The sequence below is a fragment of the Scomber japonicus genome, chromosome 20 (assembly GCF_027409825.1).
Source record: "Scomber japonicus isolate fScoJap1 chromosome 20, fScoJap1.pri, whole genome shotgun sequence".
Taxonomy (NCBI): domain Eukaryota; kingdom Metazoa; phylum Chordata; class Actinopteri; order Scombriformes; family Scombridae; genus Scomber; species Scomber japonicus.
The window spans coordinates 3950603-4021736 of record NC_070597.1 but is presented as its reverse complement, the minus strand read 5'-3'; the positions used below and the strand labels follow the sequence as shown (position 1 = coordinate 4021736).

Below are 71134 nucleotides of genomic sequence, written 5' to 3'. Positions count from 1 at the left end.
AAGCCACAGTCCAAATATCTACATATTATAGCTGCTTTCTTCAAGGTCCAGAAATGGGAACTCACTGGTCTCCACTCTCCCTGTTTCACCTCCAGTGTACCTGCACAGCGACTGGCTCCTCCCACCAACCTGACAGGATCTGAACAGAAACAAGAGAGTCATCAGTAAAAGAATAAAGTGAGTTTCATTAGAACAGAAACAAGAGAGTCATCAGTAAAAGAATAAAGTGAGTTTCATTAGAACAGAAATGAAGACAAATCAAAGCTGCAGCTCCTCTTCTACCTGAGCAGGTGAGTCCAACAGCTTTACCAGGTGAGCAGGTTCTTCTCGCTGAGTCTGATCTTCTACAGTCCAGGAGAGCAGACTCATGGCCTCCACACTGGAACTCTTTGGTCCACATTGGAGCCTCCACTTCTCCATAGAGCGCCCCCTGGAGGACTGAAGGAGCCTCACAGCCAAGCTCCCTACAGACTACCTCTGCATCCTGCTGGTCAAAGTCAGCTTCACACACTGAGGACCACGACTGCTCAGATTTATGGATGAAGCTACAGCTAATCTGAATTAGACTCCTCCTGTTTTCCTCTGTCAGATTATTGCTTTCAGCAGTAGCAGCTCATGCTATCAGACCTCAGCTCAGACTACAGAGAACTATAATTATTAACACTGGTCTGAGGTAGGGATGCCCCCTGAAACCTGTTTTTGAGTGCATCACCTATCCTTCTTTGTGGTGAATGAAGGACATGAATCACTTCTGGGTGATAGATCCTGCAAAGAACTTGGGCCTCTGAAACGAGTGTATCGCATCATCACAACCATGAACTCACCAAATGCCTCTGTTGACACAATATCCATAAATGTTCAGATATTTTCAAGGGTTTTGGCAGTCTGCCTTTCACATACAGCTGAAAGAAGGAGCTCAACACCACTGAGAGACTGTCTAAAGGAAGAACTGGACAGAATAATCATGCTGGGGGTGATTACAAAAGTTGCTGAACCTATAGACTGGGTCAACTCGATGGTAATCACAAAGAAAGAATGGAGAACTTAGAATGTGTATGGACCCGTAACCTAAAGCGTGAACATTATCAAATACCCACTCGTGAATTTATGGCTTTAGCGTAAAAGCTGTTGTGTAGTCTATTTGTGTGTACTCTCAATGTCCTGTAGCGTTTGCCTGAGGGCAGCAGCTCAAAGAGCGAGTGTGTGTGTGTATGTGTATGTATATATATATATATATATATATATATATATATATATATATATATATATATATATATATATATATATATATATATATATATATATATATATATACACACACACACACACACACACACACATTTTTTTAACTTAAAATCTGTGCAATAACAGTATGATTTCACACCATTATTACTTTGTACATAATGTTGCTATTATTTAACTATATTTTTTACTACTATTGTCTGTTTGTTTTGTTGCTTGTGTTCTTAATATTCATTGTTCTGTATTCTTTCTATTGATGCTCTTCTATTTTTTTATTGTCCACTTGTTGCTGCAATGATGTAAATGTCCCCCCTGTGAGACTAAGTAATATCTTATAACTATTCTGGATTGTCCACCACTGATGGAGGTGTGAGTAACATCCTCCAGCTCCTCCTGGAGGATCAGAGGAGTTCCCAGACCACATGAGATACATTCTCTGTTTTTACCTGATTGGTGATCATCTTCAGCCTGGAGTCCTGGAGAGAAAATCAGACAATTAATATTTATATTGGTGCAGAGCTGTGAACTGAACAAACACTGTGAGGCTTTCCAGCAGCTCAGAGCTCATCTCAGTGAAAACACAGATTATTGAACTCACTCAGGAGTCATTGACCAGTTTACCACTGACCTGCAACATGGACTACAATATGACTTTAACATCTGTTTTACCAAATATGCCACAGACTGTTATAATTGATATGTTTTCAGTAACCAGAAGATGGAGCTAAAGACCAAGTCAGACTAAAGTGTTTGCTCTCTGGTTTGTAAACCTGGAGACTCTGGAAGACAGAGACAGTCAGCTGGACATCTAGAGTAATCAAACCTATAGTTGGTTTGCTCTGGTCTGAATCAGCTAACATGCTAAAGCTAAATGTAGTTACTTTTTCACATCAGCTGAGGTTAACTTAGCTGATTAGAAGCTGCTCCCATGTCAGCTTTTGATTCAAGTGAAATTCATCTTATTTTATAAGTTAAATACAAGAATGCATTCAAATGTAAGTGGATTCAAATATCACAAATGGTTCATGAACAGACACAAATACTCAATATAACATGAACTATAAAGTTTAATATCCCTGAACAAAGAAAGCAGAAACATGTTTTTGTAGATATTTCATGTTTCCTCACATTCCTGCCGACTGTGTAAACGTAGACTGCAGTATGAGGCACTCTCACTTATTTAGATGTGAATAATAATAATTGTCAAAAAAAGACAAAAAACTGAAGGAAAACAAACGTCTCTAGTGAATGTGTGTGTGTGTGTGTGTGTGTGTGTGTGTGTGTGTATGTACTTGTCTTCCTCCCTTTTGGGGACAAACCTCAAGTCCCCATCATGTAAATCATGACATCATCACAGTATCTGACAGCTGCAGTCACTTCGTACTTCATAGATTTTACATTTAAAACACTGTTGTCAGGTGAAACCTCGTATCACCAAATGTCACATTTGATCAATATTTGGTGAAACAAACTTGTTTTGTTTGGATGACAGGATGCATTTTGTCATCACAATTTAAGTTATTATAGTTTATATGCTGCTTGTAGCTGTGTTCATGCAGTGGACAGCAGTCACTGAATTCTGTTTCAAATGTGACTCATAAAAATAGTAAAACAGTTCTTGTTTCTTGCCTCTTGTTTATCTAATGATGATGTTAACTCCCCTCATTAATCATAGGCATGTTTTGGGTGTAACACGCGGTAAACCAATCAGAGTATCATCTCCCATTCCCTTTAATATCCAGAAGCGCTATGACATTGGCGGATTGCTATTATAACGGCACATTTACCAAGCAATGTTTCAATAATATATCATGAGTTACTTTTGCTGAAAGGAAAGTTGGCTGATGAGCTGCTAACCTCACATTTAATTCATATAAAGGAAGAATATGGAGATATAACCAACCAGTGTGATGAGTGTAGAGGTGTGTGTGGTTATACTGCAGCAGCCTGGTGTCATCAGCTGATTTAATAAACAGTGAGTGGCTGTGTGTAATCAGGCGGGGAGTTCCTGTCCTCTGAAAAGAAGCCAATGCGGAAGTAACTTAGAGCTGCATTCTATCAAAAGGCCACCAGGGGGCAATCGTTTTGTGTTCAAAAAGACTTCCGGCTCTATACAAGTCAATGGAGAATTCACCAACTTCTCACTTGATTTCTAACCTCAGTAAACGTTTTCAAAATGTGTTTATGGTCTCAATCGCTAGTTTAAAGCCTTCTTCAATGCAGTCTGGTGTTCATTTGTGAAATTTTGGCCTCCCTGATTTTATATTTGACGATAAAGCAGGCTACGTGGCTACGTTGTGATTGACAGGTTGATTGACCAATGTCCTTGAGATCCAGCCCTCCCAACCAATCGCAACCTCCCCGCTCCGCCGTTGGTCCCACCCATACTTCCATCCATGGCCCCGCCTCATGCCCATATAAGTAGAATCCGTGTTCTTTTTTTCCCGGCATGCACCTGAAATTTTCAAGATGGCGCTGCCTAGATTCGATACTATTGGCTTCCGAGCAGCAGTCCACAAACCAATGGGTGACGTCACGGATGTTACGTCCATTTCTTATATACAGTCTATGTGTGTAATGGCACTGTGCTCTGTGCAGCAGCAGAGGCTACAGACTTTCATAGGTTGTTAGGACTGTCCACAACGGTGCTCTCCATGTTTTACAATTAATTAAATCTGATAAATATTATGACTAACTAATATGACATGCATTTTTAATATGTTGATGTACATCATAATATGAATTCACATTGTGGTCCTTTTATTTGTGATGTTTTGCACACCCACCTATATAGAAGCATACTGGACTCTTGATAATGCTCCCTTAAATAACAGTAACATATGTGCCAGTGACTTTAAACCTGTTTTTTTTTGTTCAGTAGCGCAATCGCTTTCCTCTGCCTCAAAATAGCAACGTGCCACTAATGCGCCTGACCACAACTCATTTTGAGACCAACACACCCATAGGTGCACAGACTAGTGCAAGTGCATTTGCTATTTAGATAACGTGGGTGCAGGGTGAGAACCGCCACGCCCGCCATCCGCTGTGCGCCGACCGCAAGATGGGGCCCCTAGAGTTTGTTTTCTTGGTTTCCAGTGTTGCACTTCTGTTCTTCTTCTAAATGTTCATAAGTCAGTTTTTCTTGAACAAGATGGTCCACTGGAAATACAATGTGTGCCTCCACTACAGCTTCCATGTTAACACATCAGTTATTAAACTGTGAAAAGAAGCGATGTGAAACTATCAGGACTAAACTGAAGATATTTCACTACTTTTTACTGATAAAGTTTTCCTTCAGTGAACCTTTGACTTAAATTCAGTATTTTTACAAAGAGGTTTTGAGTCTTTCACACATCCATCATTAAAGCAGAGTCCTACCTGAGCTGCACAGCAACACCAACACCATCAGCAGGGGATCCATGACCAGGTAGACCGTCTGTCTGTGTCTGATGGACTTGATAGCTCTCCTCTGCTGATAACATGATCTGTTTCCTCTTCTATCATCATCCAGGAAATTAGCTGATGAGCTGCTTCTCAGAACTGAAGCCACTAACCACAGGTGAGCAAGATGTTACTGTGATAAGAAGTTTGGCAGAGTTACAAGAAGCAGCTCAAGCATGTATGCTGAGGGAGAGAAAAAAAAGGTATTTCATACCAGTCAGTCCTGTACTTGACAGTAAACATGTTGCATGGTGGGCATGGCGGTTCTCACCCTGCACCCAGGGGGGGGAAGGTGGAGGTGTAACTGTAAAGAAGTCATCAAGTAAGTGAATAACGTGCAGGAGTATGTAGTTATTGAGCAGGATCCAGCACAGGGCCTCGGACAGGGAGTTACAGTTTACACCTGAGTGTAGTCAGGCGTACTGAGAAGTAATAAGCGCCATTCCAGAAGACACCAAAAAGATGCCAGAAGTCGGGATAAATGGGATGGACTTTAGAGGCGCTAGTGATATCAGCCTTCGACTACCAGGCTCCAGGCATGTTGGCGGTCCGGCCCTGAACACGTCTATGTGTTAAAACACACGTGTGCTGACCAGTGCAAGGGATCTATTGTTATTGCTCAGATTCATCTTCTTCTTATTATTATTTCTGGTCTTTGTCTCCGTATTGAACAGCTTTTTTGGTGGCCCGAACATATATGAAAACTCATGAAACCTTGCGCAGACACATCTGGTCGGAAATGATATGTTTCAACGTGATTGGGTGTGGTCAGTGGACTCCATAGCGCCCCCAAACGTTGGGTCATGTGATGAAATTTTCAGGACTTTACGTCTCATTAGTATACCTGGAAATTCATTTTGTGAAATTTTTTTACCCAACAGGAAGTCGACCACGTTGTGTGGTGTGCACTAATTTTCATTTTGAGCCGTTTTGAGGACTTTACGATGTTCACAGAATAATGAAACCTGCCATGTAGGTTTCAACTAATGAGTTCTTTTATTTGATACCACATTTGCCCCAAAGTTTGCACCAACAGCTCAGTAGCGCCCCCTAATGCCTTTTCCCATTTATTACGTACTGACAAACTCTTACACACGCCAAATTGGGCACATTTGTCAAGAGTCACGAATATTGTTTTCTGATATAAGAGCAACATTTTAAGTGCCTGTCTGTCCTCCCCCTGGCTGCACCGTGAGACTCTGTTGTCCCCCTGGCTGCACCGTGAGACTCTGTCGTCCCCCTGGCTGCACCGTGAGACTCTGTCCATGAAAGTCAGGAACAGGATCAGAGAGCAGGGACAGCCCTGATGGAGCCCAAAACCCACTGAGACCAGGTCTGAGTTACAGCAGAGAATGTGAACACAGCTCTCACAGCGGTTGTATAGGGACTGAATGACTCGCAGCAGAGACCCCGGTACCCCAAACTCCCACAACACCTCCCACAAGGTCCCCCGAAGGACATGGTCCTAAGCTTTCTCCAAGTCCAAAAAGCACATGTAGACTGGATGTGTGAACTCCCATCACCCCTCCAGTGTCCCTGCAGGGTGAAGAGCTGGTCCACTGTTTCACGGCCAGGACAGAATCCACATTGCTTCTCCTGAATCAGAGGTTCAAAGTTCAGCCGGAGCCTCGTTTCCAGCACCCTGGCATAAGCTTTTCCTGGGAGGCTGAGTAGAGTGATCCCTGATAGTCGGAGCCTCTGGTCCCCTTTTAAAAAATGGGGACCACCATCCCGGTCTGCCAGTCCATGGGACATTGAAGAGACACATCAGCCATGACAGCCCCACAATGACCAGAGCCTTCAGCATTTCCCTTTCCTGAGTCAACCTTTTGCCAGAACTCATCAAATTCCTCCCACACAGGATTTTGCATCAGCAGCAGGTTCTCGGGTCGCCCCCCCAACAGGCACCGATGGCCTTCCAGCTGCAGCTCTGAGCAGCCACCTCCACATCTGAGGTCCTGGACATGGTCCACTCTGACTCCATGTCCTCAACCTCCCCGGGGATGCAGGAGAAATTCCTCGAGAGGCAGGAGTTGAATATCTCACAGATGGGAGCCTCCGCCAGACGTTCCCAGTTCACCCTCACTACTGGTTTAGGTTTCCCAGGTCTGGCCGGCAGCTCGTCCCTCCACCTGATCCACCTCAGCACCAGGTGGTGACTTGCTGATAGCTCTGCTCCTCCCTTCATTCTAGTGTCCAAGGCATACGGCCGCAGGTCTGATGACACCACTACAAAGTGGATCATGGACCTTTGGCCTAAGGTGCTCTGGTAGCAGGTCCACTTCTGAACCTCCTGATGCTGGAACATGGTGTTTCTTAAGATCCATGGCTAGCACACAAGTCCAACAACAATACACCACTCAGGTTCAGATGGGGCCGTTCCTCCCAATCACCCCCCTCCAGGTTTCTCCATCATTGCCCACGTGGGCGTTGAAGTCCCCCAGCAGAACTATGGACTCAGCGGCCGCGGCCCCTCCAGGGGCCAGAGAGTCCAAGAAGGCCGGGTACTCTGAGCTGCAGACACCAGTCAGAGTCTTCCTTCCAGAAAAACAAAATCATGAGGAGGTGACCTTCTCGTTCCGCAGAGAAGAAGGGTCAGAAGGTAAGAAGGGTCATCAAATCTGAATTCTGTGTTGAATCCCAAGAGTTAAGAGCAGACCAGCCCATATCAAACTGAATGGGTGGTCTTATTTCACAGTTTATGTTAGTGGAAACATCAGAGACCCAAATATATACACATAAGCACTCAAAAGTGACTTTTCATAATTTAGACCCTTCAACTGGACTAAATAAAACTGCGAAAGAAAACCTGAGGTCGAATTTTGAGTTGAGAACCAACCGGTCGAGGCAGATGGTTGCCCACCTAGAGAAGTTCAGATCTCCTCGAGGTTTCTTCTCATTAAAGGAGAGTTTTTAATTGCTGCTGTCACCAAGTGCTGCTCACCCTAAGATAAGTTATGTTGGGACTTGGCGCTATATAAATGATTATAATATATAAACTGATTCATTAGCATGAAGCTGAAATATACAATAAATGAGGACTGAGTGAACATTCAGTAGAAACTGATTTCAGAGGGTTAAAAATCAGACTTATCCATCGACTTCGAATTGAAGCATTTTATTGCAAGAAACCGAAGAAACCCATCGTACATCTCATATTTATGCACATATCAGACGTCATTAGCCAGAAAACACATTTCCTGCTTTTATGACATTGTTAAACTTTGCATGTAATGGTCTCTCTTTCACACAACCATCTCTCTCTTCTCGCTCCACAGAGGCTGATACCCTAACCCTAACCATCCTGTCTTTAACACTTTACCTAAAATTACTTACAGTCCTCATCAATTAGCATTTACCATTACTCCACTTATTACATTTTCTGTTCAATTCCCTCACGACTCTTCTCTCTCTTTGGGCGATTTCTGCTTGCAGTGGTTTTAAAGATATACATATTATTAAGATAAGGTATTTGAAATCAGTTACAAATGTAATGTAAGCTTGGCAAAACTCAGTTCAGCACTTGCCTGCGTTGTGCAGTTGTGTGTCATTCAAAACATAAATGAAAAATATAATAAAAACTGAACGTGGAAAATATTGCATACCAATCTAAACTATTGCTCAGTACTATTCAAAACGTGCTTTAAATTTAAATTCTCTCAAAACAACTCAACTAAACATTTGATTTTGCTCAATACATTTTTCTTTTATTCACTTTAACTCAAAAATGTAATACTTTGAAAATAGCAATAACACACTTAAGTTGAATAATAGGGGTGTGTATTGGCAAGAATCTGGCGATACGATACGTATCACGATACAGGGGCAACGATACGATATGTTGCGATATATTGCGATACTGTAGGAACGATATTTTGAGTTTCTTTGAAAGAATTTAATTGTAAGAAAACTGTAGCACATAGCACACACAATGCTGTTACATGCTTAACATCAGCTTTCTGTAGAAATACAAGCATTTGCAGGATTTTTGGATAAACAAATGAAAAAAATAAGTTAACAGATTTCTTGACTCTGTTAAAAGGTTATCCCTTAACTGTAATAAGCAGGTTCACATTTCTGAAGTTGAAAAAGAAAATGCAAAGTTACTGCAACATCTGCTCTTTATGTGCAGGCTGAAGAAATTAATATCTGCCTTTCAGTAAAAGTCTCAAAGGGATCATCCCTATGTTCCCCGGGTCCTATGTTCCCCGCTTTGTATGTGACCGGGGAAAATAGGGATGATCCCGTCTACAGTTAGCCAGTTAGCTGAGTTAGCTGCCGAGTTAGCAGCCGAGCTAACATCGGAGTTACCCGCTAAGCTAGCAACCGAGTTAGCCGCGATCGGGGAACATAGGTACGCTCCCGTCTCAAATACTTACTACTAATTTGTAGTATTGCAGAGTACTTGACTCTGGCGTTGCAGAGTTTACACACCGCATGGCTCTGGTCGTAGTCGTAACTGCCTTCCTTTGTTTTGAAACCAAAATATGCCAAAACATCAGCTTTAAAAGCTGCTGTAGCGGCTGTAGCCTCTCGTCCTCAGGCATCGGCGTTGAACTGTGCTAAGTTAGCGGTTAGCATGCAGTTTACCACAGACTGGCTCTCTCGCGGGATTTCATTGTTCCTTTGGCACGGAGGACATAATGACTGCTGCCAACTAGCGGCCGGAGGTTTAATTGCAACACAAAAATTAACAAACGCCGTGAATATTTGCATGTTAATTGTTAATAAAAAAATCGATACAGTGCCGTTGAATATCGATACGGTATCGTCAAATAAAATATTGTGATATTTAAGTGTATCGATATTTTCTTACACCCCTATTGAATAATAAGTATATAATCTATAAAAGGCAGTGAAGTAAAAAAAAGATATAAACTCAAACATCTGGACTGATTTTTAAATGATTTATCCAGATGAGACCATAAAACTCTGGATTCATGAAAATCTGTAAGTAAAAAGTTACAACTGTTCACACGAGAGATTAATGATGACTAAATATAATTATAAACAGATAATTATGTTACAAATGGTCCAATCAGATCTCCTCTCTGCTCTTCTTCTAGTGGGCTTAATAAAGGTCTCACTACTTCCTGTTTTGGAGTGTTGGTGCTGGTGATGATTTTTGTTTGGCTCCTCAGAGGTCCTACTCTGCTCCCTGAGCTCCTTCCTCTTCAGCCGGCTCTCCTTCAGCTCTGGAAACACCACGGTTATAATAATCCAGCTCAATGTTCTCCTGTGGGTCTGACTTCTGCCCCCTGCTGGCCTGGAGAGACATGACAACACAGATCTGCATCACTCCTCTCTTCAGTTCAACATAAACAGGCTGAGTGCTTCATTTCAACCAGTCCTCTAAACAAACATGTTCAGTACCTTCAGGATGAAATAGACCGCAATTATGACCAACGGCAGAGCCACCAGGACGACCAGTCTGATGATAAATACTGTTTTATCTGCATCTAATGAGACACATTCAGTCATCACGTTAGATCACATGACATCATGAGGACAACAGCTCCCATCAAACAGAAACTTCAATGATGTTAAATCTCCTAAAATCAGTGAAGTCTGAAGCAGCTTGTTGATTCAGCTCTAAGAGAATAAGTTCACCTCATCCTCTCTGTATGCTGATGATGTTCAACAAAAACCACTAATGTGTTCACAGCTGCTTTGAAAGAATGAATGAACGTCTGCTGATTCTCTCCTTAAAGCTCCTGACTGCTTAAAATGATTCAACTGATTGTTAACAGTCAACATCTTTACAATCCTGATCCTGGTGAAGCTCTGAGTTCATCATGTAAAGCCCTGTTTATTATCATTATAGGGCTTCACTTTTAATTTCCACTACAGTTTCCACACAGTTGTTATGGTTGAATACTGTTAAAGAAGCAGGGAAGGAAACAGTTTACAGCTCCTTCATCAGATTGTGACTCAGCTCTCTGTAGGTCACAGAGACGATTGGCTGAAGCAGCAGCTCTGTAAATACAGAGAGCTGATGAATCTTTCATCATAGCCATAAAGAAGATCTCTCATTGAGCCTTTGCTTTCTTACATTGAACCAACCAAAACCAGCATAACGTTGCTGTTGTGTACTTTTAAACAGCATGCAGGTGTTTGAAGTGGAGCTGCAGGGTTGAGTGGAGTTGTGTGGGGAAGCTAACAGCTAACACAACACCGTCCTACAGCCGCTACCTCTGTAGCCGTTTACTGACGGAGCAACTCTGTCCTCCATTCAGTGTCCGGACCTTTTATACAGAACAGTGAGGAGGAATAAAGTAGTAGTATGCCTGCATTGAACTGACTCTCAAAGGAGAGCAGCACAATGACAGCAAACAGCAGCAGAGACTAATGTTAGCTGAACCTTCGTGCAGCAGACACAGACAGGTGTCACAACTTAACTCAGTCATTTAGAAGCAGTAATAGTCTGCTTGCTTTCAACACAATTTTAACAATTTATTGGTATTTGGAATGTAGAGTATCACGTTGTATATAATTATTATTATTATACCTTTGTAATTCTCATCGGATCTGCATTGATCTCTTATATGGCCTTTTGGCTGTCAAATTGATGGAAATCTGTGAGAGCGACGGAGAACTTTAATCCCTGGATCATGGTTCTGACACTGAGCTGACAGAGAGCAGCAAACTGCTCTGTTTACACTGTGTTAATACAAATGATTAAATACCATATACATACAGTATATTGTAACTCTAAACTGCTACTACTGCTGCTTTCTCTTGTAGTGTGAATATCCTTAAAGGTGCAGATTGTCTCAGTTTGAATCAATGAGCCTTCAGGAACAAGCTAACTTCTCTACCCTTTAGGATGCTGTCATCCTGGATAAGTTTACAGTTCAGTCCAATGGAAACCACCAACTATCACTGTGACAGAGGAAGGAAAATATTACTGTCAGAGATGATGTCACTGATGGACTTACCTGAGCAGGTGATCTCCACAATGGAGGAAGAGGAACCTGATGATGATACACAGTCCCTTACTGCAGATCCAGACTGAAGACAGTCAAAGTTGATCGACCATAGAGATCTATCTGAGTCTTGATATCTGCTTCCTGTTGAAACAGCACAGCCACAGTCCAAATATCTACATATTATATCTGCTTCCTTCAGGGTCCAGGAACTCCAGAGCAAGCCAGAGGAACTCACTGGTGTCCACTCTCCCTGTTTCACCTCCAGTGTACCTGCACAGCGACTGGCTCCTCCCACCAACCTGACAGGATCTGAACAGAAACAAGAGAGTCATCAGTAAAAGAATAAAGTGAGCTTCATTAGAACAGAAACAAGAGAGTCATCAGTAAAAGAATAAAGTGAGTTTCATTAGAACAGAAACAAGAGAGTCATCAGTAAAAGAATAAAGTGAGTTTCATTAGAACAGAAATGACGACAAATCAAAGCTGCAGCTCCTCTTCTACCTGAGCAGGTGAGTCCAACAGCTTTACCAGGTGAGCAGGTTCTTCTAGCTGAGTCTGATCTTCTACAGTCCAGGAGAGCAGACTCATTGCCTCCACACTGGAACTCTTTGGTCCACATTGGAGCCTCCACTTCTCTATAGAGCGCCCCCTGGAGGACTGAAGGAGCCTCACAGCCAAGCTCCCTACAGACCACCTCTGCATCCTGCTGGTCAAAGTCAGCTTCACACACTGAGGACCACGACTGCTCAGACTTCACCTCCAGTCTGCCTGAACACAGACTAGTCCCATTCACCAGCCTGACAGAGTCTGGAGAGAGAGAGGACCATCATTAGTTTTGGGAATATTTAACTGCAACATTCATACCTATAAACTTTCACTGAAATTAAAAGCAACAACTGATAAAGAGAGAGAGCACATTCATACCCTGACTCAAGTCTTTATCTACAGAAAATAGTTCATGTTATCTGTATGATTTTAAAATGTCTTATTCTTGCTCCATCTTGTGGTTGAATGTTTCTGTTTTCTACTGAATCTTTACTTTAACAGGAAAACCTCGTTAAGATTTAACTTCTCTTTTGCAGGAGAGTCCTGGCCAAGACAGGCAGCAACAGAAAGTTTCAGACAAACAACATAAAAACCAGTAATACAGACAGACCTCTGTAACATGAAGAATGACACTGTGGTGGACAGCAATGCATGATATCAGAAAATAAAGTAGATCAGAGCACCGTGGTAGCTGAATGGTTACAGCACCACATAACCACAATGCCACTATCAGCTCCTGCACTTCTTCTATAGAGAAAATCAAGAACATTTTGTGTTCACGAAATGGTTTCTAAGCTCCATTTTCTAAAAAAAATGTTCATGGATCTTTAGATCTGGCAACTTTTATGTGGCTGATTGCAACCTCAGAATGTCTTAAACCTGTCTATGTGTTACATCCTTGGCCTCCTGGGGTAGGGGGAGGGTTGTTTTTTTGTTTTTGTTTGTGTTTTGTTTTGTTTTTTTGATTAAATACCATATACATACAGTATATTGTAACTCTAAACTGCTACTACTGCTGCTTTCTCTTGTAGTGTGAATATCCTTAAAGGTGTAGATTGTCTCAGTTTGAATCAATGAGCCTCCAGGAACAAGCTAACTTCTCTACCCTTTAGGATGCTGTCGTCCTGGATAAGTTTACAGTTCAGTCCAATGGAAACCACCAACTATCACTGTGACAGAGGAATGAAAATATTACTGTCAGAGATGATGTCATTGATGGACTTACCTGAGCAGGTGATCTCCACAATGGAGGAAGAGGAACCTGATAATGATACACAGTCCCTTACTGCAGATCCAGACTGAAGACAGTCAAAGTTGATCAACCATAGAGCTCTATCTGAGTCTTGATATCTGCTTCCTGTTGAAACAGCAGAGCCACAGTCCAAATATCTGCATATTATAGCTGCTTCCTTCAGGGTCCAGTCAGAGGAACTCACTGGTGTCCACTCTCCCTGTTTCACCTCCAGTGTACCTGCACAGCGACTGGCTCCTCCCACCAACCTGACAGGATCTGAACAGAAACAAGAGAGTCATCAGTAAAACAATAAAGTGAGTTTCATTAGAACAGAAACAAGAGAGTCATCAGTAAAAGAATAAAGTGAGTTTCATTAGAACAGAAACAAGAGAGTCATCAGTAAAAGAATAAAGTGAGTTTCATTAGAACAGAAACAAGAGAGTCATCAGTAAAAGAATAAAGTGAGTTTCATTAGAACAGAAATGAAGACAAATCAAAGCTGCAGCTCCTCTTCTACCTGAGCAGGTGAGTCCAACAGCTTTACCAGGTGAGCAGGTTCTTCTAGCTGAGTCTGATCTTCTACAGTCCAGGAGAGCAGACTCATGGCCTCCACACTGGAACTCTTTGGTCCACATTGGAGTCTCCACTTCTCCATAGAGCGCCCCCTGGAGGACTGAAGGAGCCTCACAGCCAAACTCCCTACAGACCACATCTGCATCCTGCTGGTCAAAGTCAGCTTCACACACTGAGGACCACGACTGCTCAGACTTCACCTCCAGTCTGCCTGAACACAGACTAGTCCCATTCACCAGCCTGACAGAGTCTGGAGAGAGAGAGGACCATCATTAGTTTTGGAAATATTTAACTGCAACATTCATACCAATAAAGCTTCTTCTGAATTTGAAGGTAACAACTGATTAAGAGAGAGAGCACATTCATACCCTGACTCAAGTCTTTACCTACAGAAAATAGTTCATGTTATATGTATGATTTTAAAATGTCTTATTCAGGCACCATCTTGTGGTTGAATGTTTCTGTTTTCTACTGAATCTTTATTTTAACAGGAAAACCTTGTTAAGATTTAACTTCTCTTTTGCAGGAGAGTCTGTGGCGACCTCTACTGGTGTTACCAGTGTGGTCAGTGTGGATTGCTGGTTGGCAGGGGGTTGGGCCAGCAGGTAATCGGGTAACTGGAAGCACCTGGGCCAGTGATCTGGTTTCCTATGTAAGCAGCTTCTCATTCATTATCTCTCTCTTCCCTTGCAGACAGAGGCCTGTCTTCCTGGGTGATGCGGCAGCTTTAGTTTGTGTTCTTATGGTTTCCTTTTGTGCACCATACAACATCCACACACACCATACTTACCATGCATGCATATCCTACACCACTGATCTTCCACACCTCATGTTGTTGTATTTCCTAAGTTATCCTTATGATTGTGTTAAATAAATATCATTTGTTATTCCTTTAAAATGGTGCATCTCCATTTGTTTGTCATGGCCTTGAGCCAGCTGTGACAAGTCCTGGGGCCTGTTTCAGGAAGCAGGTTTAACTAACTCTGAGTTAAAACCTTAACTCTAGGTTGACCAACTCTGAGCTGTCAAACTCAGAGTTTTCTGTTTCAGAACAAGTGTTAACAGTTAGTTTTATCAACTCTGAGTCAAAGTAACTCTGAGTGAAGCTCCTGCATGAGGAGATACCAAGCCCTCATCAATGGAGCACAGATAACATGATTCACCATGACAACAGGAGAAACAAAGGGCTCAGTCCTCCTACTTCTCCCCAAAGGAGTTAAAAATATTAATGAATACATGCAGATGATGAGTACCGGTATATTTAAGAAAAGACAGTCAACAGTGAGTATTAATGAAAAAAAAAGACAAACATTTTGTCTCGAGTGGTTGACTTATTCAACATTTATATTCTATGTATGTGTGTGTGTGTGCGTGACACATTTAACATTCATGCAGACCCCAACAGGTACAAAACGTAGGCCTACTTGGCAGCAACTGAATATGAAATATAAAAATATAGCTCAAACAAGTAAGGTATTGATTACAAGCAATTGTGGTGTTGTTTAGCCTGCCCTACCTCATTAAACATTTAAATGCTACATTCAACATGTGCTATATATTTCAGTAGTTGATGAAATCTTCTAAGCAAAAAAGAATCAATTTTTCAGCCATCCCAACACTGCCAGTATTTAATATTGTCTATTTGAAAGCAACACCTACATGCCTTTATACATACAACACTACAAAAGTGTAAACGTTTCAGTGCAATAGTCAAATTTAGTTTTATGTTTGGGCACTTTCACCTTAATTTAACAGTAGCTGGTATATATATAGAGAAAGTTCCTCACTGGTATTGAACCAGCAACACTGTCACTATGAAGCATGAGCAGTAACCACTTAGCTATCAATCACCTTCAAATGCTGCATTTGTGACAGCCCAGACGGTTGCCTTGGAAACATGAACTTGAACAGAGAACTTATTCTGAACTGAGAGCATGTCCATGTGGTGTCGTACAGACGATACGAGGGCTGAGAATATTGTTCAGATAAATTATCGATTGTACAGAAAAATGGAAACACTCAAACAGAACATCAGAGATAAAACATCCTAGCGGGGTCCGATCACCCTCTGACGGATATTTGTGCTTCGAATTTGTGCTTCAATATAAACTGACTCTTTAAGAAACACACCATGTCTGACACCTCCTTCAGTCTGCGGGCTTCAACTAAAAAGGAGGAGAAACTCAGGGTTAGTTGAAGAAAACCTGCCAGCGAGCAGGTTAGGTTCACAGAGTATGTTGCCAGGGTAACTGACTCAGAGTTAAGCTGAACTGGCTTTGTGAAACCGAAAAACCAGAGTTTCCCTCATCTCAGGGTTAACTAACTGAGAGTTTTCACTAAACCTGCTTTCTGAAACAGGCCCCTGGTCAAGACAGGCAGCAACAGAAAGTTTCAGACAAACAACATAAAAACCGGTAATACAGACAGACCTCTGTAACATGAAGAATGACACTGTGGTGGACAGCAATGCATGATATCAGAAAATAAAGAAGATCAGAGTACCGTGGTAGCTGAATGGTTACAGCACCGCATAACCACAACGTCCCTGATTCAACTCTGACTGGAGACCTTTGTTACATTTCATACCTCTCTCTCTCCCCCTTGTTTACTGTCTACTTCTCCATCATCAGCTTTTAATTACGGCAGAAATACCTCAAAATGATCTAAATAAATAAGATGTAGAAGTTTAAAAGGAGGAGTCTCTCTGTTATTAGGTATCACGCCCCTCATAACTCTGTTCACAGTAGAATAATGGATGAAGCTACAGCTAATCTGAATTAGTTGGAAACCACCAACTATCACTGTGACAGAGGAAGGAAAATATTACTGTCAGAGATGATGTCACTGATGGACTTACCTGAGCAGGTGAGCTTCACGGTGGAAGAAGAGGAGCCTGATGATGATACACATTCCCTTAGTGCAGATCCAGACTGAAGACAGTCAAAGCTGATCGACCATAGAGCTCTATCTGAGTCTTCATTTCTGTTTCCTGTTGAAACAGCAGAGCCACAGTCCAAATATCTGCACAGTATAGCTGCTTCCTTCAGGGTCCAGTCAGAGTAGAACCAGTCAGAGGAACTCACTGGTCTCCACTCTCCCTGTTTCACCTCCAGTGTACCTGCACAGCGACTGGCTCCTCCCATCAACCTGACAGGATCTGAACAGAAACAAGAGAGTCATCAGTAAAAGAATAAAGTGAGTTTCATTAGAACAGAAACAAGAGAGTCATCAGTAAAAGAATAAAGTGAGTTTCATTAGAACAGAAACAAGAGAGTCATCAGTAAAAGAATAAAGTGAGTTTCATTAGAACAGAAATGAAGACAAATCAAAGCTGCAGCTCCTCTTCTACCTGAGCAGGTGAGTCCAACAGCTTTACCAGGTGAGCAGGTTCTTCTAGCTGAGTCTGATCTTCTACAGTCCAGGAGAGCAGACTCATGGCCTCCACACTGGAACTCTTTGGTCCACATTGGAGCCTCCACTTCTCCATAGAGCGCCCCCTGGAGGACTGAAGGAGCCTCACAACCAAGCTCCCTACAGACCACCTCTGCATCCTGCTGGTCAAAGTCAGCTTCACACACTGAGGACCACAACTGCTCAGACTTCACCTCCAGTCTGCCTGAACACAGACTAGTCCCATTCACCAGCCTGACAGAGTCTGGAGAGAGAGAGGACCATCATTAGTTTTGGGAATATTTAACTTCAACATTCGTACCAATAAAGCTTCTTCTGAATTTGAAGGTAACAACTGATAAAGAGAGAGAGCACATTCATACCCTGACTCAAGTCTTTATCTACAGAAAATAGTTCATGTTATCTGTATGATTTTAAAATGTCTTATTCTTGCTCCATCTTGTGGTTGAATGTTTCTGTTTTCTACTGAATCTTTACTTTAACAGGAAAACCTCGTTAAGATTTAACTTCTCTTTTGCAGGAGAGTCCTGGCCAAGACAGGCAGCAACAGAAAGTTTCAGACAAACAACATAAAAACCAGTAATACAGACAGACCTCTGTAACATAAAGAATGACACTGTGGTGGACAGCGATGCATGATATCAGAAAATAAAGAAGATCAGAGTACCGTGGTAGCTGAATGGTTACAGCACCACATAACCACAACGTCCCTGATTCAACTCTGGCTGGAGACCTTTGTTACATGTCATACCTCTCTCTCTCTCTCCCCCTTGTTTCCTGTCTACTTCTCCACCATCAGCTGTTAATTAAGACAGAAATACCTCAAAATGATCTAAATAAATAAGATGTAGAAGTTTAAAAGGAGGAGTCTCTGCCCCTCATAACTCTGTTCACAGTAGAATAATGGATGAAGCTACAGCTAATCTGAATTAGACAGAGGTGTTCACAAGTCATTTTTTGCAAGTCCAAGTCAAGTGTCAAGTCTTTGAGCGAGAGTTTGAGTCAAGTCTCAAGTCTTTGAGGGTCAAGTCCAAGTCAAGTCTCTGCTTAAGAGTCCAAGTCAAGTGTCAAGTCTTTGAGTGAGAGTCCGAGTCAAGTCTCAAGTCTTTGAGGGTCAAGTCCAAGTCAAGTCTCTGCTTAAGAGTCCAAGTCAAGTTTCAAGTCTCTCGCAAACACTAAATTAAATTCAAATTCTATAAGCTCTGTAAAATCCTCTATATCAGACAGTATTGATGATTGTTTCACTAGAATCTACACCAATGTGATGTGGAGAAAATACAAAGGATTATTTCAATTTCATAACTGTATTTTTCTTTAACAAGAGTTTTTTTTTTTTAACAATGCTGTACAATACAATAAAAGAAATATATCGCACCAACAATGTATTTTGATAACAGGCACGCATTTTGCATTTTAACAATAAATGAAAAAACACACCCACAATGGTGCAAGTAAATTATGAGTTGTACTCATTTGACTTACTAACTTAAAAATGAAAAACTGGTTCTTTAAAACCTCTTTCACATTCCTGAAAAAAATATAAATATTTTCTTTAACAAAATTTTATCTTAAAATCCTGTCAGAGAAGGCTGATGTGCTGTTTTGTTTTCTGTTGTTTTAAGTGCTGGACTGAACTAGCCTATTTAAATTGTGATCTGTGGGATTGTGTGATTTCTGAGATATTGTTGTCAGGCTAACTAGGATTTTGCATCTTCTTGGTTGATTCAGGTTGATTTATGGCCCGGTGGGTTTGTTCTCAGCTCATTTTTGTTGGTTCATGAGAGTTGACGTAGTTTAGACTTGTGACACTCTCTCTCTCTCTCTCTCTGACACATATCCTTCTTGATATCTAGAATAGGCTGCTTGGGTATGACTCTTATAAAGCATTAAATGTGTAGGTGCTCCACTAATTTTTTTTACACATAAAACGCCACTGGGTGACTGTACTGTAACTTAACTTGAGACAATGTCACAGAATAATCTTCTGGCACACCGTTATGAAATGTTAACTCTGCCTGTCACATCATATGGCCAGCAGCAAGAATGTAACGTTTACATTCGTTTGAGAGCCAATTGCTCATGTTAACGTCTTTCACATTAGCAAGTGACTGACCGGTCTGGGTGCGTTTTCAGATGCCGGGTGAAGTTTGAAGTGGTTGAACCAAAATCTTGAATCTTCTTGTTGCACACTTCGCACACTACTGTCCGTTTGTTGGCTGACTGTCCAGTCAAGTCTGAAGTCTTTTGAGGTCGAGTCCAAGTCGAGTCTGAAGTCAATGTGCAGTGCGACTTAAGTGCGACTCGAGTACAAGTCGCAAGTCCGAGTCACCAGCTCTGGAATTAGACTCCTCCTGTTTTCCTTGGTCAGATTATTGCTTTCAGCAGTAGCAGCTCATGCTATCAGACCTCAGCTCAGACTACAGAGAACTATAATTATTAACACTGGTCTGAGGTAGGGATGCCCCCTGAAACCTGCTTCTGAACTGGAACCAGTATTAAACTGTTAAAAATCTGAGGTATTTTTAAGCTCAGTTCTTTTTTTATTGGATGGTAAAATCTGGTTTTGGGTTGTGCTTGTTACCATGGAGATATTATTGAGTTCATATTGTGACACTGTTGTAAACATTGTTGTTGATGTCAGCAAACTCTGTATTTTTAACTCTGATATATAAATACATTATAGTCCTGTTGTGGATTCATGACTTTCATTAATTATAATTTTAATATAGTAATAATTTTTTTATAATATAAAGAGCTGATAAGATTATTGGTAAAGAACTAGATCAATAAGTGGTATTGATAAGAGTAGTAGTATTGATAAAATCCTAATGGAACTGATCCCTAGTGTGAAGTCAGTACATCTGATCATGGTTCTGACACTGAGCTGACAGAGAGCAGCAAACTGCTCTGTTTACACTGTGTTAATATAAATGATTAAATACCATATACATACATACAGTATATTGTAACTCTAAACTGCTACTACTGCTGCTTTCTCTTGTAGTGTGAATATCCTTAAAGGTGCAGATTGTCTCAGTTTGAATCAATGAGCCTCCAGGAACAAGCTAACTTCTCTACCCTTTAGGATGCTGTCGTCCTGGATAAGTTTACAGTTCAGTCCAATGGAAACCACCAACTATCACTGTGACAGAGGAAGGAAAAATACTACTCTCAGAGATGATGTCACTGATGGACTTACCTGAGCAGGTGATCTCCACAATGGAGGAAGAGGAACCTGATAATGATACACAGTCCCTCAGTGCAGATCCAGACTGAAAACAGTCAAAGCTGATCCACCACGCAGATCTGACTGAGTCTTCATTTCTGTTTCCTGTTGAAACAGCAGAGCCACAGTCCAAATATCTGCATATGATAGCTGCTTCCTTCAGGGTCCAGTCAGAGTAACTCCAGAACGAGCTAGAGGAACTCACTGGTGTCCACTCTCCCAGTTTCACCTCCAGTGTACCTGCACAGCGACTGGCTCCTCCCACCAACCTGACAGGCTCTGAACAGAAACAAGAGAGTCATCAGTAAAAGAATAAAGTGGGGGCTTCCGGGTTAGCACATGGAGTAGTCAGACGCATGGTGAGATCGCTCTCCCGGACAAACCGCAATTTACACCCAAACTAACTCAAAATTCAGTATTAGTTGATAAAAAAGATAGATGGATTGGGGAAGATCACTTAGAAGCCAAAAAGTCGACGAAAGACAGTCTGTAAAACAGAAAAACACGATGACAGCCAGAGACAGCGGCGGCAAAGTGGACCAGGTCGCCATGGCGCCCGCAGACATAATTAAGGCAATTAACGATCTCAAAACGGATCTAAAAGGCGATAACAATACTCTGCGACAAGAAATCAACGGTAAACTGGATATGCTTGGGGCAGAAGTCCGCAACTTAACGGACCGGGTGGAAGAAGCGGAGTCCAGGGTGGAAATAGTCGAGAGATGGGCGGCTGAAACGACCAAGGCCCTGAGCTCCTGCTTGAAACAGCAAAAAGCCCTGCAATATAAACTTAACAATCTAGAGTCACGCTCCAGATGCAACAACATCCGCATCTTTGGAGTAGCAGAAGGAGAGGAGGGAGTTTGTCGAGGCGCTCATCCGGAGCAAGTTACCGTTACCAAACGGCATGGAGTTAAACATACAACGCGCACATAGAACCGGCGCACACAGACCCGCACCAGATAAACCCCCGAGAGTGTTCATAATCAACTTCCAGGAGTTCACAACCAAAGAGTGGGTTTTAAGAGAGTTCAAGAAGCGCAAAGAATACAACGGGATCAAAGAGGCTCTGAAAGTGAAAGGAGTTCGCTTCCAAACACCGTACGTAATCATGCGCATCTACTGAGAGACGGGAGCCCGACTTTATAACAGCGCGGAGGAAGCAAGAGTGGAGCTGAGGAGACGTGGAATCACGGTGGAAGACACAACGCCAGCCGAGGGGGAGACTGACTGGGGAGCATGACTGGGGAGCATGTCTGGGGGAGCTGCTGGGGTCGTGGCAGAAGGTAAAGGGACATCGCGAGGCAGAGGACGACGTTACCCGGAGAGCGTGGAACAAACTTCAGAGTTTCCAGATTGATCATACTGCTTAGAGATGATCCCCAGCGCAAGGGAGGTAAAATGAAGAATTAGAAATCATTACAGGCTGGTAAAATCACTGCCACTATGAGACTGGATTACAAGATTTGAACTGGACTAATATCAGGCTCTAATTAGGCTTATTGTCAATAAATGTCTGGGAGTAACGACTTCATTTACAATGGCTTACGTTGGACTTTAGGATGGTAGGGTTAGCCCTAGCCACCCTATGCATAGGGCCCTATCTTAGTCATAGGATCTACCCTCGACCCACCAACGGGGTCTCAGTGAGGAGTTATCTCCTCCCAGTTTGGAGGTCTGTTCACTGCTATATTCAGTTGACTTTGTTTTGTTTCTGTTCTTGTTTTACGGTGTTATTTGGGGGGCAACACTACTACGAAGCCATCTCTATTTTTCTATGTTTGAGTAATAATGTCAAAAAAAGAAAAAAGAGATGCAGAGGTAGATATACACTCACCGGCCACTTTATTAGGTACACCTTGCTAGTACCGGGTTGGACCCCCTTTTGCCTTCAGAACTGCCTTAATCCTTCGTGGCATAGATTCAACAAGGTACTGGAAATATTCCTCAGAGAGTTTGGTCCATATTGACATGATAGCATCACGCAGTTGCTGCAGATTTGTTGGCTGCACATCCATGATGCGAATCTCCCGTTCCACCACATCCCAAAAGGTGCTCTATTGGATTGAGATCTGGTGACTGTGGAGGCCATTTGAGTACAGTGAACTCATTGTCATGTTCAAGAAACCAGTCTGAGATGATTCACGCTTTATGACATGGCGCGTTATCCTGCTGGAAGTAGCCATCAGAAGATGGGTACACTGTGGTCATAAAGGGATGGACATGGTCAGCAACAATACTCAGATAGGCTGTGGCGTTGACACAATGCTCAATTGGTACTAAGGGGCCCAAAGTGTGCCAAGAAAATATCCCCCACACCATTGCACCACCACCAGCCTGAACGGTTGATACAAGGTAGGATGGATCCATGCTTTCATGTTGTTTACGTCAAATTCTGACCCTACCATCCGAATGTCGTAGCAGAAATCGAGACTCAGCAGACCAGGCAACCTTTTTCCCAATCTTCTATTGTCCAATTTTGGTGAGCCTGTGCGAATTGTAGCCTCAGTTTCCTGTTCTTAGCTGACAGGAGTGGCACCCGGTGTGGTCTTCTGTTGCTGTAGCCCATCCGCCTCAAAGTTCGACGTGTTGTGCGTTCAGAGATGCTCTTCTGCATACCTCGGTTGTAACGAGTGGTTATTTGAGTTACTGTTGCCTTTCTATCAGCTCGAATCAGTCTGGCCATTCTCCTCTGCCCTCAGGCATCAACAAGGCATTTGCGCCCACAGAACTGCCGCTCACTGGATATTTTCTCTTTTTCGGACCATTCTCTGTAAACCCTAGAGATGGTTGCGCGTGAAAATCCCAGTAGATCAGCAGTTTCTGAAATACTCAGACCAGCCCGTCTGGCACCAACAACCATGCCACGTTCTTTTTTTTTTTTTTTTTTTAAGATTTTATTGGCATAGACGCCTTTATTCATCAGTAGATTGACAGGAAACATGGGAGAGAGAGGGGGGTGACATGCAGCAAAGGACCTCCGATCGGGATTCGAACCGGGGTCGGCTGCGTATATGGCATGCGCTCTAACCACTCGCCCACCTGCGCGCCCATGCCACGTTCAAAGTCACTTAAATCACTTTTCTTCCCCATTCTGATGCTCGGTTTGAACTGCAGCAGATCGTCTTGAAGTCTACATGCCTAAATGCATTGAGTTGCTGCCATGTGATTGGCTGATTAGAAATTTACGTTAACAAGCAGTTGGACAGGTGTACCTAATAAAGTGGCCGGTGAGTGTATAATAATCAAAAGGCACGATGGATAATGTCCTGGTCACATTTGTGAATGTATATGCTCCTCCTGAGAGTGACAGATCTTTTTTCAAAAGATTATTTGACCTGATTGTATCTGAGAGTGAAGGAATCTTTGTCTGCTCGGGAGATTGGAATACAATTTTGAACCACCAACTAGACACAACAAGCACGAGCAGACATGGATGCCCAAAATCAAAAGACCTAAATATTCTGATAAGAGAAGCAGGCTTATTTGATGTGTGGAGAAGTGCCCATACAAGGGATAGGGAATTCACCCACTACTCCGCTACACACAAAGTACACTCTAGGTTGGACTTTTTCCTGATGAATATTATAGATAGACACAGGGTACATGAATGTGCAATCGGTACAGCTGATATATCCGATCAAAATATTGTTTATCTAAATATACATTTAAACAGCAAGCCAAGGAACACACTATGGAGGCTGAATATTGGAATTTTAAACAATAAATCCACAGTGGAAGAAATTAAGAAAGAAATTGGTGAATGTATAAATGACAATAGGGATGACCAGGTCAACCCAACTATTGTCTGGGATACAGTCAAAGCAGTTATGAGAGGGAACCTAATATCAAGAACAGCTCATCTAAGGAAAACCTGGAGATCAAAATACGACCAATTAGAGAAGGAATTGGAAAAACTAGAGAAACAACGACCCAAAAATGACAATAAAGATACAACAGGGAAACAGATTAAAGATATAAGGAAACAAATAGAAAACTTAAAAAACGATAAAATTGAAAGTAAACTGAGATTCACAAAGCAAACCTTCTATGAGTCAGGCCCAAGGGCAACACGAATATTAGCGAGGCGTCTTCGAACGCAACAAATAACAAATTCAATTGAAAAATTAGGGAACCCTTATCAAATTCATTAAAATATGATCCAGAAGAAATTCATAGAATCTTTAAAAATTACTATGAGACTTTATATTCACAGCCTGAGGAGGTTGACGAAGAGAAGATAAAACAACCTCCTCTCCTTAGGCTCTGAGCAAAACAAATATTTGACCTCCCCTATTACAAAAGACGAATTGGATAAAGCCATAGGTAGACTGGCGAATAATAAGAGTCCTGGGAGCGACGGTTACCCAAAAGAATGGTACAAAAAATTCAAAAAAGTCCTTGCCCCGGTACTGTTGGAATCATTTAATTGGATGCTTGATAAGGCTATAGCCCCACCATCTTGGAGGGATGCTGTGATATCTGTTATTCCCAAAGAGGGGAAAAATAAAGAAAACTGTGAGTCATATCGCCCAATATCGATACTAAACGTAGATTACAAACTGTTCACGTCCATTATCACTAAAAGATTGGAGCATTTTCTGCCTGACCTGATACACAAGGACCAGACAGGCTTTGTAAAAGGATGCCAAACACAGGACAACATCAGGCGCACCCTTCATATTATAGATCATGTTAATAAACACCATACAAGGGCTGCCCTGATCAGCTTAGACTCCGAAAAAGCGGTTGACAGGGTCAGTTGGGATTTTTTGTATAAAGTGCTAGAGAGGATGGGTTTCAATGACAAATGTATTAAATGCATAAAGGCATTGTATACTAACCCATCAGCCAGAATTAAAATTAATGGTCACTTGTCAGACACTTTTAAACTGTACAGAGGGACGCGACAGGGTTTTTGTGCTAGCCCTGCCTCTTTGCGATTTTCATAGAGCCACTTGCTCAAATAATTAGACAAGAGGACGGGCTGACAGGAATCACAATAGAAAGAGATGAACACAAGATAGGTCTATTTGCTGACGATATAATCACCTTCCTTCAAGACCCTAATACAACGTTTACTAAATTAATAAACATAATGGAAGAACATGGATCGATGTCGGGCTACAAATTGAATATGTTGAAAACTCTTAACTTTTAACTACAAGCCAAATAAAGAAATCAGGAAGAGACATAAATTAAGTTGGAATGCTAAGTCAATAAAATATCTAGGAGTGATAATAACTCAAGAATTAAAAGAATAAAGTGAGTTTCATTAGAACAGAAACAAGAGAGTCATCAGTAAAAGAATAAAGTGAGTTTCATTAGAACAGAAATGAAGACAAATCAAAGCTGCAGCTCCTCTTCTACCTGAGCAGGTGAGTCCAACAGCTTTACCAGGTGAGCAGCTTCTTCTAGCTGAGTCTGATCTTCTACAGTCCAGGAGAACAGACTCATCGCCTCCACACTGGAACTCTTTGGTCCACATTGGAGCCTCCACTTCTCCATAGAGCGCCCCCTGGAGGACTGAAGGAGCCTCACAGCCAAGCTCCCTACAGACCACCTCGGCATCCTGCTGGTCAAAGTCAGCTTCACACACTGAGGACCACGACTGCTCAGACTTCACCTCCAGTCTGCCTGAACACAGACTAGGCCCATTCACCAGCCTGACAGAGTCTGGAGAGAGAGAGGACCATCATTAGTTTTGGAAATATTTAACTGCAACATTCATACCAATAAACTTTCACTGAAATTAAAAGTAACAACTGATAAAGAGAGAGAGCACATTCATACCCTGACTCAAGTCTTTATCTACAGAAAATAGTTCATGTTATCTGTATGATTTTAAAATGTCTTATTCAGGCACCATCTTGTGGTTGAATGTTTCTGTTTTCTACTGAATCTTTATTTTAACAGGAAAACCTTGTTAAGATTAAACTTCTCTTTTGCAGGAGAGTCCTGGCCAAGACAGGCAGCAACAGAAAGTTTCAGACAAACAACATAAAAACCAGTAATACAGACAGACCTCTGTAACATGAAGAATGACACTGTGGTGGACAGCAATGCATGATATCAGAAAATAAAGAAGATCAGAGCACCGTGGTAGCTGAATGGTTACTAGGGGTGTGACAAGATCTCATGCCACGACATCTCGCAAGACGAAAACGTGACAATATTTCTTGTCGAAGTGAATATTGTCTCGTGAAGCTATAATTAAGGGGTGCACCAAGAAGAAAAAAAAAGACGATGGGTTTTCTGTCGCTCATTTGCACGTCATGTCTTCTTTTTATAATGTCACATGTGGATCATTAATCTTGTTGCAGCTTCTACCTGCTGAGAAGATCTCAGTCAGCAGTCTGAGATGAGGAGAGGAGCAGTAAATTGAACTCGGGTCTCTACACTGAGAGCCTGAGGTAGGATGAGCGGAGGAATCTAGCTGATCTATGGAAGCCTAATGATGCCAAAAGTAAAATGAGTCACACTACCAAATTATATCACAATTTATATTTTGTTCTACTTGTGTATTTATGTGATACAGGATTTGTGCAATTTACTTTTACTTCTGTGTTTTATTTATTTTATATTTATTATAGTTATAATTTGTGATAATTGAATTCTATATTTAATTTATATTTATATATTTCTGTGTACATACATCTTCTGATGCCTAGTCTGGACACATCATCAGTGATGTGCCTGGACTCATTGGACGTTTCGGGTCTTTCAACAATCATACGCCCTCCTCCAGGTGACCCAACCGGGATTGATCAAGTCCCGGCTTGTGTCCAGACGGCTAGCTAACTACCATGACTCCATGGTACTCCTCTTTTGAGCCACAGCCATCTTGAGGCCCTTTCTGCCGCTTCGGTGGAACTGCGGATGGCTCTCCTCTTCCTCTCTCCATCGATGCCTAAGTAGCTGAAGGCTCTTGCCAAAGAACGGGCTGCAAATCCTCGACATCCAACCTCCACCGGGAAACACCTCGCTCTCCAACCAGCTTGATGGCAGTCGCTGACCAGCCCTGCGTACTTGGAGAGCTTTCTCTCGAAGGCTTCTTCCAAGCGGTCTTCCCACGGGACTGTCAGCTCAAGAAGCACCGCTTGTTTGGTGGACTCAGACACAAGGACAATGTCTGGTCGCAGAGTGGTGACTGCGATGTGGCTGGGGAACTTCAGCTGATGTTCAAGGTCCACCAACAACTGCCAGTCTCTTGCAGACGTCAGGATGCCTGCTGATGTTCTTCTGGCAGGAGTTGGCTTGTCCCCAGCTCTGACAAAGGCGATGGTCTTCTTGGAGGGACGGAACTGTTTTGCCCACGCCAGTCCTGTGCTTATGGCTTCAGCGATGGTCTTAAGGACTTGGTCATGCCTCCACCTGTACCGTCCATCTCCAAGTGCCCTTGAACAGGAGCTTAGGATGTGTTCCAGGGTTCCTCGCTTGGAGCACAGAGGGCAGAGCTATGCCCCATGTGTGCAGGTTTGACGGGCTTGGGAGTACGTCATACACTGCCTGGATTAGGAATTTTATGCGTTGTGGCTCGGCTTTCCAGAGCTCAGCCCAGGTCACTTTTCGCTCAACAGCATTCTCCCACCTTGTCCAAGCACCCTGTTGCTTCATTCCCACCGCCTTGCAGGTTCTTGTCTCCTCCACTACTGCTCTCACCTCGTCCTGAACAAGTCGCCTCGCTTCCCTCCCCCTGGTGTTAAATTGGGGGGTTGGAAAGGATCCAAGCCCAGCTCGACCTCGAGTGACCACTCCCACCAGGCTCCTGTGACGCAGCCTTGCATCTGCCTCTTCGACTGCTTCCTCTGCCCTCCATTTCCTGCCAGTCCTCACTTGGATCCCTGCCTTAACCACCTTCGGATCACATGAGTCCCTGTACTGAACCACTTCTCTGGCTCTGGTTACTTTGAATTCCTCCTCCAAGGATTTGAAGGGCAGTTGCAGTTTGTTGCTGTTCCCGTAGAGTGCAATGCTGCTTAGGGTCTTAGGTAGTCCAAGCCATCTCCGGAGGTGGTTGCTGACCTTCCTCTCCAAGATCTCTACTGTTGAGATAGGGACTGAGTAGACGAGGAGAGGCCACAGGATCCTGGGAAGAATGCCGTGCTGGTAGACCCAGGCTTTGAACTTCCCAGGTAGGCCTGACTTGTCCACGGACTTCAGCCAGCCTTCCAACTCAGTACATGTCAACTGGACAGATGTTGTGTCTCTCAGAGAGCAGTCAAAAACCTTGCCCAAGCTCTTAACTGGCTTCTCTGAGATAGTTGGGATGGCTGTGCCTGAGATGTTAAACCGGAACTTGTCCTCCACCTTCCCTTTCCTCAGCACCATTGATCTGGATTTGGCGGGTTTGAAACGCATCCGGGCCCAATCCATTAGCCTTTCAAGTCCCTTCAGAATCCACCGGCAACCTGGGACCGATTCTGTCGTGACTGTGAGGTCATCCATGAATGCCCTGATGGGTGGTTGCCTTTGTCCGGAAATCATACGGGGCCCTCTGCACTCTGGCTCAGCAGATTTAGTGAGCATGTTCATGGCTAGTGAGAACAGTGTCACAGAGATAGTACACCCTGTGATGATACCGATCTCTACCTTGTGCCAGCTGGATGTTATTGCTCCTGAAGAGACCCTCATCCTGAAATTGCTGTAATAATCAGCGATGAGGTCTCTACACTTGCTGGGTACATGATGTTTCATCAGAGTGAGCTGAACAAGCTTGTGTGGAATGGAGCCGAATGCATTTGCCAGGTCAAGCCACAGCACTGATAGGTTGCCCTTGTTCTCTCTGGCCTCCCGAATGAGCTGTGTCACTACACCGGTATGCTCCAAACATCCTGACATTCCTGAAATGCCGCCTTTCTGGACAGATGTATCGATGTAGGTGTTCTTTGCCAGGTAGGTACACAGCCGTTTGGAAACAGTGCTGAAGAAAACCTTTGCCTCAACACACAGCAGGGAGATGATGCGGAACTGGTCTAGCCGAGTGGAGTTTTCCTCTTTTGGGATCCAGACCCCTTCAGCCACTCTCCATTGTTCTGGGATCCTCCCCCTTCTCCAGAAGACTCGCAGGATTTTCCACAGACGCAGCAGGAGTTTGGGACAGTTCTTATACACTTTGTATGAAGTGCCACTCGGTCCTGGAGCAGAACTTGCCCTTGCTTTGTGGACAACCTCCCTAACTTCCTTTAGCTGCAGCTCCGACATGTCAAACTGCACTTCTGGTACAGGGGGTCTATGAGGTGCTTACACTCTCCCAACTCCTGCTCTCTTGCTGGATCACTGTACGCCTGCTTCAGATGTTGATCTATGTCTCCCTGTGAGGAGGCCAGTTTGCCACTGCGCTTCTGCCCCAGCAGATCCTTTGTGAACTTGAAGGGGTTAGCAATGAAAGAAGCACGTTTACGTGCCCTCTCGCGCCGCCGCCTCCGATGCCACTCTGCCCGGCGGAGAACTCTGATCTTTTTCCGGAGGATGCACCTTAGCTGGGCTAGGCCTGTGCGTTCCTCTTGTCCTGCTGCCTTGTACTGGAACTTCAGCGCTTTCATCTCCTGCCTGATGTTGTGAATCTTCACAGCTCTCTGATTCTTGGAGTACGTTGTTGTGACGGTTTTCTTCTCCTCCTCGCCGAACCTTTCAGCTGCAATGCTGACAATGATTGTTGTCAAAGCTTGCAGCTTCCTGTCAGCCTCTCCTTTCGCAGTTGCCTCCAGAATATGGTCAACATCGTCATCGAATTGCTTCCAGAGGGTAGTCATGCTAGCTGCAGGCCATTTGATCCACCTTCTGTCCGACTTGATGCTCGAGGGATTAGTTTGCAACACTTGGAGGTTCTGGGCACTATGGGGTGACTCCGGGCCTGGCACCTCCTGCGTCTCACCAGGTGTAACACCTGTGCGTAGTGTTGCTGCTGCTCCCAACAGGCACTTCATCCTCGATTGGTGGATCTTTAAGCCACGGATGTTTTTGCAGACTTTACCGCATGTACACTGCGTGCTCGTAGTCGTTTGTCCGTTGCCAAGGTCTGTTAACGTTGTATCTGTCCGGCTGGGGTGCTCATCCTCCCCCCCTCTCGGGCACCCCTGGGGGTATTTCTCCATAGAGTTCATCGTAGCTTGGTGGGGTTCCTCCTCTCAGAGGATGCAGATTGGGTTGCCGACCCTTTCTGCCCCGGTTGCCGTCTCTCAATTAGAATTGTTTCTACTCTTTATAATTTACTCTTTAGTATTTGTGATTGTATCTAACCTTTGTATTTATGTATAGTTGTTATTTCCATAAATACCGAAATCTATAAAATATCTATGGCGGGAAACCTTTTACAGTGCTGCATACTGCATATGATAATTATTTATTTAGAAAGTAGAACTAAAGTGATTCATTACAAGATGATTAGTGAAAAAAACTCAATTCAATTTCCATTTTGTGAATTTCAAATAAAAGAACAGTCATTTATTTCCTCATTGAAGTTTTCATAAAAATATAGTTAAAATCTCATCTCGTCTCGTGAGCGGAGTGTATCGTCACACCCCTAATGGTTACAGAACCACATAACCACAGCGTCCCTGATTCAACTCTGACTGGAGACCTTTGTTACATTTCATACCCCTCTCTCTCCCCCTTGTTTCCTGTCTACTTCTCCACCATCAGCTGTTAATTACGGCAGAAATACCTCAAAATGATCTAAATAAATAAGATATAGAAGTTTAAAAGGAGGAGTCTCTCTGTTATTGGGTATCACGCCCCTCATAACTCTGTTGACAGTAGAATAATGGATGAAGCTACAGCTAATCTGAATTAGACTCCTCCTGTTTTCCTCTGTCAGATTATTGCTTTCAGCAGTAGCAGCTCATGCTATCAGACCTCAGCTCAGACTACAGAGAACTATAATTATTAACACTGGTCTGAGGTAGGGATGCCCCCTGAAACCTGCTTCTGAACTGGAACCAGTATTAAACTGTTAAAAACCTGAGGTATTTTTAAGGTCAGTTCTTTTTTATTGGATGGTAAAATCTGGTTTTGGGTTGTGCTTGTTTCCATGGAGATATTATTGAGTTCATATTGTGACACTGTTGTAAACATTGTTGTTGATGTCAGCAAACTCTGTATTTTTAACTCTGATACATAAATACATTATAGTCCTGTTGTGGATTCATGACTGTCATTAATTATAATTTTAATACAGTAATAATTTTATTATAATATAAAGAGCTGATAAGATTATTGATAAAGAACCAGATCAATAAGTGGTATTGATAAGAGTAGTAGTATTGATAAAATCCTAATGAAACTGATCCCTAGTGTGAAGTCAGTACATCTGATCATGGTTCTGACACTGAGCTGACAGAGAGCAGCAAACTGCTCTGTTTACACTGTGTTAATACAAATGATGTGACATATGATGTCACTGATGGACTTACCTGAGCAGGTGATCTCCATGATGGACGAAGAGGAACCTGATGATGATACACAGTACCTCAGGTCAGATCCAGACTGAAGACAATGAGAATTGAGCCGCCATATAGCTCTATCTGAGTCTTCATTTCTGTTTCCTGTTGAAACAGCAGAGCCACAGTCCAAATATCTGCATATTATATCTGTTTCCTTCAGGGTCCTGACAGAGTTACTCCTGAAGAAGTCAGAGGAAATCACTGGTGTCCACTCTCCCTGTTTCACCTCCAGTGTACCTGCACAGCGACTGGCTCCTCCCACCAACCTGACAGGCTCTGAACAGAAACAAGAGAGTCATCAGTAAAAGAATAAAGTGAGTTTCATTAGAACAGAAACAAGAGAGTCATCAGTAAAAGAATAAAGTGAGTTTCATTAGAACAGAAATGAAGACAAATCAAAGCTGCAGCTCCTCTTCTACCTGAGCAGGTGAGTCCAACAGCTTTACCAGGTGAGCAGGTTCTTCTAGCTGAGTCTGATCTTCTACAGTCCAGGAGAGCAGACTCATGGCCTCCACACTGGAACTCTTTGGTCCACATTGGAGCCTCCACTTCTCCATAGAGCGCCCCCTGGAGGACTGAAGGAGCCTCACAGCCAAGCTCCCTACAGACCACCTCTGCATCCTGCTGGTCAAAGTCAGCTTCACACACTGAGGACCACGACTGCTCAGACTTCACCTCCAGTCTGCCTGAACACAGACTAGTCCCATTCACCAGCCTGACAGAGTCTGGAGAGAGAGAAGACCATCATTAGTTTTGGGAATGTTTAACTGCAACATTCATACCAATAAAGCTTTGTCTGAATTTGAAGGTAACAACTGATAAAGAGAGAGAGCACATTCATACCCTGACTCAAGTCTTTATCTACAGAAAATAGTTCATGTTATATGTATGATTTTAAAATGTTGTATTCAGGCACCATCTTGTGTTTGAATGTTTCTGTTTTCTACTGAATCTTTATTTTAGATATTTAGATATTTATTTATTGTCATTGCATATAAAACACAACGAAATTTCGTTTGTAGCACCAAAAAAAAAATCAGCATAAATGAAGGTTAAAGTAATAGATAATGCACAGATATGTAACACAATAAAAAATAAATAGCAGGAAAACCTTGCAAGCTTTGTTACATTTCATACCCCTCTCTCTCCCCCTTGTTTCCTGTCTACTTCTCCACCATCAGCTGTTAATTAAGGCAGAAATACCTCAAAATGATCTAAATAAATAAGATGTAGAAGTTTAAAAGGAGGAGTCTCTCTGTTATTAGGTATCACGCCCCTCATAACTCTGTTGACAGTAGAATAATGGATGAAGCTACAGCTAATCTGAATTAGACTCCTCCTGTTTTCCTCTGTCAGATTATTGCTTTTAGCAGTAGCAGCTCATGCTATCAGACCTCAGCTCAGACTACAGAGAACTATAATTATTAACACTGGTCTGAGGTAGGGATGCCCCCTGAAACCTGCTTCTGAACTGGAACCAGTATTAAACTGTTAAAAACCTGAGGTATATTTAAGCTCAGTTCTTTTTTTATTGGATGGTAAAATCTGGTTTTGGGTTGTGCTTGTTACCATGGAGATATTATTGAGTTCATATTGTGACACTGTTGTAAACATTGTTGTTGATGTCAGCAAACTCTGTATTTTTAACTCTGATATATAAATACATTATAGTCCTGTTGTGGATTCATGACTTTCATTAATTATAATTTTAATATAGTAATAATTTTATTATAATATAAAGAGCTGATAAGATTATTGATAAAGAACCAGATCAATAAGTGGTATTGATAAGAGTAGTAGTATTGATAAAATCCTAATGGAACTGATCCCTAGTGTGAAGTCAGTACATCTGATCATGGTTCTGACACTGAGCTGACAGAGAGCAGCAAACTGCTCTGTTTACACTGTGTTAATATAAATGATTAAATACCATATACATACAGTATATTGTAACTCTAAACTGCTACTACTGCTGCTTTCTCTTGTAGTGTGAATATCCTTAAAGGTGCAGATTGTCTCAGTTTGAATCAATGAGCCTCCAGGAACAAGCTAACTTCTCTACCCTTTAGGATGCTGTCGTCCTGGATAAGTTTACAGTTCAGTCCAATGGAAACCACCAACTATCACTGTGACAGAGGAAGGAAAATATTACTGTCAGAGATGATGTCACTGATGGACTTACCTGAGCAGGTGATCTCCACGATGGGGGAAGGAACATCTGGTGTTGATAAACAGACCCTCAGGTCAGATCCCGACTGAAGACAGTCAAAGCTGATCGACCATATAGCTCTATCTGAGTCTTCATTTCTGCTTCTTGTTGAAACAGCAGAGCCACAGTCCAAATATCTACATATTGTATCTGCTTTCTTCAAGGTCCAGAAATGGGAACTCACTGGTGTCCACTCTCCCTGTTTCACCTCCAGTGTACCTGCACAGCGACTGGCTCCTCCCACCAACCTAAGAGGCTCTGACCAGAAACAAGAGAGTCATCAGTAAAAGAATAAAGTGAGTTTCATTAGAACAGAAACAAGAGAGTCATCAGTAAAAGAATAAAGTGAGTTTCATTAGAACAGAAACAAGAGAGTCATCAGTAAAAGAATAAAGTGAGTTTCATTAGAACAGAAACAAGAGAGTCATCAGTAAAAGAATAAAATGAGTTTCATTAGAACAGAAATGAAGACAAATCAAAGCTGCAGCTCCTCTTCTACCTGAGCAGGTTTATGGATTTATGGATCAGCTCAGACTACAGAGAACTATAATTATTAACACTGGTCTGAGGTAGGGATGCCCCCTGAAACCTGCTTTTGAGTGCATCATCTATCCTTCTTTGTTATGAATGAAGGACGTGAATCACTTCTGGGTGATAGATCCTGCGAAGAACTGGGGCTTGTGAAACGAGTATCGCATCATTACAACTATGAACTCACCAAATGCCTCTGTTGACACAATATCCAGAAATGTTCTGATATTTTCAAGGGTTTTGGCAGTCTGCCTTTCACATACAGCAGAAAGAAGGTGCTCAGCCAGCTGTGCATGCAGCACATAGAGTTCCAACACCACTGAGAGACTGTCTAAAGAAAGAACTGGACAGAATAATCATGCTGGGGGTGATTACAAATGTTGATGAACCTATACACTGGGTCAACTCGATGGTAATCACAAAGAAAGAATGGAGAACTTAGAATGTGTATGGACCCGAAAGACCTATATGCACTATCAAATACCTACTCGTGAATAGAACAGAAAGTCTTTATTGTCATTGTACAAAGCACAACGAAATTGAGATGCTGTCTTTAAAGTGCAGAAACAAAAATGTGGCTTTAGGGTAAAAGCTGTTGTGTAATCTATTTGTGTGTACTCTCAATGTCCTGTAGCGTTTGCCTGAGGGCAGCAGCTCAAAGAGCATATGGCAAGCTTTCCTGAAACAGCGGGAACTGTACAGATCTTTCAGGTAGGGGAGGGGAGGGGGTAGCCGATAATCTTCTGGGCTGTGGTGACGACACTCTGGAGCGCTATCCTCTCTGCACCTGTGCAGCTGGAGAACCACACAGACATGCAGTAGGTCAAAATGCTCTCTTTGGAGCAATTGTAAAAGGATACAAGCTATGTTTGTGAGAGTTGGTTATTCCTGAGTACTCTCAGGAAGTACCATCTCTGCTGTGCCTTCTTAATAATAGCAGTGGTGATGATGCTCCAGGTCAGGTCATCCTCTATATGAACGCCCAGAAAGCGGAAGTCTGTGACCCTCTCCACACAGTCCGATGAGCAGGGGCGGAGTGTCTGTTTCTTCTGTAGTCTATGACCAGCTCCTTAGTCTTGGTAGTGTTCAGTGCCATGTTGTTTTCTGTGCACCACACTGACAACTGCTCCACCCGACCCGATATGCAGAATCATTCCCCCCAGAGATGAACCCTATCACAGTAGTATCATCAGCGAACTTGATGATGCTGTTTCTGGAGTGGACGGGGGTGCAGTCATGGGTGTAGAGGGTGTAGAGTAGGGGGCTCAGCACACAGCCTTGAGGGGATCCAGTATTTAGGCTGAGCGCTGAGGAGATGTGGGGGCCTACTCTCACCCTCTGGGATCGGTCAGAGTTGTGCGGGAGGAGGGGTACTTCACGCTGCAGCTGCACACGACCTGAGGGACCGCCACTTTCTCTCTGATGAGACGTCATTCAAAAAAAACCTGTTCATACTGCAGGAACGGTATGATGGCAAATTTTTGTGGTTTTGAAACCGTGACTTTTTCATACCATGGTACAGATGAAGCCATTTCAAAGTTCCCCTGTTTCCTTGATGGCTCCTTGGCTGGTCCCTTACAGGTCCTTGGCTGGCCGATAATGGGCGCAGGGGGGTAATGTGATCCCCCAGCGATGACGTTGTCAATGAGGCCCTGACTGGAAACGCCCCTAAGCTGCCCGAGTGAAAACCAGCTGCAATGCCTCATTTGTCCACGGGGAGGAAAAGACTAGGCTGTCCAACAATTAATCCTGATTAAAATACTAGGCTAAATATTATATAGACTAATATTACTTGTATTCACTTCTATTCTTCTGTATAAAGTCGCCTAATGAAGGGTACAATATAGTTAATCCATTAGAAAGTAAGGATGCAATTGAAGCTGCCGTACATCTGACAGGACACCGTCCGTCACACTCGAAGACACTTAACAATTCCTCTGACTGATCATCACTGTCACTGTCAAACCAAGAAATAGCCCATGAGTCAAACCCAGTCTAGTAATTTAAAACAGGACGCGCCATTTAATACGTAGTATTTCAACGGACGGTGACAACCACAGTGGAGACACAGATACTGGGTTTCCGTTATCCGGTAATTACAGGAAAAACTGTAATTATCCGGTACCTATTTTTTTACATTTCCAGTAAAAATGTCCGGTGAAAATATTCCCTCCAAGCAGTAAGCACAATTTAAATTGTATTAAAATAAAATGTATTTTCAAATGACGAGCTGGGGTTCTGGTTGACTGGTCGGCATTGTAAAGGGTAAATGAGCTTTATTGTCATTATATAATGAATGTACAACAAAATTACAGGTTAGAATGGAGGGATGGATTTAAAAATCTGTGCAATAACAGTATGATTTCACACCATTATTACTTTGTACATAATGTTGCTATTATTTAACTATATTTTTTACTACTATTGTCTGTTTGTTTTGTTGCTTGTGTTCTTAATATTCATTGTTCTGTATTCTTTCTATTGATGCTCTTCTATTTTTTTATTGTCCACTTGCTGCTGCAATGATGTAAATATCCCACCTGTGGGACTAAGTAATATCTTATAACTATTCTGGATTACTCTGGCTAACATTGCATATTTTATGAGTTATTAGTTTTGAGGTATTTGGTCATAAATCCAAATAGATTGACTGTCCACCACTGATGGAGATGTGAGTAACATCCTCCAGCTCCTCCTGGAGGATCAGAGGAGTTCCCAGACCACATGAGATACATTCTCTGTTTTTACCTGATTGGTGATCATCTTCAGCCTGGAGTCCTGGAGAGAAAATCAGACTATTAATATTTATATTGGTGCAGAGCTGTGAACTGAACAAACACTGTGAGGCTTTCCAGCAGCTCAGAGCTCATCTCAGTGAAAACACAGATTATTGAACTCACTCAGGAGTCATTGACCAGTTGACCACTGACCTGCAACGTGGACTACAATATGACTTTAACATCTGTTTTACCAAATATGCCACAGACTGTTATAATTGATATGTTTTCAGTAACCAGAAGATGGAGCTAAAGACCAAGTCAGACTAAATTGTTTGCTCTCTGGTTTGTAAACCTGGAGACTCTGGAGGACAGAGACAGTCAGCTGGACATCTAGAGTAATCATGTTTTCAAACCTATAGTTGGTTTGCTCTGGTTTGAATCAGCTAACATGCTAAAGCTAAATGTAGTTACTTTTTCACATCAGCTGAGGTTAGCTTAGCTGATTAGAAGCTGCTCCCATGTCAGCTTTTGATTCAAGTGAAATTCATCTTATTTTATAAGTTAAATACAAAAATGCATTCAAATGTAAGTGGATTCAAATATCACAAATGGTTCATGAACAGACACAAATACTCAATATAACATGAACTATACAGTTTAATATCCCTGAACAAAGAAAGCAGAAACATGTTTTTGTATATTTCATGTTTCCTCACATTCCTGCTGACTGTGTAAACATAGACTGCAGTATGAGGCACTCTCACTTATTTAGATGTGAATAATAATCGTTAAATAAAGACAAAAAACTGAAGGAAAACAAACGTCTCTAGTGAATGTGTGTGTGTGTGTGTGTGTGTGTGTGTGTGTGTGTGTGTGTGTGTGTGTGTGTGTGTGTGTGTGTATGTATACTTGTCTTCCTCCCTTTTGGGGACAAACCTCAAGTCCCCATCATGTAAATCATGACATCATCACAGTATCTGACAGCTGCAGTCACTTCGTACTTCATAGATTTTACATTTAAAACACTGTTGTCAGGTGAAACCTTGTATCACCAAATGTCACATTTTACCAAAATTTGTTGAAACAAACTTGTTTTGTTTGGATGACAGGATACATTTTGTCATCACAATTTAAGTTATTACAGTTTATATGCTGCTTGTAGCTGTGTTCATGCAGTGGACAGCAGTCACTGAATTCTGTTTCAAATGTGACTCATAAAAATTGAATAAATCAAACAGTTCTTGTTTCTTGCCTCTTGTTTATCATATGATGATGTTGATCAGTGAGGAGTTTTGAGTGGCAGTACATTTAGTAAATGTCAGATTGTGAGCAGTGAGCAGCTCCTCAGAAGCTAACTGATTTTAATGCAGGTTCAGTTAAAAACTGGAGAAACAAAGCAGTTTGCTGAAGTTTGTCATAAAAAGATGTGATGAACAGGAGGAAGAGGAAGCTCCAGTTTAGTCTCATTCTTTAACAATCTATAGCACATGGCACTTTCGCTATTTTAACGGTGGAAAAAATGGTCACTGTGCCAGGCGCATGGTCTAAAAGGGATGGACTTAAGTCCCCTCATTAATCATAGGTGTGTTTTGGGCGAGTGTCATCTCCCATTCCCTTTAATATCCAGGAGCGCTGTCACTTTGGAGGATTGCTATTATAACGGCGCATTTACCCAGCAATGTGTTTCTATAATATAACATGAGTTACTTTTGCTGAAAGGAAAGTTGGCTGATGAGCTGCTAACCTCACATTTACTTCATATAAAGTAAGAATATGGAGATATAACCAACCAGTGTGATGAGTGTAGAGGTGTGTGTGGTTATACTGCAGCAACCTGGTGTCATCAGCTGATTTAATAAACAGTGGCTGTGCGTAATGGCACTGCACTCTGTGCAGCATCAGAGGCTACAGACTTCCATAGGTTGTTAGGAGTGTCCACAACGGTGCTCTCCATTTTTTACTATTAATTCAATCTGATAAATATTATGACTAACTAATATGTATAACATGTATTTTTAATATTTTGATGTACATCATAATATGAATTCACATTGTGGTCCTTTTATTTGTGATGTTTTGTGCACCCACCTATATAGAAGCATATTGGACTCTTGATAATGCTCCCTTATTAACAGTGAAATATGTGCCAGTGACTTTAAACCTGTTTTTTTTTTGTTCAGTAGCACAATCGCTTTGCTTTGCCTCAAAATAGCAACACGCCACTAATGCGCCTAACCACAACTCATTTTGAGACCAACACACCCATAGGTGCACAGACTAGTGCAAGTGCATTTGCTATTTAGATAATGTGGGTGCAGGGTGAGAACCGCCACGCCTGTCATCCGCTGTGCGCCGACCGCAAGATGGGGCCCCTAGAGTTTGTTTTCTTGTTTTTTTACTGATAAAGTTTTCCTTCAGTGAACCTTTGACTTAAATTCAGTATTTTTACAAAGAGGTTTTGAGTCTTTCACACATCCATCATTAAAGCAGAGTCCTACCTGAGCTGCACAGCAACACCAACACCATCAGCAGGGGATCCATGACCAGGTAGACCGTCTGTCTGTGTCTGATGGACTTGATAGCTCTCCTCTGCTGATAACATGATCTGTTTCCTCTCATCTCATCATCCAGGAAATTAGCTGATGAGCTGCTTCTCAGAACTGAAGCCACTAACCACAGGTGGGCAAGATGTTACTGTGATAAGAAGATTGGCAGAGTTACAGGAAGCAGCTCAAGCATGTATACCGGGAGAAAAAAAAAAAGGTGTTTCTGTCCTGTACTTGACAGTAAACATGTTGCTATGGTAACAGATGTCTCCTCTGTAATCTGTACATCAGTTTGTCCTCAGATGCTTCCTGTCACAGAAAATAAATTTAATGTGTGATAAAAAGAGGAAGCTGATGAACTTTTCTCAGTTCATTCTATTCTGAATATATACACACTGTATAATGAGCATGTACCACATTTCACACAAATGCAGAAATAGGCTACTGAAATCACCTAAATAAAATATTATTTTGGAAAATGTAGAAAATAAATCCTAGAGATTAATTTAGTTATTTAGTCTTCTTTTGTTACCAACATGGAAAGAAAGAAAAACCCTCTGTGAGACCATTAACTGTGATTGTCAGACATTCTACATTAAGATGATAACTTATTGTCATATGTTACATACACAAAAATAAATCCACACAGAAACCCTGCAGTATATTAGAAGAAGGACCTCAGAAGTCTAAATTCACTCAGGAGAAATGGACACTGAACAACAAACTGGACACAAAACAAACTGTTTTTTTCCACAAAATCACTCTTGTTCTATATTTACAAATTGCCATTTGATTAAAATGTTAATAAACTAAACTAAATTAAACTTGCATTCTCCCTTATCATGTGTTTGTTTCTCTATATGAATATACACACAACTCAAAATAGCCACTAATCAGAGGCCTGTACTACGAAGCTGGATTAACATACCCAGGATATCTCCATGGGTTGATTTACCCAGACATTCGCAATCATGATAAGCGGTACTACGAAACTGGTTATCAACTCGGTAATTGAACCCAGGGTTTTCCAATCTGGATCTCTGCGCGCTCACATAAAGGGGAGGTGTTTGCAGTGTCTGACCAATCACAAACATGGAGAAACCCTGCAGAGCAGACTACTTTACCATGGAGGAGCAGACAATTATTCTTCAAAAATATGAAGAATTCAAACATCATCCAGACCAAAAGCAACTCTGATGATGCAGCTAAAGCCAGGAAGGAATGCTGGCAGAAAATTGCCGATGCAATGTGTAAATTCATGAGATTATACAATATTAATAAATTGGACAATATACGGACAGCTCTCTGATCACAATGTCACTTTATTACGGCACAGACGTTTGGGGCAGAGCGCTTCCTCAGTGCCCTTCCTTTCATAAGAGACATTAAGTTAGTTTAATATTCAACATTCAAAATACAAACCTATTAACCTTCAACCATTTGAGTGAATGATTTCAAACCAACTGTATTACAGACTAATATCCCTCATGTGCCACAAGGCTTATTTTACAAATATCTTTTCGTCAATTTTTTACAATTACAATAAATAAATATAGTTATTATGCTCCCTGACCCTTTGATCTCAGGATGTCAAACCAACTGTATAATATAAAGAATAATATCCCTCATGTGCCTCAAGGATTATTTTTTAATATATTTTGGTCAATTAAAAAATTGCATCTATCCCTAAAAACTCTTTCTCTATAAGCGCTCCTCTCACGATCCGCGCACCAATGTTGACAGGATCTTATAAGAATGGGCAGGTCAATTTCTAAGAGAACTGATTGGTCAGGAGGTGGTGCCTTTGTACTCGTTGATCTCTTATCCAGAACATAACCTGCTCCGGAGCAGGTTAGCCGTTCAGCATGAGTTACCATGGTGATTTACCCCGGTAAGAAGTGAACCAGCGTCGTAGTACGGAAAACCCAGAGTTAACCCTGAAGTTACCTCGTTAAGAAAAAATCCAGCTTCGTAGTACAGGCCTCAGGTATTAATTCACAATTGCTAACGTTAGTGTTGTTAGCACCAACGGCTATAAACGGCTACCAATGCTAGCGGTTGCTAATGGCCGCTAACGCTAGCACCGTTCGCCCCCACGGCTATTAACAGCCACCAACGGTTGTCAACATTAGCGGTAGCTAACTGCTGCTAACGCTAGCGCTAACGTTTTTTTTGTTTTTTTCTGCTTCTTTTCAGTGAATATTGCTATATTTACAACAAACTGGTTTAAATTAAAACTCACCGGGATTTTCCTACGGCAGAAAGAGCAGCAGTAGTGTGACTGCTCCAGGTTTAGCTCTCTTTCAAATCAACTTGATTCAAAACACTCTGGGTTCAGCTCAACTGTCCGGTTGTCTGGATCAGCTGCTGCTTTGACAGCGGGTGACAGGCTTTTATGGTCTGTGTCTCTGGTACAGCGGTTATTTATCTAAATACATTTTAAAATTATTATTATTTTTTATTATTAATTAATTTTATTATTAAAATCAAACCCACATAAATTCACTTCTCTCTAATCAATTTTCTAAATTATCCAATTTATTTTATTTCACTGTTTTGGTAACCGGGGGTTACATAGTGTTTTCCTTTTGGTTCTGAATTTCTGAAAAGAGAAGCGATAAAGTGAGTCAGCTATGGCGTTTTTATAGCCGGGTATGTGATGTGCTTGTATGGTGAACTGTTGTTGTACTGACACGAGAGTGAGCTTTCACATGAAAGGCATTATATCTGAACTACCTCTGTTAATGATTTAACCATTTGCCACTGAAGTAGCCGCCGATGGAAGGGGCTACGTCTGTGTACAATTCAATATCTCTGGGCCTGGAAACAGTCATTGTAAACGCCATTCCAAGTAGACAGAAACAGGTGCCACAGTTTTAATTCCTTCCATGCATCCCTTGTCCAGTGTGATGTGGTTGTGGAGGGATGGAATGGACATGGCTATGTTGAGATGTGTAAGGCCTTTGGGAATGATACAGATGGCATAGTTGGGGTGGCCTAACACAGAAAGCAGCTGGCATTTTGTCCACTGGGGAGCCAGGAGGAAGTTGGAAAGTGCCACCTAATGCCTTTTCCCATTTAGTACGTACTGACAAACCCTTACACAAGCCAAATTGGGCACATTTGTCAAGAGTCACGAATATCGCTTTCTGATATAAGCGCAACATTTTAAGTGCCAAGATGATATGTTACGGTTGGGGGTCAAACTGGGAGGTGCGAGGGCCCCGTTCGACACTGCTTGCAGTTTCCTGCAGTACAACTCACATTTGCCCAAATATCATAAATCATAACTCACTTCAGTCGTTCATATGTTGACTTTGTATATTAAAACAAAATCAGAAAGTGAGTTCTCAGAGTTCTGTCTATCATTTTAACATGATAGGATCTTGATATTTACATTAAGTGCGATTTTGACAATTAAAAGGGATCCTCCACCCAAAAAAAATAAAATAATCTCTCTTTTCAGGTGTAATTATGCTCTTTATTAATGCAGCAGCACCATCATGTAGTCTTAAGGTTTATTAGTTAAAGACAAAGATGCATGTTTGGTTTCAGAAGTTTATTTCCTGCATTAAAACACATCTGAATTAAAACTGAGTAATTATGATAGAATTGGTTTATTGTGCCTTTACATAAAAATGCTGTTTAAATATCTGAATTATAACTACTTAAATTATTACTTTCAAAGTTACCTGATAGCATCTGACAGATAATAATGTATTTATTTGCATCTTTATTACAAATAACATTTTAGAAAAGCAGACAAACTCACTCATATAAAGGATGAATTACTTATTTTGGACACTAGATGTTCTTCCAGCAAAGTAAGCATGTTATTAACAACCTTTTTTTGTGTGTTTTTAGTAAATAACTGCTAACAACAGTCGCCACATCGCCTCAATCCTTCATCAACAAGAGGAAGAGGAGGAGTGAAGGTAGATCTGGTTTCTCCGCTTCCTTCTTGTCTCATCTTCAACCCAATCTGGAGTTCAGCTGAACCAAAACACAACTCTTATTTCTTTGGTTTCTTCTCCATCTTCACCATGTTGGAGAACTCTGTGAGGCAGCGATAGAGACACGTGAGTTACCAAACCTGGATTCTCCAAAGTTAAACAGTTTCCATCTAAATTAAACACAAATATTAACCAAATATCCAAATTATCTGCAAAATAAAAATGTAAAATGAAAACAGTCTGTGGTGCTGTGTTCCCAGTCTGGACCATTAAACCAACAAGACAAACTTTAAAAACCAAAAACATGACAAATATGATATTTAAGTTTGTTTTGTGTGTTAATTTTGATTTTTAAAGATCCTTGGTGATGCAGAATGACAGTATAAGTGAATGAAATGGATGCATGTATGTATGTATTTACTACTTTAACAACTGCAGTATGTTGATATTATGATTGAAGCACATTTGAACTGTGCTGTGCTCATCAGCTGTTATCAGAGCCTTTAAAATCAGCTGTACTGAGATCAGACATCAGAGGAATCAGTTGCTGTCTTTGCATTTCTATTAAATATATGATATAAGAGTTTATCTGTGCAGCAAGCTTCCCGTCAGGCATGAAGAGTTACTATCTGCTGACTCTCAGTGGTGAATGTGGGTCATTGCATCAACAGAGAGGAGGAAAAAATGATGTACTGTAGAAGATGCACATCCAGAATAAAAAACTCAGTGCTGGACCAAGAAAACTAAATCTAAGGCAGAAGAGAGTCCGCACACTGCAGCTCCCAATGCAGGTATTATTAATCAAGAGTGATGATTCAAGCCTTCTGTTCTTCTTCAGACTAAAACAAGAATGTATATTCACCATATTAAATAGATTGAGGCTCAGGTCATCTGACTGAGTCCCACTCTATATTTACAGGTGTATAAGTGTAAAGAAGATCATACAACAAATCATAATAGCAGTACTGTAAAACATAAGAAAACATTAAATGTGATAAACGAAAAATATATATCTATAATAAAATATATATATGTACAAATGAGCCATAGATATATAGATGGGACCCCCAAAGCACAATAGCAAAACATCAGGTAATATAACCATCACCTAGATTTAAAAAACAGAGGCTCCTCTGTATATTATATAAGAAAAGATATCCCTCACTTTTAACATTAAGAACAAAATATATAAATCCACATTACACACAGAGCCAAGTAATGGACCATACACAATGTCACAGCTGAGATTTATAGATATGAGATAAGCAGAGAGTATGAAAAAGTAAAAATGACTTTCACCTCTGTAGTCGATGCGTCCGTCTCCGTCCGTGTCCACAGACTGGATCACGGCCTCCGCCTCTTCATCAGAGAGCGGAGCTGACGGAGTCGCAGACGGCACAGTGGACAAAATGTATCTGAAACAATATTAAAGTCATAATCTTTATCAGTGTTAATGACTTTAGATGTTTAATGAGTCTTTTTTTAAAAATTGTATTTCACTGATCTGCTGCTCCAACACAAAGAGGCATTATTTAGTTTTTATGCTTCGACTCTGCAGGTCTGATGCAACTCTCAACTCTTTTATATCAACACTTCACACCTTTGTGTTTGCCACCACTGCTCCTTTTATTCAATTATATTTGGGACTTTCTTCCTTCTGGCTAAAGCAAGTTTATTTCAAAAGGGAAATATGACAAATTAAATTGCAACCAGTAAAACTTTTATTGCTGCAGGTATTTTCATCAGTCAAGACTTAAAACTCATTATAATGCAGAAACAGCATTATCCTATAAGATGGTTTCTGTATAGTTAAAACTTGTGTGCATGATTGTATTGTCTTGTAATGAGGATGCTCCAAAGTTTCAATTTAAAGCATGATTTCTTGCAGCAGGTTTTATGTATTTACACAAATAGCCACTAGATGGCAGCATAGAAATGTCTTTTATATCTGGAGCCTATTTCAGTTTAGTTCAGCTGAAGGAAAGTCTTAAACATCCAGTTTCTCAAAAGGGAATTTTGAAATGGCAACTAGTAAAACTTTTATTGCTGCAGGTATTTTCATCAGTCAAGACTTAAAACTGATTATAATGCAGAGACAGCATTATCCTATAAGATGGTTTCTGTATATTTAAAACTTGTGTGCATGGTTGTATTGTTTTGTAACGTTACTGCTCCAAAGTTTAAATGTAAAGCAGGATTTCTTGCAGCAGAATTCATGTATTTACACAAATAGCCACTAGATGGCAGCATAGGAATGTCTTTTATTACTGCAGCCAATTACAAAGATTTCTGTTTTAGTTTAGTTCAGCTGAAGGAAAGTCTTAAACATCCAGTTTCTCAAAAGGGAATTTTGAAATGGCAACCAGTAAAACTTTTATTGCTGCAGGTATTTTCATCAGTCAAGACTTAAAACTGATTATAATGCAGAGACAGTGTTATCCTATAAGATGGTTTCTGTATATTTAAAACTTGTGTGCATGGTTGTATTGTTTTGTAATGATGATGCTCCAAAGTTTAAATTTAAAGCAGGATTTCTTGCAGCAGAATTCATGTATTTACACAAATAGCCACTAGATGGCAGCATAGGAATGTCTTTTATTACTGCAGCCAATTACAAAGATTTCTATTTTAGTTTAGTTCAGCTGAAGGAAAGTCTTAAACATCCAGTTTCTCAAAAGGGAATTTTGAAATTGCAACCAGTAAAACATTTATTACTGCAGGTATTTTCTCAGTCAAGACTTAAAACTCATTATAATGCAGAGACAGCATCATCCTATAAGATGGTTTCTGTATATTTATATATTTGTGTGCATGGTTGTATTGTTTTGTAATGACGATGCTCCAAAGTTTAAATTTAAAGCAGGATTTCTTGCAGCAGAATTCATGTATTTACACAAATAGCCACTAGATGGCAGCATAGGAATGTTTTTTTATTACTGGAGCCTGTTACAAAGATTTCTGTTTTAGTTTAGTTCAACTGAAGGAAAGTCTTAAACATCCACTTGTAAATTTAACATATATATAAACTATTAATATATATTTATTTCTACTTTCAGCTGTGGAAACTACACATTAGGTGCTGAGTATAGACAGCATAGACTTCTTATTAGGATTAATTTACAGAATATTATATATGTGTGGAAAGGCGATATTCCACTAATATATAATATCTATAAATTAATCCCACTAAGGAGTATTATGTGTGTTTTTAAAAGCCAAATGTTTCTTATTCCCCTAAAAAACTATTATTAAAAACACACTGAAGAGCCACAGTGATGGCAGAAATACTCATTAGATTACTAAATGTGTAAAAGTAGTAGCTGTGTCAGTAATCTAGTATTTCTAAAATAAATAAATAAATAAATAAAAACAACAACTATGTGTTTGTGAGCTGTTCTTAAAGATTTAGGAAGGAAAGCTGAAGACAACCTCGTCATTAGATTTGGGAAGATAATATAGAGTAACACCAGATTTATCCTTTAAATCCTTTAACTCCTTATACACTTTTTTTATTATTCTCTCTTTTTATGTTATTTATTTATTATTTTCTCTTATTTATTTAAACTTTTTTTAAACTGTTTTTTAATCATTCTTATACTCTCTTGTTGTATTTTATTTTATTATCATTCTACACATTTTATCTTTTTATTGATTTAATTTATCAGTTTTTCTTTTGTCTTTTAATCTCTTTAAAGCTAGTTTTAGTCTATTCAACTGTATCTCTTATATTTCATTTTACTTTATTGTATTTTTAAGCTATTTAAACCTATTTTTTTATTCTAACTTTTAATCAACTTTTCTCTTTTTCTCTCTTATTTTTATTTATTTATTTATCATCTATTTTCTCTTATTTTACTTTATTTAAATTTGTCATATTTGTCTTGCGTGCATTGGTCTTTTTCTGCTCCTTCATCAGTTTTTATGCCTTTTTCTTCATCTTGTCCTCAGTCCACACTTGTTCTGTCTTATTATCAGCTCGTCAATCAGCTGTTCAGCACTTTGAACTACATTAACCTGAATGAAAGCTGCTCTATTAATAAAGTCTAATTGATTTATTGATAAATGAGATCCTACTTGATCTCGTTCCACTCTATGTAGCCGCTGCCGTCCTTGTCGAGCATGGCGAAGGCTTTCTTTATGGCCTCCTCTCTCTCCTCTGATGTCTTGAACTGCCTCATGTACTCCAGAAACCTGTTGTAATTGAAGCTTCCTGCGCCGGATCACAAAAAAGATGACATCATGCAGTGAAATCATCATCATGAGTCATTGGTGAGCATCTCCTCATTCATCAAACCGGTCGATTTAATGCATGACTGCCATGTAACACACACACACACACACACCCTGCGTTCTCATCCCCAGCGGCATGCGGTCGATGTCCTGCTCTGAGAGGGATGCGCCCATCGCCACGGCAACCTTCTTCACCTGCGGGCGGAAGTCGTCCTCCATGTTTTCCAGGTGGATCCCGCTAGCTGGAGATCAAGAGACGAATATTCAGACAGTTCCACAAGGAAATATTATCTTTTTTACTCATTTGTCTACATCAGGGGAGTCAAACTCATCTTCATTCAAGGGCCACATACAGCCCAATTTGATCTTATGTGGGCCGGTGCATTGAAGGAAGGAAGGAAGGAAGGAAGGAAGGAAGGAAGGATGGAAGGAAGAAAGAAAGGAAGGAAGAGAAGACAGGATGAAAAGATGGAAGGACGAAAGGGAGGATTGAAGGAAGGGAGGAAGGAATGAAAGATGGAAGAAAGGAAGAAAGAAAGGAAGGAAGAGAAGACAGGATGAAAAGATGGAAGGACGAAAGGGAGGATTGAAGGAAGGAAAGATTGAAGGAAGGAAAGAAGGAAGGAAAGATTGAAGGAAGGGAGGAAGGAAGGAAGGAAAGATTGAAGGAAGGAAGGAAGGAAGGAAAGATTGAAGGAAGGAAGGAAGGAAGGAAAGATTGAAGGAAGGGAGGAAGGAAGGAAGGAAGGTAAGAAAGATCGAAGGAAGGAAGGGAGGAAGGACAGATGGAAGTAACGAAGGAGTGAAAGACAGATGGAAGGAAGAGAAGACAGGACAGAAAGAAAGAAAGAAAGAAAGAAAGAATAGATAAAGTGGGCCGGATTGGACTCCTCAATGGGCCGGTTCTGGCCCACGGGCCGCATGTTTGACACCCCTGGTCTACATAGTGTGTATAGTCTCGAGACCATTTTTTGAGGTTCTTGGTCTTGTCTTGAAATCGAGGGCATTTTTACTCGGCCTTGTCTCGGCCTCAGACTGTGCGGACTCGGGTTTTTTTAACGAGACCGGTCAAGACCACCGCTGATGGGCTTTTTGTCCATGCCTTACTGATAAGAGTGAAAAAGGACCCTCTCGAAAGCAGCTAATAACTTTTTCAAGAAGTGAAACCGGGCGGAGAGTTCCGGTCCTCTGAAATGAAGCCAACCAGGAAGTAACTTAGAGCTGCCTTCTATCAAAAGGCCACCAGGGGGCGACCGTCTCTATGCAAGTCAATGGAGAATTCACCAACTTCTCACTTGATTTCTAACCTCAGTAAACGTTTTCAAAATGTGTTTATGGTCTCAATCGCTAGTTTAAAGCCTTCTTCAATGCAGTATGATGTTCATTTGGGACATTTTGGCCTCCCTGATTTTATATGTGATGATAAAGCAGGGTATGCATTAGGGCGTGGCTACGTCCTGATTGACAGGTTGATTGACCAATGTCCTCAAGATCCAGCCCTTGCAACCAATCGCAACCTCCCCGCTGTGCCCATGGCCCCGCCTCATGCCCATATAAGTAGAATCCGTGTTCATTTTTTCCCAGCATGCTCCTGAAATTTTCAAGATGGCGCTGCCTAGATTCGATACTATTGGCTTCCGAGCAGCAGTCCACAAACCAATGGGTGATGTCACGGATGTTACGTCCATTTCTTATATACAGTCTATGAGGGAAACACAACAAGTTTGCTAAGCTTTGTTTCATTCATTGTGCTGCTCTGAAAACAACAGAGCAAAGATTGTTTTTGTAGTCATATTTATTTAAAAGCAAACTTAAATAAAAAGAAAACTCACATTTTGATATTTTGTTTATGATTTACCTTTGATATATATGGTCTCGGTAATGTCTGATCTCGGTTGGTGCGGTCTTGACTACAACACTATATCTTCAAACTGACACTTTTCTTAATGATATTTTACTTTCCAAACTTTTCCTTCCTTCTTTTATTCCTTTCTTCAGTCTTTGCTTCAGCTCCTTTCTTTAATCTGTCTTTCTCTAAGACGGATCGGTCCTCTGTTCCTCCTGAGGTTTCTCCCTCTGTTACAGAAGTTTTTCCTTATCTGAACTAAAGGGTCAAAGAATAGACAGACTTCAGACTGAAATGTCCTCAGAGACAAAATTGTGATTTCAGGCTGTTTAAATAAAACTGACTCGACTCCTTTGTCCTTTACGTCTTTTTACTTCTTTCAGCTGATCTTAACTTGTTTAGATGTGACTTGTGTAGATGCAGAATAAAAGGCGTAAATAAACTCGTCTTTTCTTTATGTTTTAAGTATTATTTAACATATTTTGTGTAGTATTTCGACTTATATGTTTATAAGAATAAATCCATATTTTCCTTAAAGTTAAACAAGCACATGTTGTTTGATCATGTGACTCCAGACTGACACATAGGAGCGTTTTTCAATTCTAGTGCCCCCTATCTGCAGTAATCAGCAACATGGGGGAGCCGTCATAAATCACTGTTAAAAAATAAAGATGTTTTACGATGTGACAACACTGTGTTTAAAGTCTGGTCAGGTTTAGGCACAACAACTACTCTGTTAGCGGCAGGGAAAGATAATAGTTTGGGTTAATATGATGACTTAAATGATAAAGTTGCTAATGTTTCTTTCGTTAGGCAACCTTTGTTGTCATGGCAACATAAGCACCATAAACATGACACTTGCAGTCAGAAACAACAGGCAAAGTCCACATTTTGCAATTTAACTACCTGACCCTGCTACCTCCAAACATGGACATTTAAACCTCATATAAATGTTATAGATGGTGTAAGTCACTTAAAGGTAGGGTTGGTAATGTTGGAAAGCTAGCAAGAGAGCTAGCAAGATTTGAAAATAGGACCTCCTCCTGCCTCCTCTAAGCTCAACCCCGCTGCTCCCCCTCCCGTCAGTGAGTCCGTCCAAGCCACGCCCCCACAAACTGGAACGCGCACACTGCTGCAGGGAGGAGAGGAGAGCTACGAGCTAGCCATTTCCAAGTATTTTGGACAACAACGAAACAGTCTCATGTCTCATTTACCTGTAAGTAAACTGTATTATTATGTTTTTTGTTTGTTTTATAGCACATCAGTCTGTGCAGATTCAGATCCGGGACCCGGGTCTGAATCTGCTGAATCTCCCCAAGGACACGGCTGGATTCAGACCCATCAGCTAAATTACATTGTAATAATTGTTACGTGTTTTTCACTGACAAACGTGTATTTTATGTTTTTATTAGTCACGTAGCATATCTGCTATGTTTTTTATTGACAATTATGCAGGGTGATGCAGAAGTGTTAGGAAAGTAAATTTGGGCCAATATCTCAATTTTACTATAAAACTTAGACACATATGCTACTAGGCTAACGCTATGTTTGTTGTTTCATTGTTAGAGTTTACACGATGAGAGCACTGGCTCAGACCCGAGCTACAGTCCTGAATCGAGCACGTCTTCAGCTCCAAGGGGACGCGGTCGTGCTAGAGCCAGAGGAGGCCGTGCTAGAGGGGGTGCAAGGGGCAGAGGCCGAGGAACTTGAGGTCAAGGACGTGGAGCAAGCCGGACTGCGACCGGAGAGCTTTTACAAGATGAGGATATTCAACGAGTGGAGAATCTGCAAGCTCAAAGAATTGCAGATGAGCAGGTAGCCTTTCTAAAATAGCCTCTTTTTTCCTGATCTCAACATTATCAAGAACTGTAAACAATGACCTGCCATTTACAGTGAACACAACACTTCTGAGTTTATTGTCATTCATAAACTGTTAAAGAATATAATACTATAATATAAACACATGAAACTTTTAACTCTGGTCCGGCAACATACCAAAAATATAATAAATGAAATTACAATATTAGTAATAATAAAGGACAAGATGGTGAGAGTCTAATCTTCTTGATGAACTATTTTTTACAGGCTAGAATTGAACGACTGAGATTGGAAGAATCTCATCAGTTGCTTCAGATCAAGAGACCCAAGCCTCATGTTTGATGTCCTGCAGATGTCAGCATCAGGAGATGCTCCTCCACCAGGCTCTCCAGCTCCACGCCTACCTACATGGTGTGTGTGCGGGAAGTGCCGTGAGATGCCCACAGATCTAGAAAAAAAGTGCTGTGGGCAACAACCTGCTTCCTAACCCTAACCCTCACCTGGAAGTATACATTTTACATTTTAAATTTGGTCTTTTATTTATATTTTGTCAGTTTTTAATAAAAATTTGAAAATGATGAATGCCTTTCATTTGACTATTTCTGCAACAGAAGCAATATATTTTCTCACCACCACATTAAAAATAAGTGATTACAGAATAATTACAACAAAATTGGTATAACCCTTTTTATTGTTACATAAATAATCTGTACATTTTCAACATGAGTATATCTACACATTGGAAAAGGTGTTTCCAGGTAAGGCAGACAGGTCAGGCTGTGTGTAGGGAGTATTTGTCAGCGGTGGTGATCTACTCCTTTGGCAGTGATTTACCTTTAGGAAGAATATCACAATTACACATCTGACAATAATGAATACATTTTTGAGACAATCAAAGAATAAGAATACTTAGAGCTTTATTTCCCATTTATTTTGCACATAATTATGTTAGAACTTCTTCATCAAACTACAATATTGTAAGAAAACTCACCAAGGCCTCTGCTGAGTTGGGTCTGCAAAAGCTGTATGCTTTTGAGCTTAGTGGGGGTAGCATACTAGGGGTGTAGCTGCAGTAATGGCTGGGCTGGGGGAGGGACAGATGTCTGCTCAAACCAGTTGAAGAATTAACATCATCTCATCACGTCATCTCTGAAGATTACAAAATTAGAAAATACTGTCAACATACATTTACTCTTCATTCATAGAGGACAAAACACACAACTTCTATATGTAGAAATAGAAGTCTTGGGTTTGGCAGTTGGACCAAAGGAGCATAAAGATTGATATAAACTGTTGAGAAGATCCTCAGTTTGTTTCTATCCTCTCTGCATAGCATCTACCAGAGTATAGTCCATAGACAAGCTTGTAGCATGATCAATTACTCCACCAACACCACACAGAGTTAGAGGTACAACTTATGGTAGCTGTGTTTTATTTTAGTGTTGATGGTTGTTGTTGTTGATGTTAACAACTCAGTGTGAAGTGCTGGACCTCCTAAGGTGAAGGACAGGTTTTATCCTCAGGCCAGCATATTTCTCAAAATATCTAATCACTAACATTTACTCAATGTCTGTATAATGATATAGCAGATATCACTGATAACACATATTGTATGTGCAATAATGCTGTTTTCTGAAGTACCTCAAATGGCACTTTGAGGCACATAAAACAGAAAAAGCTAGATATGAAAGACAGATATTTATATCCCAAAGACATATTCATAGCAGCAGCAAGTTGAACTCACCGGTCGGACAGAGACTCAGAAACAATAGTTGAACTGGAGGGAGAGTAGGTCTCATCAATCCGTGTTTAGACGGCGTCGAGGTTGATCGGTCCTTCTCATGGCTATGAAAACATAGATGAGCTACATCACCACAGTTGTAACGTGTAAAAGCCAATATACGTAGGTCTTTTTATCACAGTAATAATGCAGACACTGAAGACTAGGGTAGAGTAATATCTTTAAAATTAATATACTAGTATAATCTATTCAATACTAGCGTCACCGACCCGTTTTAAACACACAGCAAAGCTAATATTAGCATTACGCTAATACAAGCTACAAAAGTAGCTACGTTAGCATAACTTACATATATATAACAAATCCTCCCCGAAGCAAAACAAATCATTACCTGTCCAACAGAAAGAGAGCAACCTCGGCATCACTGTTCAGGCCCTTCAGATCCATCAGTTGTCTCCACCGCTCAAATGCTACTCCGATGTTGATTCTTGTTTGACCTCTTGCTTTATCCATAGCCTTTTTATTAGCAGTCCTTTCCTCCTCCGGCTTCTCTTTCTTCCCCTTTTCTCTGGACGAGCCGTTACAAGTAGACGTGCAAGTGGTATTTTCTCAGCCATTGCTCTTACATAAATATTACATCCGTATTCGGTAGTTCTGCAGAGAGGTGTGCTGGTTTTTCTGGCAACAGCGACAGGTGAAGACTGTGCACGCGCGCAGTAGGCAGGGAGAGAGGGGGCGGGGCGTAGACTGTATGCGGAAGCAAAACTAGACATGAAGCCACCTGATTGGTTTTTTCTGTTCGCACCGAACGGCTCGGATTGGTCGTGGTTTTATCAGTCCTGTGGCCGCTACAGAGCTCTGATTTTTTCCGTTCCTTTTTCTAAAGCCATAATGTATTGATACCTTTCTTAATAGAAGGACCATTTCTCCCAGTATAACAAAAAGTGTTTCTGAACAGGATTACCAACCCTACCTTTAAACGTGATGCAGGCACAAAATATGTACGTCCAATTAAAATACATTAGTTTTAAAGTTATGTTATCATTAAAAAATTAGGAAGAATATGTAGATTAAATTTCGTGACTATTCCACAAACTTCTCTAAAACGGACTAAAACCATAGACTGTATAAAAGAAACAGACGTAACATCTGTGACGTCACCCATTGGTTTGTAGACTGCTGCTCGGAAGCCAATAGTTTTGAATCTAGGCAGCGCCATCTTGAAAATTTCAGGTGCATGCTGGGAAAAATAAAAACACGGGTTCTACTTATATGGCATGAGGCGGGCCGTGGGCGGAGCGGGGAGGTTGCTATAGTTGCGAGGGCTGGATCTCGAGGACATTGGTCAATCAACCTGTCAATCAGGACGTAGCCACGCCCTAATGCATACCCTGCTTTATCGTCACATATAAAATCAGGGAGGCCAAAATGTCCCAAATGAACATCATACTGCATTGAAGAAGGCTTTAAACTAGCGATTGAGACCATAAACACATTTTGAAAACGTTTACTGAGGTTAGAAATCAAGTGAGAAGTTGGTGAATTCTCCATTGACTTGTATAGAGACGGTCGCCCCCTGGTGGCCTTTTGATAGAATGCAGCTCTAAGTTACTTCCTGGTTGGCCTCATTTCAGAGGACCAGAACTCCCCGCTTGACTAAAACCCATTTCTCTGTAAATATTGGCACGTCAGTATTTAATTACAACATTTTTTTAAAACCTAAAAAACCCTGCATCCTTTAACACAGCTGACAGGAACATGCAGAGTACCTGCTGATCTCCCTACAGTGACTGACGGAGAGTTTGTGTGCTGGTGACAGCTGTTTCAGAGGCTTGGTAATCATTTCTGGCATCTCTCCAAATCAATACAGCCTCAATTACCTGGGTACGTGATTAGTCATAGCTGGGTTACTCATCAGGGTAGGTCACGGATATTTTAGGTCCTAAACATAATCACGATGATCAGCGCTGATCTCAGAGGACGAGTCACTCAGACCACAGCATGCAGAAGTATTTTTGAGAGACTGCAAGTTGGCTTTGGCATGTATGATTTAGTTGAGTCAACAGCAAACATAATGCAGCAGAGCAGAGGGTGAAAAACACTGATGAAGCTATCCGGCATATGAAGTTTTGCAGAGTATTGCTGCTTGTTTCATCATTCCTCCTCTCATCTTCCTCTCTTTCCTTCAATTTCACACCGTCATTTGCACTTCAAGAACTCTCTTATCAAGATGAATATGTGCTCTTTTTTTCCCTCCTCGCTTCTTTTTCACTCATCACTTGGCCAGAGGTTATATAAAGAAACACCAAAGATCAAACAAACCCTCTCCCTCTTGCTTTCAGTCTGCAGATATATACTAAAGAGGAAAAAGAGCCAGAAATGTAGTCCACAGTTTGTTCACAACTTTTAAACCAATTAGCACCCATGGTTGGAAAAAGAGAAAATGGACTGACATCAGCTGAAGCAACCATGAAAGGATTGGAAATCATTACCAGTCATTGACTCTTCAGGCTGATCACCAGGTCCATCCCATCTACCATCCCCCACCTTCCAACATATGTCCAGTCCTACTCACCAGATTCAAGGTTTGCTGGTAAAGCCGACCCCCCCTACTCCCTCTCTCCTTCTCTTTCCCTCTCTCCCTCTTATATATACGGGAAGGATGCATCCACCAGTGGCCTTGCACCTGTCTTGCTCTTCCCAGCGGGGCAGTTCTCCATTAAAGCCTCATGGCTCCTGCTGCCTCAGACTAGACGCGTGTCTCCAGATGTACTGGGAGAAGACGCCACATTTGGCCCGATGACGGGGTTGAAGTGGAGGACAGCCATCCTGAGCTGGGGTTGAGGCAGAGGACAGTCTTGGCATGGAGCTTGGAGATTATTCATAGTGTGCAGATCATCCAGAGTGTCAGTTGTACTTCTGCAATGGAGGCCGTTGTACAAGTCAGTCCTGAATGCATTATAGTGTAGAGAGCTGCAATGATTAGTTGCCTATTTTGATTATTATTAACTATTCATTCTGTGTAATTAACCCTTTCATGCTGTTCAGAGTCAAATTTGACCCATTTATAAATTGTAAAAACATCATATACACATTTCTTTTAGCTCGACTTTTCCTCAAAATGGAAACAAAATGCGTATTTTCATTTCTATTTTTGTGCAGCTGATACACATTTTTATATATTAAACCTGTCAAATGTTGAATGTTATATTCTTCAGATTCTATAAAATCCTCCTGGACCCTAAAATGGTGATTGTAAATGTATTTTTTTATCCATAAATAAATAGAATACACTCTTCATTAAGGATTCATCAAACACTTGTAATTAGTCTCTGAATAAACCAATTCACATTCATAAATTCTCCATCAGTCCTGTTTTATTAATCTTCAAACATTCACAATCACTATTTTATGGTCATTTTTATTTATTTAATGCAGATTTTTTGATGTTTTGTTTAATAAATTTGTACATTTTCATATATAAAAATGTCCATCAGCTGCATAAAAAGTAAAAAGAAGAGGATGCTTTTTATTTCCACTGTAGTGTACTGTGGGTCACACTCTAAAAGGAATGTGTATTGGGTGTTTTTACAGCTCTTAAATGTAAAAAAGAAGCAGGTCAAATTGACCCTGAACCGTATGTAGGTGTTAAGAATGCTTTGAAATGTTTGTCTTCTATAAAAGTGAAGTGAATATTTTTGGGTTGTGGATTGTTGGTCAGGACAAAAGTTGACATTTATTTGAGCTTTCAGGAAACAGTGAATGACATTTTTAACCTTCCTGTCGTCCTCCCGGGTCAAATTGACCCCGTCTGTTTTGACTGTTCCTTCTTTCCTCCCTTCCTTCCTCCCGTCTGTCCTTCCTTCCTCCCTCCTCCTCTCTTTCTTTCCTTCCCCCCTTTCCTTCCTACCTTCTGTTCTTCCTTCCTCCCTCCTTCCTTCCTTCTTTCTTCCCTTCCTTCTGTCTGACCTTCCTCACTTTGCTCCCTTCCTTCTATCCTTCCTTCCTTCCTTCCTTCCTTCCTCCCTCCTTCTCTCTTCCTTTCCTCTCCATGACCTTCCTTCTTTCCTCTGTCCTTCCTTCCTCCCTTCCTCTTTTCCTTTTTCCCTCCCTCCCTCCCTCCTTACTTCTTTCCTCCCTCCCTCCTACCTTCTTTCCTTCCTTCTTTCCTTTCCTCCCTCCTACCTTAGTTCCTTCCTTCTTTCCTTTCCTCCCTTCCTCCTACCTTCTTTCCTTTCCTACCTCCCGCCTACCTTAATTCCTTCCTTCTTTCCTTTCCTCCCTTCCTCCCCCCTTTCCTTCCTTCTTCCTCCCTTCCTTCCTTCCTTCTTCCTCCCTCCTTCCCTTCCTTCCTCCTTTCCCTCCTTTCCTTCCTTATTCCTCACTTCCTTCCTTCCTTCCTTCCTTCCTTCCTTTCTTCCTCCCTCCTTTCCTTCCTTCCTCCCTTCCTTTCTTGACTTGAGGACAGCAGGAGGGTTAAACTATCTACATTAATACTGCAGCTCTGCCACTTCACTCGTAGCAATTACAAGCAGGGAGACACGTAATGTGCAGCTTTTTCTGTTAGTTCATCATCCAGCCAGACATCATAATTTCAGTAAAGCATCTCTCAAGGCTTCTTCTCTCAAGGTTAACTGTCAAATAAATGGCTCCCAGCCCGAACCAGCCACCGAGTCTCTGAGAGTCTGAAAGTCTGGCATGAAGTCCGAGACAGATTTGACACCCAATAAGAAAACTTGAACCTGTCCAATCATCATAAAAGTGGCCCAGTTCTGTAGTTCGTCCATCCATTTAGGTGCACATCTATCTTTAGCAGCAAATCTAGCAGCGTGGCTTTGGTGATGGCAATTTTGGACTGGAACGTCTCGTGTTGGATTGATTGCCGTGAATTTTTCTCATGCATTCATACCACAACGTTACCAAACTAATACATGACTGCTGAACCTGTTATTCCAAAAACCGTGGGCTTTAATCTGCTGCCTCCACGCTTCTGGTTTCAGGCTTTCCGGCAGATTTTTGGAGCCTGGCTGCAGGGATTTGCTACGATTGGGGCGATAAGTCCTGGATCACAGTTTGGGTCGCACCCAAACTGGCAACTACCACAGATTTGAGAATGAAACCAAATGTAGAAATAAAGTGCCATCAAGAACCACTAGATGCTCCAACTGACTCCCATTTAAAAAGCCTCAAGTTCTTTATAGAAATACCAAGTCAATTGTTTATTTCAATGAGTCATTCTGGTCTCAATCTCTAAAGTCAGACCCTCTAATAAGTAAGCTCGTGTTCATTTTGGAAATTATTGCTTCATTAAATAAGATTTGAAGACTTATAGTAGCTTTGATGTCTGCTGTGATTGACAGTTGGCTCATTGCTGCTCTTCCTGGCTTTAGGATTCACACTAAGTTGGAGTATCGTAGCTAATGTAGCTAACGAAGCAAACATAGCTAAAGAGGCTAAGCCATCAGAGTTCCCAGTAAACTATAGTGTTCGCTCCAGTCAGAGTTAGCAGAGCATGTTTCCAGAGCGTGAAAGGTAAAATCCTGCACTCCTTATCTCAATGGCTCCAAATGGAAAAAATGGCACCGACCATAAGCTGCAACTCTTGGCTTCAAATCGGCTCCAATGCAAATTAATAAAGGACGTCAAACCTCGCTTCATCCGTCTTTATATGTAGTAAAATGGTTCCAGTTCATCCTAAAGGTGTTGGATGGGGAGGAGGCCAGTCAATTCTTCCACACTAAACTGGGAAACCAGAGCTGGCTTTAATGCTGTCATGATTAAAACAGGAAAAGGAACAAACACAAACTGTTGCCACAAAGTTGGAAACACACTGTTGCCTAAAATATCACGGCACGCTGCAGCTTTAAAATGTTCCTTCACTGGAACTAAAGAGGTGAGTCCAAACCATGAAAACATCCCTCATGTTTGGACATATACTGTAAGCAAAAAAATATATATTAAAAAAAAGCAAATATGCATGCATGAATATACAAATACTATAAAGACACACAGAGATTGTAGAGTTTCCATCATTCAGAGGACATTACATTGACTCAGTGTATTAAGTTGCTTGAGACTTTGCTTCACCTAAAACCATTTATCCCAAAATGTTATGATTTATTTCGTAAAGATATTCATGTTTGTCCCCAAAAGGTAGGCGATATAATACAGTCTTAAAAAGATCATGACAAAACCTGAAACATCTATTTCCAAATAACATCACAGTGAGGTCTGAGGATTATCCAGAGCAAAGAGAATACAGTTATTAGAAAGAAATGACAGTTCTCTAGTTTTATCGACCTTTTCTCTTGCTGCAGCAGACAGTACTGGATGGAGGTGATGATCATAGTAGTTGGAGGCTGCTGAGTCTGATGCTCCTTTACTATAAATCAGCCCTCAGTGCAAGTGGTGCTCTTCTCTCCTGAACATCTTTGCAAACATAACAGCTGCAGACAGTATGTAGCGTTGGTATAAACATGAAAAAATATATAAATGCTGCAAAACATGTTCTTTTAAAGACGAGGCATTGTCCAAATACTCAGACAAACATACTCTCCTGCTATTTCTTGTGTATTTTACGACAGGCATCACCATCTGTTCCCCTCTGAGTCTTTACACACATCTGCAGTAAACAAATACGATGGCTGGTTGTGCTTCACTGACGAGCAACAACACACAGTTCGAACTGCTTTGTTGAATATTTTTAAACCGAAGCTCTGGATTTAGAGAGTCAGCCATAGTGAGACTCAACACACTTGGAGATGTGCTTTAGCAGGTTAGGCATTTGATTTCAGATACTCTGGATCAATACGCAGTAGGAATCAAAACCACAGAGTCTGACAGGCTTCAACAGGCCTCCAGGCATTTGTTCTTCTATAAATAATGTCTCCCAGGAAGACATTCGACACAAAAACTGAAGCAAATATCAACCCCAGCTTCATATATTCATCGTGTGATCACTGATCTGTTGCCCAGAAGTCTTTCACTGTTATTCAACACACAGTTATATAGCTGATAGCTGAGCAGCATCTCTTCCTCTGCAGAGCCTCGTCCCTCTCTGCCCGTCCTCCACCCTGCAGCAGTCCTATGCGAGTGTGTGGCGAACGGGCAGCAAACCTGATTACCTGCCTGTCGTGACGCTGGCGGCGAGCCAAGGGGCCGCGGCGCTCTGAAATGATTCATCACTGTGGCGCTGTGTTGGGATCAAAGTGGTGATGCATGTGCTGTTGTTGTTGGAGTAGACTTCTGGAGAACAGCTGAGGTTTTCAGACTCGGCTTCCTCGCCTTTGAAGGGAAGCTGCAGATGTGGAGGGTCAGATTTAATAATGGTGTTTGACGTCAGGCTGTGAAAACGCTCTTCTACGAACATGTGAAGCAACATCCACGTTACTAAAAATTACATTTCTGAGAAGCTTAACACGCTCTGAAAATACAAGTATAAATGTAGAGACTCTGCTATTAGACTCTAAAAATAAGTCGAAGGCAGCTTCAGGTTCAACAAGATGAATAAATGATGCCACTCCATTAAATAAAGAAGAGAACAGTAATACTGTCAAATCTCATGGTGGTAAACTTCTATGTTGGAACAAGACTAAGAATATATTTACAGCAGCTCTGTGAGCCTGAGACGGAGTTAAATACTAAATATGTTAACATGTTTTGGAGGTATATTATTTGAGAAGGTTATGTGTGGTAGACGTGCACATCCAGAAGAGAAAGTCTGCACACTGTAGCTCCCAATGCAGGTGGAATTTAATGTGATTTAATGGGAAATTAAATCAAATTGCACCTGCATTGGGAGCTACAATGTGCAGACGTTTAGTTAAGTTTAGTTAACCCTCCTGTTGTCCTCGAGTCAAGGAGGGAGGGAGGAAGGAAGGGAAGAAAGGAATGAAGGAAAGGAGGGATGGAGGAAGGAAGGGAAGAAAGGACAGGAGGAAGGAAGGGAAGAAAGGAAAGGAAGAAAGGACAGAAGGTAGGAGGGAGGGAGGAAGGAAGGGAAGAAAGGAAAGGAGGAAGGAAAGAAGGAAGGTCATGGGTAGGAAAGAAAGGGAGAAGGAGGGAGGGAGGAAAGAAGGAAGGAAGGAGGGAGGGAGGGAGAAAGGAAAAGAGGAAGGAAGGAAGGAAGGAAAGAAGGACAGAGGAAAGAAGAAAAGTAATGGAAAGAGAGAAGGAGAGAGGAAGGACAGACAGAAGTAAGGAAGGAAGGATGGAGGAAGGATGGGGGAAGGAAGGAAGGGAAGGAGGGAGGGAGGGAGGAAGGAAGGGAGGGAGGGAGGGAGGAAAGGAAAGCGGGAAGGAAGGTAGGAAGGAGGGAGGAAGGAAGGAAAGAAGGACAGAGGAAAGAAGGAAGGTAATGGGAAGGAAAGAAAGAGAAAAGGACTGAGGAAGGACAGACGTAAGGAAAGAAGGGAAGAAAGAAGGAACAGTCGAACCAGACGGGGTCAATTTGACCCGGGAGGACGACAGGAAGGTTAAGTTCATTTTGCACAAGTTAAAATGTTAAAATAATAAAATAAACAGGAAGAGGTGCAGGGAGAGGCAGAAAATAATATGACTACATATAGAAAACTAATGTATCACAATATATATAAGTAACATATAATAAATAAATAAATAATAAATTAATATAAAAATGCCTTTGCAGGTGTGATGTATGCTGTTCTCCATATTCACTGAACTAATTGATCTTGTTAGTGTGTTTAACATTTGATCATTTCTTCTAAACACAAAGTATAATTAAGGCTGAGGCTTTTTAACCAGATTTGTCTCATGCTGACATTTAACTATCTGCTAATCATCTACTCGCTGCTTGCAGTCAGGACTTTCCTCCCTCCCACGTACGACAGGTGAAGCCATTTATTCTAAATTTAGTCGTAGAGTTATTTCACGCTCTGCTTGCTCTGAGGAAAGATAAAGTTCTTAGAGACTCACTGTGGTGTTGCCATCTTGAACTTTATGTTAAGATCTTGTTAAATAAAAATAGAAAAATACCAGCATGGTCACACACTGAGGACAGCGTGTGTGTGTGTGTGTGTGTGTGTGTGTGTGTGTGTGTGTGTTTCCTCTGACTCGAGATGCAGTGAACTGTGTTTGTATTAACTCTCCTGTTGTCCTCAGGTCAAGGAAGGGAGAAGGAAGGAAGGACAGGAGGGAGGAAGTAAGGAGAGAAGGGAAGGAAGGAAGGAAGGGAGTAAGGAGGGAGTGAGGAGGGAGTGAGGAAAAGAGGAAGGAAGTAAGGAGAGAAGGAAATGAAGGAAAGAAGGAAGGAAGGAAGGAAGGAAGGCAGTAAGGCGTTTTATTGGGACGAACCAAGTGAAACAGCTGTGATGTCATCAATCCTCACGGTCAATATCCTGTTTCCTGGTGCCGAACAATAATTCAGTGTGACTGCTTTCACTTCACTGGAGGATAACTGATAGAAAAAAACAAATCTTTTCCTTTTCTTGTCAAAAAAGAAACTTTGGCATGAAGAAAAAAAGTGTAATTAATCCCATTGAGATGCGTGAGCTGTGTGTTGGAGGTCTCGCCTTAACGAGCCTCGGAGCTTAATTGAAATTGACTTCATAAAGATTTATTCAGCTGAGGCGTCACATTTAACACACATAGGATTAACGCTGCACACGACCTCTTAATGATGTGTGAACTGCTGCAGCTAGTGTGTGTGTGTGTGTGTGTGTGTGTGTGTGTGTGTGAGTGAGTGTGTGCGTGTGTGTGTGAGAGTGAGTGTGTATGGTATGGGAGGCTATGGGAGGCCGTTTAGGGTGAAAACATTGAAATATGTGCACACACACACTGAAAACGTGCACACACACATTGAAAACGTGCACACACACATTGAAAACGTGCACACACACACTGAAAACGTGCACACACACATTGACATGATGTGCAGACACGCACTGAAAATTTCCACACTCTACCACCTTCTCACACAGCGGGATATAGGCTACTTGTGTGTGTGTGTGTGTGTGTGTGTGTGTGTGTATCTGAGTGTGCGTGTAAAATGTCAGTGCGCCCGGAAGTTGTTTCAATGTAACAGGAAGGCACCGCCATCTTTTCAAAATAAAATCAGGGCGAATGATTAATAAGATTTATGAGCAGGTGATGTGCCTTGTAGTGACAGATTGTGTGATTGTGATCTAGGCAACCATATGCACAATTAATAATTTTTAGTTCAACATCCCTAAACCTGTGGAGAGAGATATTTATTGCACACGTCACGTGAAACCTTCTATACTTTGCTTTATATCTATATATATATATATATAATCTACAATATGCAATGATTTATGTCTATTTAGACACCGTGGCTAAACCAGAAGTAGCTGTCCAAGATGGCGGTGCCTTCTGGTTACATTGAAACAACTTCTGGGCGCACTGACGTTTTACACACACACACACACACACACACACACACACACACAAGGCACATCACCTGCTCATAAATCTTATTAATCATTCGCCCTGATTTTATTTTGAAAAGATGGCGGTGCCTTCCTGTTACATTGAAACAACTTCCGGGCGCACTGACATTTTACACACACACTCAGATACATACACACACACACACACACAAGAAGCCTATATCCGGCTGTGTGAGAAGGTGATAGAGTGTGAAAATTTTCAGTGCATGTCTGCACATCATGTCAATGTGTGTGTGCACGTTTTCAGTGTGTGTGTGCACGTTTTCAGTGTGTGTGTGCACATTGTCAATGTTTTCACCCTAAACGGCCTCCCATACCACAAGTGAAGAAAAAAAGAGAGTGCACATTTCTTTTACCCAGTTTCTTCATATCAGACATTATTATTACAAAAGATGAGCTTTCCTTTCAAAATAAAAGCTCTAATCTGCCTACTACTACAAAAATATTGGAGACTTACAAGAATAAGGTTGTAAATTGCAAGTTTAGGAGATTGAACTTTCAAAACTTGGACAAATAAAACTAAATTTAAAAGCATGGTAATTTCTTTTAATAATTTATTAAAATATTTGCATTGAATTTTTAAATGAGTGACAATAAAGTGACACTTTTCTTAATATGTTGTATTTCCTGTTGAAACAGGATGTTGAAGCAGTATTCAGGAGTGAGAGCCAATAAGATGCCAGATAAGAGGAGGGAAGCCGTTTGATTGGATGGGAGTGGCAGAAGAGGCGGGGTTTCATGAACACACCAATCAGTGCAGGTAGAGATCAATAAAGATTCACAGTTTTTTTTTGTTTTTTTTGTTTTTTTTTCTCCAGGAAGTGAATTTAACTTTCCCAGAAACCACAGATGTGATGTTCAGTGTGATGATAACACATGATGTCAGGAGAGTTTCTACATGATTAACACAGATGAATGGAAACCAGCTGCTGCCTGAAAGGTGAGAGAACACATTAAAAAGTCATGAAGACAGAAAAACGACACTATTGTAAAACAAACAGCAGGAAAAATTAATTTAATGAGCTCTTTTATATCATTTATATTGAGAGTAACTGAAATATGAGGTAATATCTGCTTGGAGTAGATTGTAACACATTTTTTCCACATGTTGTTATAACTAATCCAGACTCTTCCAGTTAACAACTAAAACATTATCTTGAAAGCAGACAATGATATTACAAAAATGCAGAAGTTAAACAACAACTCTTATCTAATAATGAGCGTAAATGTGCTGCGTCTGTCTCAGGGTGAAAGGGTTAAATAGTGAATGTTCAGAGTCAATCAGCTGATTTATAACTTGTTCATGTGTCTTTTTTAATCAAGACACAGCTGGACTCAGATGATCAGATAATAATAGATTCACATATGATTAATAACCCTCCTGTTGTCCTCGAGTCGAGGGAGGAAGGGAGGGAGAAGGAAGGCAGGGAGGAAGGAAGGAAGGGAGGAAGGAAGAAGGAAGGAAAGGAGAGAGAGAGAGGAAGGAAAGAAGAAGGAAGGAAGGAAGGAAGGAAGGAAAGGAGGGAGGGAGGAAGGAAGGGAGGGAGGAAGAAGGAAGGAAAGGAGAGAGGGAGGAAGGAAGGAAGAGAGGGAGGGTGGAGGAAGGGAAGAAGGAAGGAATGGAGAGAGAGAGGAAGGAAAGAAGAAGGAAGGAAATGAGGGAGAGAGAGAGAGAGGAAGGAAGGGAGGAGGGAAGAAGGACCGAAAGGAGAGAGAGAGAGGAAGGAAGGAAGGAAGGAAGGAAGAAGGAAGGAAAGGAAGGAGAGAGAGAGAGAGGAAGGAAAGGAGGGAGGAAGGAAGGAGGGATATTTTGTGCATTAACCTGAAGCAACCTCAGGTGATATTCTCCTCCATGTTTTTGTGTTATTGTTTCTCACCACATGTTCTGATATTTAGTTTGAGATGTGAAGTTAATGTGTTTGATCTGAAGCACCTGAGAAAGTAGAGAGACTGAACACTTCCTGTTAGGACCAGGGTTATTATACATGACTTGACTATAGTTTATATTTCAGTTTAGTTTGAGTTAGTTTTGCATAGTTTTTCACTGCTAGTTTTAATTTTAGTCTTAGTTTTATTTAACTATAATAACCCTCTGAGGGTTCAGGATGGCTCTGAATATGGTAAAACCTCCACATGAACATGCACATGAAAGGAGGGATGGACAGAGTGAAAGGAGGGATGGACAGAGTGAAAGGAGGGATGGACAGAGTGAAAGGAGAGATGGATAGAGTGAAAGGAGGGATGGACAGAGTGAAAGGAGAGATGCAACAGTATTAACTTCTGTCTCTGTTTACAAAAAAATGTGAACTCATCCTTTAATATAACAAAGCCAAAGAGAAAAGTTTTCTGTTGAGCATTTTCAATCATAAATCTCATCAGTGTCCAATCACAAAAACACAGAAATAGCTAAAAAAAAAGAAAAAAAAGAAGGTGTTAATCTAAAGAAAGGATATGAATATAAAACCAGGCCTGAGTCACTGATGATGCAATCACATAATTACTGTAGATGAAGGACGAGGTAACAGCTGATCAGGCAGGCTGCTTGTCAAGAATCAGTAATAATACATCTGCAGACGAGGAGAAGAAAAAACCTGGCTGAGACTTTTCATTCACCCCCCCCCCCCCCCGCCCCCTCCTCAGACAGGGAGGCAGGAGAGTAATTATGAAGTCTAAATGTTTGTTTGTGTGTATCTGTGTGTCTGCTGGAGTAACCTCAGAGTCCTGCAGGCAGACCAAGCCGCTGATTAAGTGTTAGACGTACAGTAACAGACTCTGCAGGGATAAAGAGGAGCTGTGCAGCGAGCTCTCTGACTGCAGGGGGACAGATAACGCCCCGTTCATTCAAAACTAAAAACAACTACAACAACAACAGCAGCAGCCTTATCAAGTCGCTGCTGGAAAACTGAAGATTTGTTCATTTTCTCCAATTATAGATGTTAATGAAACTCATTTTGCTTTCTTGGTTTAACCAGTTACTCTGCAAGCTAAAAACCTAAGGAAGGAAAGGAGGGAGGAAGGAAGGAGGGAAGGAAAGGAGGGAGGAAAGGAAGGGAGGAGGGGAGGAAGGAAGAAGGAAGGAAAGGTGGGAGGATGAAGGAAGAAGGAAGGAAAGGAGAGAGGAAGGAAAGGAAGGGAGGAGGGGAGAAGAAGGAAGGAAAGGAGGGAGGAAGAAAGGAAAAGAGGAAGGACAGAGGAAAGAAGGACAGAGGAAAGAAGGACAGAGGAAAGAAGGACAGAGGACCTTCCTCCCTTCCTTCTTTCCTCTGTCCTTCTTTCTTTCCTTCCTTCCTCTTTTCCTTTCTCCCTCCCTTCCTCCTTTCTTCTCTCCTTCCTTCCTCTCTCCTTTCCTTCCTCTCTTCCTTCCTTCCTTCCTTCCTCCCTGCCTTCCTCACTCCTTTCCTTCCTTCTTCATCCTTTCCTCCCTTCCTCCTGCCTTCCCGCCTTCCTTCCTTCCTCCCTCCCTTCCTCTCTCCCTCCCTCCTTTCTTCCTCCCTCCCTCCTTTCCTTCCTTCTCCCTTTCTTCCTTTCCTTGACTCGAGGACAACAGGAGGGTTAACTACTGTATTTTATAAAAGGTTATTCTAGGTGAAGCAGAAAACTTAGACATTTCAGCCTTGAGGGCAGAAATGCTGAGAAGCAAATCACACTCTAATTATCCAGAGACTCGATATTAAAGGTGCTTTACATGATGCTTAACAAGTTCAGAAACCTGCGAGTCAAAACTTCAACCTGCTCTGAATGCTTGTTTTTTTCTACCTTGCCGATTAGCTGATGTCAATTTGTCGTCACATGCCCAGTCGCCCGTTCTGCAGTCTTGATGTGAAGGTTTCTGCTGTGGATGGGTGTATTGTAAAAGCTTCATAGTGAGCCATTACTCAGTTATCAACCGTTTCTCTCCTAGTGGTCACTCGCGGTATTGCAGCTAATAAAAAAATCCCCCCATAGACCGCCACTGTGAAAGAGATGATATATAAAAACTGCTGACAGGACACTTTAAACTGCAGACAAGCTCAATTATGACTCTTTATTTTATGAGTTTTTAATCCATGGAGGTTTTATATTTATAAAACGTTCCTCAAGCAAAGAAAAGCTATTTTAAAATCTGCGACGTCGTCACAATGTAAAGTCTGTGGGCCGAGTGAAGGAAACACTACTGAGTATAATCAGTTTAGTTCAGTCATTAAACTCAAATACAAATATATAAATAAAGTAAATAATGATATGTGTTCTTGTTTTCTTCATCTCCATTAGAAAAAGTGACAAACCAAAAGGGAAAAGTAATAACAACTATAAATAAATGAATAAATAAAGCAGTTTCTGACCGAAAAGGTGCTTATGACACTGACACCTTTTTACATTAGTCTTTCAAATTGATGTTATGGACATATCAACACAAAAAATGTCCAATAATCAGCACATATAATAATAATACAATGAAAATATACACATATATACACATATTTCTCTATATATGCATGGTTATATATCGCCTAAAGTACCAAGGTTCTTATAAATAAAGTAACCCATTATAATATTCATATATACCAGCCGAGTGATTCTCATAGGACTGAATGGCCGCCATTTTTGGTCTGGTTTTCATTTCTTATAAATAAAATATTAGTGGTTTCTCCATGTTTGTGTTTTTACTCACATATTTTGGATCAGATTTCAGCACAAATTTAGACAGGAGTGTAAATCATGTAAATATGTTCCTGTATAGCCTTAGATTTAAACATATAGACATGTAACCTGTAAATGTGCGTAATATATCACCTTTAATGTGCATATTTTAGGAACAACAGGTTTGAGCTTTTCAGGAAGTATAAAACTCAGTGTTGTGTCTCACATGGACCACATCGCTGTTTCAAAGTGATCCAACTAGATTCTGACAGGTTTTTTTTACAAAGCCGAGGAATCCTAAAAAAAAAGGAAAAAAGAAAGAAGCTCCCAGTCGACGGAGTAAAAGCTTGTTTTCTAAGTGACATTAAGCTGTAGGAGTTAGAGGCTCGGTGGATCGGATCTGTGCTGAGCCGCCGCCACCGCTACCGCTGCTGCCGCTCCTGCCGCCGCCGCCGCTGCTACCGCTGCCGCCGCCGCCGCTGCTGCCTCTCCTCCCGCTGCCGCTCCTGCCGCCGCCGCTCCTGCCGCTCCGCAGTGAAACCAGAGAGGAGCAGCCGTGTGCAGCTGCTCCGGTGCAGAGTGAACCAGGCTCCGCTGGGAGCTCTTAAAGCCGGGCCTGAAGCCTGCTGCAGGGCCTCTGCTCTCCTCCTCCTCCTCCTCCTCCTCTTCCTCCTCACCCCCCCCTCCCTCCCTTAGGAGACAGATCCAAATTGTTGTGTGAGGTGAGGATGGAGATGGATGGAGCTGCACTGCTGCTAACCTTCCTGTCGTCCTCCCGGGTCAAATTTACCCCGTCTGTTTTGACTGTTCCTTCTTTCCTTCATTCCTTCCTTCCTCCCTCCATCCTTTCCTCCCTTCCTTCCATCCTTCTTTCCTTCCTCCTTTCCTTCCTTCCTCCCTCCCTCCCTCCCTCCTTTCCTTCCTTCCTTCCTTCTTCCTCCTTTCCTTCCTTCCTTCCTTCTTCCTCCCTTCCTCCCTCCCTTCCTTCCTTCTTCCTTCCTTCCTCCTTCCCTTCCTTCCTCCCTTCCTTCCGTCCTTCCTCCCTTTCTTCCTTCCTCCCTTTCTCCCTTCCTTCCTCCTCCCTCCCTCCTTCTTTCTTTCCTTCCTTCCTTCCTCCTTTCATCCCTTCCTCCCTCCCTCCCTCCCTTCCTTCCTCCTTTCATCCCTTCCTCCCTCCCTCCTTTCCATCCTTCTTCCTCCCTTCCATACTTGCCATCCTTCTTCCTCCCTTCTTCTCTCTCTCTCTCCCTTCCTTCCTTCTTCCTCCCTCCCTTCCTCCCTCCCTCCCCTTCCTTCCTTCTTCCTTCCTTGACTCGAGGACAACAGTAGGGTTAATGTCTCCTTCTTCCTCCTGCAGACATTCAGCTCCTCTGTCGGGGGTGGGGGGTGGGGGTGGGGTGGGGGGTGTGATCAGATTTTTTAAGCTGATAAAAGAGAGTAAGAAAAGCTCAGCGACACACACATGAAGTTAACCGGAGCGCTTGTCATATTCTGATGTAAGATGTGAAGTGACTGGAAAGCTCACAGTCGCCTCTCTGCTCGCCCCATAAATCCATCTTCTCTCTCTCTGCTTTCTGTTGCCAGGGAAACGGCAGACATGCAACTCAATGTATCAGGGAGAGTCGGAGATGACATGATGAGACAGTGAAACAAGAGGAAGGGGAGGAGGAGGAGGGAGGGAGGGAGGGAAGAAAGGAAGAATGGAAGAATGAAGGAAGGAAAGAAAGAAAGGAGAGAGTGAGGGAGGAAGGAAAGGAGGAAGGAAAGGAGTAAGGAGGGAGGGAAGGAGGGAGGAAAAGAAGGAAGGAAGGAAGGAAGGAAAGAAAGAAAGGAGTAAGGAGAGAGGGAGGGAGGAAAGAAAGGAGGGTTAGGGTTAGAAAGGAAAGGAGTAAGGAGGGAGGGAGGAAGGAAGGGAGGAAGAAGAAGAAAGGAAAGGAGGAAGGAAGGAAGGAAAAATAGGAGTAAGGAGAGAGGGAGGGAGGAGGAGGAGGAGGAGGAGGAGAGGCAGAAGGAGGAGAGGGAGGAGGAGGAGGAGGAGGAAGGGAGGGAGGGAGGGAAGAAAGGAAGAATGGAAGAATGAAGGAAGGAAAGAAAGAAAGGAGAGAGTGAGGGAGGAAGGAAAGGAGGAAGGAAAGGAGAAAGGAGGAAGGAAAGGAGTAAGGAGGGAGGGAGGAAAGGAGTAAGGAGGGAGGGAAGGAGGGAGGAAAAAGAAGGAAGGAAGGAAAGAAAGAAAGGAGTAAGGAGAGAGGGAGGGAGGAAAGAAAGGAGGGTTAGAGTTAGGAAGGAAGGAAGGAAAGGAGTAAGGAGGGAGGGAGGAAGGAAGGAAGGAAGGAAATGAGGAAGGAAGGGAGGAGGAAAGGAGGAAGGGAGGAAGGAAGGAAGGAAGGAAAGAAAGGAGTAAGGAGAGAGGGAGAGAGGGAGGAGGAGGAGGAGGTGAGAGGGATGGA

At 41.6% G+C, this 71134-nt stretch overlaps 5 protein-coding genes and 1 pseudogene across 5 annotated transcripts in view; all 6 read right to left on the bottom strand.

Moving 5' to 3' along the window:
- LOC128381466 (T-cell differentiation antigen CD6-like) overlaps positions 1 to 454 on the bottom strand; it is a 1397-nt gene extending 943 nt beyond the window's left edge. Inside the window, exons 1-2 of the mRNA XM_053341485.1 lie at positions 283 to 454; positions 1 to 139 (exon numbers count right to left, since the gene is read on the bottom strand). The exon at positions 1 to 139 is cut by the window's left edge and continues 149 nt beyond it. Of these exons, the coding sequence (XP_053197460.1) occupies positions 1 to 139; positions 283 to 400 (257 nt within the window). The 5' untranslated portion in view covers positions 401 to 454. The remainder of the gene's footprint in view (positions 140 to 282) is intronic.
- An 11224-nt stretch (positions 455 to 11678) lies between these two features.
- LOC128381853 (scavenger receptor cysteine-rich type 1 protein M130-like) lies at positions 11679 to 16831 on the bottom strand. The gene is made up of 6 exons (XM_053341878.1): positions 16823 to 16831; positions 13910 to 14215; positions 13384 to 13668; positions 12114 to 12419; positions 11848 to 11921; positions 11679 to 11753 (listed from the first exon to the last, which is right to left on the bottom strand). The coding sequence occupies exons 2-6, from the start codon at positions 14025 to 14027 to the stop codon at positions 11679 to 11681; spliced, it is 858 nt and encodes a 285-aa protein (XP_053197853.1). The 5' UTR covers positions 14028 to 14215; positions 16823 to 16831.
- Positions 16832 to 16835: 4 nt separating this feature from the next.
- On the bottom strand, positions 16836 to 17609 carry LOC128381852 (scavenger receptor cysteine-rich type 1 protein M130-like; the record flags this gene model as incomplete). Its single annotated transcript, XM_053341877.1, has 2 exons — positions 17315 to 17609; positions 16836 to 17122 (listed from the first exon to the last, which is right to left on the bottom strand). Coding segments are annotated over exons 1-2 (405 nt in total), but the record flags the coding sequence as incomplete, so codon positions are not given.
- Positions 17610 to 27251: 9642 nt separating this feature from the next.
- LOC128381851 (uncharacterized) lies at positions 27252 to 30708 on the bottom strand (annotated as a pseudogene).
- A 781-nt stretch (positions 30709 to 31489) lies between these two features.
- On the bottom strand, positions 31490 to 32768 carry LOC128381850 (scavenger receptor cysteine-rich type 1 protein M130-like). The gene is made up of 4 exons (XM_053341876.1): positions 32466 to 32768; positions 32170 to 32322; positions 32017 to 32052; positions 31490 to 31536 (listed from the first exon to the last, which is right to left on the bottom strand). The coding sequence occupies exons 1-4, from the start codon at positions 32581 to 32583 to the stop codon at positions 31490 to 31492; spliced, it is 354 nt and encodes a 117-aa protein (XP_053197851.1). The 5' UTR covers positions 32584 to 32768.
- An 11296-nt stretch (positions 32769 to 44064) lies between these two features.
- LOC128381479 (parvalbumin-like EF-hand-containing protein) lies at positions 44065 to 48454 on the bottom strand. The gene is made up of 4 exons (XM_053341499.1): positions 48349 to 48454; positions 48080 to 48215; positions 45305 to 45420; positions 44065 to 44108 (listed from the first exon to the last, which is right to left on the bottom strand). The coding sequence occupies exons 1-4, from the start codon at positions 48452 to 48454 to the stop codon at positions 44065 to 44067; spliced, it is 402 nt and encodes a 133-aa protein (XP_053197474.1).
- Between the last annotated feature and the right edge of the window lie 22680 nt (positions 48455 to 71134).

Bases quoted from the DNA above. Each gene is read 5' to 3' on its own strand.
- LOC128381479 (XM_053341499.1), bottom strand. From the start codon at position 48,454: ATGGAGGACGACTTCCGCCCGCAGGTGAAGAAGGTTGCCGTGGCGATG. The intron at 45,421-48,079 runs GTAGGATCTCAT...ATATTGTTTCAG, and splicing joins ATAGAGTGGAACGAGATCAA to ATACATTTTGTCCACTGTGC. The intron at 44,109-45,304 runs GTGAAAGTCATT...GCTGCCTCACAG, and splicing joins CGGACGCATCGACTACAGAG to AGTTCTCCAACATGGTGAAG.
- LOC128381853 (XM_053341878.1), bottom strand. From the start codon at position 14,027: ATGTGGACCAAAGAGTTCCAGTGTGGAGGCCATGAGTCTGCTCTCCTG. The intron at 11,922-12,113 runs GTAGAAGAGGAG...GTTTCTGTTCAG, and splicing joins TGTTGGACTCACCTGCTCAG to ATCCTGTCAGGTTGGTGGGA. The intron at 11,754-11,847 runs GTGAGTTCCTCT...CTGTTTCAACAG, and splicing joins AACAGGGAGAGTGGACACCA to GAAGCAGATATCAAGACTCA.
- LOC128381850 (XM_053341876.1), bottom strand. From the start codon at position 32,583: ATGTGGACCAAAGAGTTCCAGTGTGGAGGCCATGAGTCTGCTCTCCTG. The intron at 32,053-32,169 runs GTGGCTCTGCTG...TATCATCATCAG, and splicing joins AATATGCAGATATTTGGACT to GTTCCTCTTCGTCCATCATG. The intron at 31,537-32,016 runs GTAAGTCCATCA...TACTGGTTCCAG, and splicing joins CATGGAGATCACCTGCTCAG to TTCAGAAGCAGGTTTCAGGG.